Genomic DNA, 72,089 nt, shown 5'->3' with positions numbered 1-72,089 from the left:
TGTCCGTTATCTGAGTACACGATACGAGGCAAGCCGTACCGTGGGAAGAATTCTCGCACCAGCTGCCTGGCAGTGGTCGGGGCAGTGTAATCTGGGACTGGATATGCTTCGGTCCAACGGGAAAGTGCACAAACAACTACGAGGACATACTTAAATCCTCGACAACAGTCCATCTGGATATAATCCATCTGGAGGACTTCAAAAGGGTGATCGGGAGGATGAAATCCACCTTGCTCTACAGGGACACTTTTACCTGGATTGAACTGACAACAGATCATGCAAGTACGCACTTTCTGTTTTGCTGCTGCTCGTAAGTGTTTGTTGTACCAGAGATTCTGTAAACTGTCTAACATAGCTTTTTCTCCTAGATGTGCTGGACTATGTGCTGTATTTATTATGACTTGAACCATAGAGTCAGGGAGAAACCATGTAGATTTTCCCTTCGTCATCCATCCTTGATCTGTCTGAATCCCTCCTAGTTCAGTCCATTTCTTGATTTCATCTGGAGTGGCATGTGTCTGAATATCGATTACATCTAGTGTGGGATCCCTAACTGACATACACTGTGTCGGTACTATTTTCTTTGTCACATCAGTTGTCTGGGTGTGAGTCAATGCTGTATGTTTTGCTGTTTGGTCTGCCAGGTCATTACCCTGGGAAACAGAATCTGTAACTTTAGTATGTGCTTTACACTTCATGATGGATATGCCTGAAGGCAGATGTATCGCGTCTAACAGGGCTTGAATGAGGGAACCGTGTTGGATCTTGGCACCGTGAGAGGTCAAAAAACCTCGTTCTTGCCATAACACTGCGAAGTCGTGAACGACTCCGAAAGCATAACGGGAATCTGTGTATATGTTAACATTTCTGTTCTTGGCTAGTATGCAGGCTCGGGTCAGAGCGATAAGCTCCGCCGCTTGAGCAGACAGTGTGTCAATACGATGTGTTTCTTTGACTTCAGTTTCAGTGGTCACTGCATACGCGGCCACTAACTCTCCTGTACTTGTTCTCATGCATGAACCGTCCACGTAAAGTGTCAGGTCTGGATTTGTCAATGGAACATCTGTTAAGTCTCGTCGGGGCTTTGTTACTGCATTAATGATCTCTATACAATCATGTGGGGCTGGATCTGTCATAATGGAGGGTAACAATGTTGCGGGGTTTAGAATGCTACAGCGTCTGATTTCTATGTGTGGCTGGAATAGCGTCAATTCATAACCTGTCAGTCGTGCTATAGTTAAGTGTTGAGTCTGGGTTCGGTTTAGAAGGACCTCTACAGAATGTGGAACTTGTACTGTCAATGGATGTCCTAATACAATTGAATTGCTCTGTCTGATAGCTAGGGCTGTTGCGGCAACTGACTTTAAGCACGCAGGGAGTGCCTGGGCTACTGAATCCAATGTACTTGAAAAATAAGCGCAAGGCTTATGTGAACCTGCTTGGTCTTGAGTGAGGACAGACAATGCTGTACCATCACGTTCTGTAACAAAAAGTGTAAAAGGTTTGCTGTAACATGGTGTCGCTAGAACTGGTGCTTGACATAAAGCTTTCTTTAATTCCTCAAAAGCCTGTGTATGTTCCTGAGTCCAAGGGAGGGCAGTCGAAGTCGCTGCCTCCTGGGTTGTCAACTGAATGAGTGGTTTAGCTAGAAATGCATACTGAGGAATCCATTGTCTGCAGTACGAGGTGAGGCCTATAAAGGCCCGCACTTCCTTTTGTGTCTGGGGTTGTGGCATATTTACAATTAGCTGGATGCGATCAGGAGTGAGCTGTCTCCCCACTTTGGACAGCAAGTGACCCAAGTACAGAACTTGCTGAACACAGAATTGTAGCTTCGAAGGAGACACCTTGTGTCCCTTGTCGGCCAGAAAATGTAAAACCGTCAGTGATGCTTGCTCACATTCGGGCTCACTTCGTGCGGTGATCAGCAGATCATCGACGTATTGCAGTAAAGCAGTGTTAACTGGCATTTGGATACAATCAAGTTGTCTTTTCAGTGCTTGGCTATAGATGCTGGGGCTTTCTGTGAATCCTTGAGGTGCGCGTGAAAATTTGAAACTTCGTCCATTTAAACTGAATCCGAAGAGATATTGGCTCTCTGGATCAATGGGCACACTGAAGAAGGCGTTCTTGAGGTCAATTACAGTAAAGAACGTTGCTTCTGAATCAATGGCAGTCAATAAGGATGAGATATCGGGAACCACAGGGTACTGTGGAACAATGCATTTATTCAGTTCTCGCAAATCAATCACCAGCCGATATACTGGCGGTGCATTGGGATCAGTACGTTTAAGAATCGGAATAATAGGGGAATTACAGATATTGGAGTCGGTCTCTACGACCACTCCTTGGGCAATAAGCTCTTCAATGATTTCCAGTAAAGCCACTACTGCATCGGGTGGTAACTTGTATTGTCTGATTCGGGGTAAAACAACACCTGGCTTGAGTGTAACACGATATGGTGTAATGTGCATGCAGCCTACATCGGTTGGGTCTTGTGCCCACAGGTGTTCTGGTACATTTTTCAATCTGACATCAAACTCTCGTAATACATAGTGACCCTTGAAGTCTCGCAGGAAAAGTCTAACTCCTTCCGGAGAGCAGCATATCACGGCTCCTAGAGCCTTCAGTGTTTTGATACCTAACAAGTTTTCTGGACATGATTTCGTTAGTAACAAGTCTGTAACACGTGATAATGGACCTACTGCTAAGGGGACAGGTTTCGATACTTCATTTACAATAGGCTGTCCTGAAAAACCAAGGGAAACATTCTGTGAGCCTGAGAGGGGTGCCCCTGGGACTTCATCATGGCTGATCGTTGTGCGGCTTGCCCCTGTGTCAATTAAAAACTTTCTGTCTTTTCCCAATACTTGACTGTGTACATAAGGACCCTCTTGATCTACAGGAATCTCAATAAGAGGCAAGCCAACCTCCCTCTCTAGGCTGTTTCATGTGTATCGCTGATAATCGGGGTAATCTGATTGGGCATACTGGCACATCTGCCGTGAAACTTGCTGTGTCGCGGCAATGGGCTGTGGCTGTGATGCCGCTGCAGCCTGTCCTGTATGTGATGAAGCATGCATCGGTTGTGAATTCTGCAAAGTTTGTTGTTGGCCCTGGTCTTGTCTAGGCGGATGCGGTCTTTCTTTAGTTTTACCTGTTGCTATATTGTGTTTCAGGACTGGACATTCATGTACGTAGTGACCTGGCTGCTTGCAATAGTTGCATGTCCCTTTAACGGGAGCTGCTGAATTATTTGTCTGTGTCCCACCCTTTTTCTGACCGTCAGCCGGGGCTGTCTGGGCAACTAGTATTTTCATTTTCGTGTCTTTCATACGTCTTTGTTCATGTTCCTGTTCTTCTCTGATTCTGTTCTGATGATACTGTAACATCTGTAACATCTGGGATGGCGTATTTGCTTGCCATGTGCTTTCGACTTTATATACTCGATTCTTAACTTGCGTTAGGGAATTCTCTACTAATTTACTTACAAAAAGGTGTGGGTATGACTCGCTACTTGGTTTCAGGCCACTATTTATAATGAAACATTTCTCGAATCTTGAATAGAAGTCACTAGTATCTTCATCGTGTTTCTGTTTACAGGCTGAGATTGCATCCCAGTCTTCCTTTTTAGTTGTCAATAATCTTGGCAAGACCTGTACTATCAAACCTGGTAGTGCTTTAGCTTTTTCCCCAAGGCCTAGCCCTGGAGTACGAATCCTTTCCTAGTCTTCTATTTCAGTCCATATAATCTTTTTCTCTCCCACCTCCCATTCTCTTTCCTTGAGCTTCTCGTAGATGACGGTAGGCAACAGAACCTTTAACAATTTCATAATATCAGTATAGGTGTAATCTCCCATGAGTAACATATCCTTAAGTTCCCTGTGAAAACCTGCGGGGTCTTTATCATGACAGGGTACTAGCTTCTTCATCTCCAATAATTCTAACTTGGTCAGAGGTGTGTATACATACACACGTTTCAGGGTATTATCGGTACCCATGACTGGGTGTACTTCTCGTAATGGGTTCTGCCTTTCAATGCCATGAAGACGCTCCATATGATACATTTTTCTTTCTGGGGGCGGAGCGGGAACATATTGTGGGCCTAAGAAAGTGTTATATCTGTGCCGTTGTTCTAGAATTATTTGAATTAACTTAGTACTTAGGCCTCTCCATCTATCCATAAGCAGTGCTTCTAATGTATCAGGTAAAGGACCTGGATCAGAATGTTGATTTCTGTATAACGTGAGGAGGTGCTGAATCATGTATATACCTGCTAATTTCTGCTCGTCTGGGGAAAGGTTCAGAAATGTATGTGCCACTGTGTCATCATTGTATATATTAGGATTGTCAGCCCATAGTACTGCTGACCGGGCTAGTTCTTGTTCATCCATAGAATTGAGTACATGGTACCCCATTCGTTCTCAAAGCATTTTATCAGTGTCTTGAAACAGATATTCAGGAGAATTCGGTTTTGATATGCCAGAGAGAAAAACTCTCTTGCTTTCTGGGCGAATGCCTTTCCTAAGGTAAGTTCCCTTACCTACATACGCTATCGTGTCTGTAGTCTTTTCTGGTTCTTCAGGTCCTTCCTCCTCCTGGGAGGGGCCATTTTCTTTTTCTTTTTAAGTGCTTAGTATAATCGGCCCATAAATCTAGATACAGTATGGCGTCTATGCCATGCTTGTGGTACATGTAATTTCCAGGCGTGTCCCTAGGGGGGATAGGAATTTCTTCCTCTAGCATCCCTTTCCTAGTTCCTATCTGCTTTAACTTATTGAAAAACGGCATCTTGTCTACTTAATACTGGATACTCAATCCTTGCTACTGAACTCTGAACACAATTAGTTACACAAAAACACAATAATGCACATTAAACAATCACTCATACCACGACATTAATCACATGAGAGAACATTTTGAACATATATCTCTACCCTCGGAACCAGATGTACTGCTAAACAGCACAGATACACTGTCGAAGACAGTGCAAGAACTTGAATAACGGATATACTGCTAAACAGTACAGATACACTGTCTAAAACAGTGCAGACCGCGTTTGTGTACCCAAACCCGTCTTTACCGGATACATAATAATGCACCCGTCTAGATACGTCCCAGCAATGGTACTCACCGGGAAGCACGGAAACAGAAGGCCTCGGAAAACTCGACTGGACTGGACCGGACTCGACTCGACTCGACACGTGGATACTTCGGAAAACTGGTGGGCCTCTTGACACCTCGGACCTTGCTTCTTTCGGCTAGGCTCTGGTCGGGATCCTCCGCACTCCTCACCGCCTCGTCTGGGTGCTTATCGCAGTCTCCGTCACCTCCGTGGGCCAGAGGGAGATACAGGAAATCCTGCGGGTACGCGTAGTTCCGTCTTGACTGATGGCAGGGGGCAAAGCTTGCAACGCACCAACCGGCGCGTGAGGTGGGGGAGGGGTCCCTATTCGGGCGCCAGAATAATGTGGTAAATATTTGATTTACCGTCTTAATTTCTATGCAGGTAAGTACTTACACAAAAATTACTCAATCGGAAAGAAAGAGACAGAGTCCGTGGTGTTAGAGTTCTTAGGGGTTTTATTCCTTAAAAAGGAATGGTACCAGACCGGATATCGTATTCCTGCCACCACAGGGGTGCAGGAAGGGATAGAGCAATATTTTATTGACAATACATAGCTTATATACTTAAATCATATTATAGAAACCAATACAGTAGGCGTAACAGCTGAGAGAGACAAGATAAGACACACACGTGGTAGTGATACGTAATTAGAAGGCGTGAACTAGGCGTGAACATAGAGGTGTGTGCTAGAAACGTCACATGTAAGTGTCATAAGTGGGTGGCAACAAAAGCAGAATCTTGCAATGTCAGCAGGAATCTGAGGCCTGGATGCGCGCGCAGCTGCAGGACGTGTGCATGACGTATGACTGGAGGGTGCAGGGGACTTGACATTTACACCAGCGGAAAGAGACAGAAGTCTGGCATGTCAGATCAACTTGTACCACTATCATATCTGATATCTGATGTTTAGGAAACATATTATCTGGACGGAAAAGGTCTCTGGGGCAGAAGCTATTCTATACTGACTGTGAGTGCGTGTATAAGCGTCTAAGTGTCTGCATGAGATGCGAGGGGGGCATGGGCCTTCCATGGTAACAGAGGCTATGAATTACTTGCACGGAGACAGTGAGGCCGGGCCCTTTGCTCTGCAGCTGAGGGGATGTTTACTTAAACTAGTAAAGTAAACAGAACAGAATGGCTGGATAGGGAATATCAGTAACGCAGTCAATATGTACTACGTAACCAAGGTCTTCAGTACCAAAACAAATTTATTTAATTTTTATCTGTTTTTTCAGATTTTTCAAAACGCATGGGCAAACCAAAGACTCTCACATCAGTGAATACATGAATACAATATTTACATTTATACACACATACCAATGTACATTATTTACAAGGTGAAAGAAACACAATTGAATAAAGACAGTTGAAAATGACACACCAAAAAAGCGATAACGTTATTCAATACTCAAACATGAATTGCATTTATATACAATGAGAAAATTCATACAAAACACAAGGGTATAACCAGTCCAAGGGGATGAAAAACCAAGGGGCAAGCGGGGACAGATGGAATGATACGCCTGCCTGCCTGACAACACTGTGGTTGAATGTTTGTATTGGGTTGCACCACTAGGGTCCCAGATGGTATATATTTTTTCTCTTCCTAGGTGCACCCTTTTGAATGACCACAGGGTGGGAATGTCGACGCGTTTCGAACCTGTGCCCGTTCCAGCTTGAGACACCCGGAGAGATTGAATCCCACGGATAAAGTCGCGGCTCATTTATTTCCCAGCCCTGAAGTGAGTTCTGGCCTCTAACGCTACAGGTTTCAAAAGCTACCTACTCAGCTGGCAAAACGAAACATATTCAATATGTAAACAGTTCCACTCACGTGTGTGTACCGCGCGGCGGACAATCGATTCTTAAAGAACCCGACTTGGCTACCCACAGAATCAATTCCCCCCCCCCGGCGATTTACTGACACCAAGGCACATTCTTTGCCACGTGCAGACTTATTGTTCCCAGTCCCCGTCCTGAAGAGAACCGTCAATTATCCGGTTCGAAACGCATTGACATTCCCACCCTGTGGTCATTCAAAAGGGTGCACCTAGGAAGAGAAAAAATATATACCATCTGGGACCCTAGTGGTGCAACCCAATACAAACATTCAACCACAGTGTTGTCAGGCAGGCAGGCGTATCATTCCATCCGTCCCCGCTTGCCCCTTGGTTTTTCATCCCCTTGGACTGGTTATACCCTTGTGTTTTGTATGAATTTTCTCATTGTATATAAATGCAATTTATGTTTGAGTATTGAATAACGTTATCGCTTTTTTGGTGTGTCATTTTCAACTGTCTTTATTCAATTGTGTTTCTTTCACCTTGTAAATAATGTACATTGGTATGTGTGTATAAATGTAAATATTGTATTCATGTATTCACTGATGTGAGAGTCTTTGGTTTGACCATGCATTTTGAAAAATCTGAAAAAACAGATAAAAATTAAATAAATTTGTTTTGGTACTGAAGACCTTGGTTACGTAGTACATATTGACTGCGTTACTGATACTCACGATATTAATTTTCCCTATCCAGCCATTCTGTTCTGTTTACTTTGTTGTTGAGGTCCGGGCTGGACAGATGTAGGATCCAAAACCTTTTTTGTTCTATACTTAAACTAGTAGGCAGGAATGCATTTTCGAGGAGCGGAACAGATAATGCGAAGGTTGAATACAGTCTTGGCAGGCAGCAGGCTGAGCTAAGCGCCGTGGGCCGCGTAGGGAGTAAGGCAGAGGTCACGGGTACAGAGGCAGCCCAGGCTGAGGCGTTCGGAGTCAGAAGACAGAAAAAGGCTCGATGGCAGAATTCGGGGCCTGCTTCGCCAGAGCTGAAAAACGTGTAAAGTACACCACAAAAAGACGTTGGCATAGCATACTTAGGAACTGAATATTCAACCCGTTCATGGCGGGTCTGAAAGAGGACATGTTAACGTTGAACGCAAATGTATTTGCGTCTTCATAGCTGACACAGGAGGGAAGTTACATGCACTTTAAACTCGTACATGGAGACGGTGGGGTACACGTTAGGGAACATTTCTTGACCATAAAATTTATATTTCCTCAGGGGAACGGACATGGGTACCTGCTTTGCCCCCAGCTATGCGAATATTCACATGGGCTGGTGGGAGGAACAGGAACTCATGGCCATCCACAGGTTGGAATGGGAAAATAACATTGTGTTATGGGTCAGATTTATTGATGACCTGTTCATCAGATGGAGAGTGCTCTCCATTGATGCCAAACATTTATCACGTCTCTGAATGCTAATGATCTTAATTTGAATTCTACTGACAACATTAGTGCCTCCTCTGAACATTTTTTAGACCTTGAGGTTTTTATCAGTGAAGGTTGTTTGCACATGCATACCTATAGAAAGCCCTCTGCAGGGAACTCTGTTCTACACAGTAAAAGTTTTAACCCACAAAAGCTAAAACAGAGCATTCCTTATGTGGAGCAGCTCTTCATGAAAAGGAATTGCAGTGAGGCAAGCACATTAGTACAAGCACAATCAGATTTAACTGTGAGATTTAAGGAACAGGGATACAGCCAAATCGTCCTTGATCAAGCTTTGACTAAAGTGAATAACTTATCAAGAAATGACATACTTTTTGGGGAGAGCAGCAGATCAAGAGAAAGAACCAGGCAGGACCTTAGGTTGATAACTGGATACAATGCCTACCATGCGTGGGTGAGAGCCAGCATGAGTAGGCATTGGCATCTGGTTAGGGGGGATCCCATCCTAAAAGATACAGTTCCCAGGAAACCACTGATCTATTGCAGAAGGGCAAGATCCATGCGGGAACAACTCGTTAACAACAGCTCAGAATTTATCGAAACAGGCATTTGGCTTACAGCCAATCCAGGCTTCGACTAATGCCAGAAATGCAAAGCCTGCAAGCATGGAGTTAATATAAAAGAAGTACAGTTACCACTAACAACTAAACCTTGGAGGATTCTGAGGTTCTTGAACTGTAGGTGAGAACACGTGGTGTACGTGCTACAATGTACGTGCCCCATGACATACGTGGGCAGTACCATTCATATGGCCCACGTTAGGATCCTCCAGCTTATGAGAGCAGTGAAAAACAGGAACCCAGCCCATCCAGTGTCTCCCCACATTAACGAAGTACATAAGGGTAGAATTTATGACTTATCTTCGTCATTGACTCAGTGCCTAAAAGAAGAAGAGGAGGCAACAGGGAAGTTGGGCTAAGAAAACTAAAGTCCCAGTATATTTTAATGCTCAACTGTAAGAGCCCCAACGGCCTTAATTCCGATGAAGGATTGCATACACAATTATTACAGTAGGAGGTACTGAGTCAGGTGTTCTCTCTGAAATGTGAATCTGTTTAATGCTTTTTAAATCTTTTGTATGACTTTTAGATGTGTAATGTTTTGACTAAAAACAGTGTGATTTAGGACTGAGTCCAGGAGTAATTTTAAGATCTCAAATGGTGGATATTTATGGTAATTGTTGATATCTCCAGGAGAAGATGCCTATCAGTATGTGGTTAGCAAGGGATAAGAAACTGTGTAATGGGATCATATATATATATATATATATATATATATATATATATATATATATATATATATATATATATATATATATATATATATATATATATATATATATATTACCTACTGGCGGTCGCCAGTAGGTAGTTATAGTTAGGATTTTTTTCAATGTTAAATCTCAAAATTCTATTTGGAATAACTTTGGCACCGGTTGACGAATCTGCCTGAAAATTTCCTGAAAATGGCCTCGTCGAGCTCGGGTCCTTCCTTGAAAGTTTGGGGGGGATACGTCAAGCGGGGGCCGAGATAAAAGGGGGGTCCCAAAACGCGTTTTCCCCATGTTAATTTCCATAGGGCGGTCGATTTCACTTTTAGCCCGAACGGCTGAATGGATTTCCAGCAAACTTGGCAAAATTGAAGGGACTGGTAGCCCGATGTGCCTTTGCTATGTCTCAAGATATGTGCTGCAGTGGATTTTGAGTAATTTAGGTTCAAAAAAATATATATATCTATAGGCGCTCTCCGGTGCGCGCACCGGAGTGCGCTCCAGGCGCGACACGCGACTTGCGCGCAGGAAGCTGATTGGCTCTTGGGTGTCTGTAAACATTCTAAACAGTCTGGAGCGGCCGCCATCTTGTGTCTCGGTAAAATCGAGACACAAGGGGTTTGAAAAAAAAAGGGGCAAATGACCATAAGGGGGAAGAGTAGACCCCCTCTGACCCCCTAGGTTTGATGTAGGGGCTAAAATAGGGTCCTGCAGGGCATTAAATTTTTTTTTTTTTTTTTCGTTTTGCGCGGGGGAAGCGCATGGTACGCGCACCGGCGAAGCACTGGGAAAATCCAGGACCATATTTATGAAGGCCTTGCGCTGCTAGTTTTGCGCCTCCTGTGCGTCAATTTTTGTGACGCACCAGCGGTGTAAAAAAATGCGCATTGTTATGCAAAATTTAAAAAGTGACGCATCTATCTAGATGCGTCACTTTTTAAATATAGTGCAACGAGGCACATTTTTTAACACTGCTGTTGTGATGCGTCACTTTTCTGTGCGCACTCCTTATGACATTCCAGATGTGTCATATTTAATGTATGACGAATCATGTTGCAAGGAGTTACAGATACATCAGTATTTCTGACATATCTGTAAACATAAAAGTGATGCGAGGCAGGTGCAAGATTTTGACGCAACAGCATCCTAAAAGTGACGCAGAGAAATCTTATAGATTTCAGTACGTCGTTATTACCAAGCTTTTTGCGGGGGAATGCCCCCTTTGCATACATTATACCTGTCGCAGATATAATGTGGCGCAGAGTTTTAAAAAGTGACCCATGTACCTAGATGCGTCACTTTTTAAAAATAGCGTCAGGTATAATGCATGCAGAGGGGGTGTTCTCCCGCAAGAAGCTTTGTAATAGCGACGCAGTGAAATCTTTGAGATTTCACTGCGTCACTTTTAGGATGCTGTTGCGTCAAAATCTTGTGCCTGCTTTACAGCAGGTGTTAGACTGACGCAAGCCCTTTCACATGGTGCTTTTTCCATGTGAAAGGACACATTACTGGAGTTGCATCACTTTTGTGACGCACTCCAGCAATGCGTTACTTGGAATGTCATAAGGAGTGCGCACAGAAAAGTGACGCATCGCACCAGTGGTGTAAAAAAATGTGCCTCGTTGCGTTATATTTAAAAAGTGACGTATCTAGGTAGATGGGTCACTTTTTAAAATCAAGCGCCACATTATATCTGCGTGAGGTATAATGCATGCAGAGGGGGTGTTCCCCCGCAAAAAGCTTTGTAATAGCGACGCAGTGAAATGTTTGAGATTTCACTGCGTCACTTTTAGGATGCTGTTGCATCCTTTAAATATAGTGCAACGAGGCACATTTTATTACACTGCTGGTGTGATGCGTCACTTTTCTGTGCGCACTCCTTATGACATTCCAGATGTGTCATATTTAATGTATGACGAATCATGTTGCAAGGAGTTACAGATACGTCAGTATTTCTCACATATCTGTAAACATGAAAGTGACGCGAGGCAGGCGCAAGATTTTGACGCAACAGCATCCTAAAAGTGACGCAGAGAAATTTCATAGATTTCAGTACGTCGTTATTACCAAGCTTTTTGCGAGGGAATGCCCCCTCTGCATACATTATACCTGACGCAGATATAATGTGGCGCAGAGTTTTAAAAAGTGACCCATGTACCTAGATGCGTCACTTTTTAAAAATAGTGTCAGGTATAATGCATGCAGAGGGGGTGTTCCCCTGCAAAAAGCTTGGTAATAATGACGCAGTGCATCTTTTTTAGGATGCTGTTGCGCCAAAATCTTGCGCCTGCTTCACAGCAAACCTTTCACATGGTGCTTTTTCCATGTGAAAGGACACATTACTGGAGTTGCGTCACTTTTGTGACGCACTCCAGCAATGCGTTACTTTTGTGTTTACAGATATGTCAGAAATACTGACATATCTGTAACTCTTTGCGAATTGATTAGTCATATATTAAATATGACATATCTGGAATGTCATAAGGAGTGCGTCTAGAAAAGTGACGCATCGCTGTTTTCACGTAGCGATGCGTCACTTTTCAGAAATGAGGCCTCCAGTTTATTCACTGTGTCATAACTTTCTTTTCTAACACTCACCTTCTTTCATTCCTCCTACTTCACTTCCTTTCACCTCTCATACCTTTCTGTTCTTTCTTACTCATTCTCCTTTCAATTATCAATGCACTATATTTCACTTACTCTTCATTTTTTTAAGAATATAGCTCTTTGATGAGAATTGGAGGTAGTTCTGAAAAGAACTTTTGGTTTTCTTCTTTTAACTGAACAGGAACAAAAACAGGGAATGGAAACTGCTCAACAGGAGCAAAAAGAAAAGAAAAAAATTAGGGGTGGGAAGGGCAGCGATGGTTCTCCAATGCTCGAACCATGAGCAGGACACTTTGCTCCCCATAGGTGAGGAGTTGATTGCAGTATCTGCATTTGACAACCCCATGGTTAAATGCAGGTTGTATGTTTGCCACCTGCTCCTGCGATTGTTCTCTCCCAGAAGAAGTTGCTCCTCCTGTTGATGTAGAGGCCCCATCTCTGGGAACCTCTTGTGCCAGAGCCCTGACACTTTCCCGGGCAAAATTCTGGGGGTGCCTCCTCTCCACATGGCGAATCATGGTGAAGTTGCCAAAAGAGTATTTTTTTGGGGGGTTACCCCGTGACAGGACCTGTTTGCAGATCCTGCACTCTACTTTTGGTGCATTCACCTTCTTCTGGTCTGCTGGAAACTTAAAAAATTTCCAGATGAAATGCTCTTTGACCTTCGGCTGAGGAGGCTCTTCATCAATGAAATCATTGGAGTCATCTTCACTGCTGGATGGTCTGGCAGCCATGATTAATCAAGAAATATGGAACAGCAAAAAAGGCAGGTCTTTCAGTCACAAAAGTGAAAGAAGAAGTGAAGGAAATGGGTGGGGATTTCATTCATTGTAAAAAAAAACTGTTAGCAACCAATGAAAAGTGTTATTTTAGGGTCACATGACCCGACGCGTTTACGCTGCGCGCTCCGGTGCACTTCCGGTGCGTTTACGCAGCGCGATCGTAGGCGCTTCCGGGGCGCAAACGTGGCGCGATCGGAGGCGCTTTTGCGTGCGTTTATGCGCCGCGTACGTAGGCGCTTCCGAGGGCAATTACGTTGCGCGCCGAAGTGACGTCATCAAACTTTTACAGAAATGCATAATCATTTTCCTTATTAAAAAAAACTAATTTTATTTGTATGGTACGAAATGTTTTGCATTATTATTAACTTTTCATTCATATTTTTTTTCACGAACGACAGTTGCGCTCTGGGTGCGCTTTCAGATGAGCTCACGGAAAAGCTTACCGGAGAGCTTAGCTGAAAGCTTGCCGGAGCGCGCACCCAGAGCGCAAAAGAAAAAAATTATATAAAAAAAACATGAATACTTTAAAAAAAACAGCAAATTGTAAAAAAAAAAAAAAAGGTTAGAAACTCGATATACAAAGGAATTTGCATTTAAAAAACCTATGAAATTCACTGAAAAAACCATAGGTTTCACACCAGTTATAGTTAGGAATTAGCATTTAAAAAACCTATTAAATTCACTGAAAAAAACATAGGTTTCACACCAGTTATAGTTAGCTGGAAATTTTACTGATATAAAACCATTGAAATTCCCACGTTATAGTTAGATGGACTCACTATAACTTGCGCGTGCAATGCACTGCTGATGATGTCTTATTATGCCAGTTAACCAATCAATTTTTAAAAACCATCCATTTAGACACTTATTTAAACATTTATTCTTCCATCAACTTTTACATATACATATATAAAATATATTTATTTTTCAGAAAGACACACATTCACTGGATGGTGTCATCAGTGATGTCATGAGTGATGTCACTGACCATGTCATGAGTGATGTAATATGTGACATCATCAGCAGTGCATTGCACGCGCAAGTTATAGTGAGTCCATCTAACTATAACGTGGGAATTTCAATGGTTTTATATCAGTAAAATTTCCAGCTAACTATAACTGGTGTGAAACCTATGGTTTTTTCAGTGAATTTAATAGGTTTTTTAAATGCTAATTCCTAACTATAACTGGTGTGAAACCTATGGTTTTTTCAGTGAATATATATATATATATATATATACATATATATATATATATATACATATATTCACTGAAAAAAACCAGAGGTTTCACACCAGTTATAGTTAGGAATTAGCATTTAAAAAACCTTTGAAATTCACTGAAAAAAACAGAGGTTTCACACCAGTTATAGTTAGGAATTAGCATTTAAAAAACCTATTAAATTCACTGAAAAAACCAGAGGTTTCACACCAGTTATAATTAGCTGGAAATTTTACTGACATAAAACCATTGAAATTCCCACGTTATAGTTAGTCGGACTCACTATAACTTGCGCATGCAATGCACTGCTGATGACATCACATATTACATCACTCATGACATGGTCAGTGACATCACTCATGACATCACTGATGACACCATCCAGTGAATGTATGTCTTTCTGAAAAATGAATATGTTTTATATATGTATATGTAAAGGTCGATGGAAGAATAAATGTTTAAATTATTGTCTTAATTAATGTATTTTTTTTTTAAATTGATTGGTTAACTGGCCTATTAAGTGTATCTTAGTGAATACATATATTAGCAAGTAATATTTAAATATTCAAATATATGTATCAGTGTTTCACTTTGTGTATAAGTGGCTGTATGGGTTGATGAGTAGCTACATGTGTGTGTATATGGGTTATTTTATGTTTTTTAGTATCAGTATGAGTGTCTGTATAGTTTGGTGGGGGTGTTACTTAGCACATAGATGTATCAATGACTGACTCACTGTTTGTATGTTTTTTGAAAACTGCATATGTGCAGGACTGTATGAGTGGATGAGTGTGTATATGTGTGTGTTAGTGATTGAATGCCTGTCTCACTAGTGTGTTTATCAGTAACAAGACATATTTTAATCTAGTATATGTGAGTATTGATTTATCTAAGTCAGTATATGTGAAAGTGAGAGATTGTAAGAGTTCCTGTTTGAATAAGTATGTGTTTCTATAAGTGATTGTTTAAGAGAGTACATATGTGTAAGTTTCCTTAGAAGTAAGGTGGTAGTGTGTGTAAATCTGTATATGCAAATAAATGGATGTTTATTAGTTTATTTGCATGAGTGAGTATATGTGTGAGTAACTTTTTGATGACTGTCGGTGTGTAACAGGATGAATAGGGGTATCACTACATATGATGAGTGAGTATATGTATGAGTGAATATATAAAACTGTTGGTGAATGTGTGAATTTGTATATAGATGGTGAAATTACTGAATTGGTTGTTGTAACTGGTATGGGTATATCCACTTTTTTGAAAATGCTAGTTTCTATTTTTGAATATGTGTTTCAAAGGTTACTTTACAGTGAGAGGAGGTCTGTCACTGTGTTACAAGGATGGTGTCATCAGTAATGTCATGAGTGATGTCACTGACCATGTCATGAGTGATGTAATATGTGATGTCATCAGCAGTGCATTGCATGCGCAAGTTATATTGAGCCCGACTAACTATAACGTGGGAATTTCAATGGTTTTATGTCAGTAAAATTTTCAGCTAACTATAACTGGTGTGAAACCTCTGGTTTTATCAGTGAATTTAATAGGTTTTTTAAATGCTAATTCCTAACTATAACTGGTGTGAAACCTCTAGTTTTTTCAGTGAATTTCAAAGGTTTTTTAAATGCTAATTCCTAACTATAACTGGTGTGAAACCTCTGGTTTTTTTCAGTGAATTTCATAGGTTTTTTTAATGCTAATTTTTAACTTTTTATAGGGCTTCATACCTATGTACTTTTTAGTAAATTTCTAAGCTTATTTTTTCAAAAATGTCTATAGCTGAGAAAGGTATGTTTTTATAAAAATGAACACTATAATGTATATTATAATATTAGTTTTTGTTTTGAAATAGTTTTTTTTAATATATTTTCATCTCTGGAGCGCTCCCGGTGCGCGTACCGGTGCGCGTCCCGTCAGCGCATCAACAAAAAAAAGAAAAAAAAAAGTATGAAGCTAAAAGGAATGGGGACAGAGAGAGTGGTGTTAAGAGAAAGAAAGCTAGAGGGAAGAACACAGAGGGACTGTGTAATAGATAGTAAGACAGAGAAAAAGTGTAAGAGGAAGTAACTGAGAAAAAGAAAAAGAATAAGGGAGCAAAAGAAGAGAAAAAATAGGAAGAAGACTAAAGCAGATGTTCTGGGAGAATGTGAATGGATGATGAAAGTAAAAGGAAGGACAGTTAAGTATGGGGAATGACAGATAGTGACGGAACCAGAGAAAAGGAACAGCGGTGACGGAGGGAATGAAAATAGCAGTGAGTGTCAGTAAAGAGGAGTGAAAGAGGGTATATATAAGTGAATAAGGGTAAGACATGGGGAGTAACAGAGAGAAAGAAGAGAGAGAGTAAAAGAAGGAGTGTCACAAAGGAACTAAGTGAACCAGTAAAAAAGGTAAGTGAAGGAGTGTGGATAAGCAGAGGTACTGAAAGAAGTTGAATGTGGTAGGAAGTAAACATGGAGGATAAGAATAAGTGAGGGAAGCAAAGTAAAGAAACAGGGGTGAGGTAGGGTGAGAGAAAAATAGTGAAAATAAAACAAAAGGTGATAACAAAAAACATTTTTTAAACACACTTACCATATAATTAATGAAAACTTGTATCTGTGAAAGATAAAAGAAAAACACGTTATAATTACTTAAAAATATATAATAAAATAGAAGAAACAGTTCATGAGGTTTAAAAATCTACAAAAGTTTACTAAGAAATGAAGCAATAGTGAAGGATACAAAAAAAGAAAGAAAGTAATGTAGTTTGAGAAAAAAGAAGGAAAAAGAATTAGAAAGAGAACAAATTCCTAAAGGTAAGTAAGATATTAAAAGAATGTAAGATATCAAAACAAAATCAGTAAAGATAAGAAAGTAAAAGGACAATGAGTGAAAAGGAGATGAGTCTGAATGAGAAACTATTAATAAAAAAGAGGAATAGAAGATGACTGAGAGTGGGTGAAGTGAAGTCACAGAGTGAAGGGATGAAAGGAATGGTTAATATAGAACGATGGATAAAACAGGAGTGAGAGAGTAAGTACACAGAAAAACAAAAGGACGGACTGAGTGAACTACAGTACAATGAGTGCGAAAAAAAAAGGAGAAAAAGAAAGAGAGGGTAAGAAAACTAAAGCAGTGGTACTGAGAAAATATGAAAAAGATAAAAAGTGGTGGAAGGAAGAGAGAAATGCAGACAGTTCCAATTAGATTGAGAAGTTGTGAATGAAGTGCAGTAAAGAAACAGCGATGAAAAAAGAGTATAAATTAGTAAAGAGAGGTAAATAAGGGTGAAAATGGAAAATTAGTGTGAGACAATGTGAACATTAAATAAATTACACAATGCAAACTACACAATTACTTCTACAATATGTTACATTATTTATTTTTGCTGTTCTCAGAATATATTGAATTTCACTTAAATTAGTGAGTTCAAAGTCTTCATCATTTAACAGCGGGAAAAAAAACACAATCTAAAAGATTGTGTTTAAAAAAACATTCAAACATACATCTCATATATGTACACTAATCTTTGATTCACTTACTTTTCCGTGAGGCCAAATAGAAGATAGTGAAGGTCCTTTTGGTGGAAAAAAAGTCTGCTGTGCTCTATAACTTCCATTTCATCAACTTCCTATGAAAAAAGATCTAAGAACATCATACCTTACACTTTCCTCACGGCCAATTTGTGTCAGATATGTCAGTATTTATTACTTTGAGATCCACTTAAAGTATGTACATAAGATAAATAATTTAAAATATTAGATTAACTAACTAACAAACTAACTTTTAATATCTATTCCCGACTTCAAAGGCCAATTCCCTTTACTAAAACTTTGGTTTTAAAAACACTAGATAAGAATTTGTAGAGTCATAAGGCAAACGCTTTTTATAAGTTAAATGAGAATCATTGCAGTAACTCCATCCTTTTTCAGATTTTAAGTAGCATGTATATTGACCTGAGGTTGTCGAAGAACCGTCATGATAAATAATAGCTTCAGTTGTAAAGGTTCTTCCTGAAATTGATAACTGAGAAGCCACAAAATTTTTAATAGAAGTTGTCAATTTAGTTCCATCAGGTCTACATCGTTGGAAAACTAAAATGATATACTGCCCATAACTTTGTATAAATAATGTGGACAGCATTGTACAGTTACATTGGGTACACACCATATTATGATCTGCTGCTTTAACTAGATTTTTAAATGACACTGATTTACAGTCAGGTAAAGTCAAATATATAAATCTTTCAGTGTCTATTCTAGTAGTACTTGATAAACTACAATTGTGGCAGTCATGCTGCCATTGATAAGAAAGGCTGAAAATATTATCTACATCTACACCTTCATCTTCCAAAACACCAAACATATACATTAAAAATTCCTGACAATCCTGCTGAATGTTCTGTGAAACTTTATCTTGACCAGAACACATATCTAAAATATTTCGAATTTCTGTTACACTTTCTATTTCTGCTGTATCACTGCTACATTTCTCAAACACAGAATTCAATAAACCACACAATCTTTGATCCCGATTTTCAACAATCTGTTCTTGTAAACTTTTAAGGAAAAAAACAACATTAACCACTACATTAGCATAGCAGTTGACACCAGAACTATTTTCAAACTGAAATCCAACAACATTTTCTTCACAATTCTTTTTCTTCCTGTTTTCAATTACATTTTTCTCTACTTTTTGTCTTTTTGCAACTACCTCACTGCAATTATCCTCATTTCTTCTTTTTCGGCCTACCACACGTTTTTCAAACAGAGGATATTGAGGCAAATGTGGAGCATATTCTCTTCTTAACCTATTGTATTCTTTAACACAATCTAGATCTGCACAAATTGTTGTCTCATCACACTCAATCAAGTACAATCCTGATAAAGTTCTGACTCGGGATAATGCCACATATGCCATACCCTCTTTAAACACAGATCTTCCAATGTTCACCAAAGCATTATCTACACGTAAACCTTGAGATTTATGAATTGTTACTGCATATGCCAAACATACAGGAAACTGTTTTCGGCGAACATATAAGTCTTTTACAAGTAAAAATCTAGCAGAACCACAACTTATTTGTTGTACTTGTTCAATGCCATCAAATTTTATTTTTAAAAATTCAATTCCATCTCTATTTCTGTAATTCACAAAATCAACAACATAACCCATTGCTCCATTTACCAGACCTCTTTCAACATTTAAATTCCTTCTCAAAATGATACGACAATTTAAACACACATTCAGAGTCTTTTCAAAACCAGCTGTTTTAGAAATACTTTTCTCTAATGAATCCAATTTAGTTTTCAAATTTTCAGACAAAACAATTGTTGCACCCATGTGCTCTATTTTATCTATTGCTTCCAGTTTCACAATCTCTTCATTTTCTAACTCTAACATTTTGTTGTTGAAGATGGAACATTCTTGCAGAGTTGGCATCAAACATATCCCAGATTTCTTCTCAGTCATTTTTTTAAAAATATTCTCTGGAAGAATGTTTTCATTCGGATACAAATTTGAAATTAATCGATCTTGTAAAGCTTTTTTCCCAAGATCGCTTACTTTTCCAATTCTTACATCTTGTAGAATATTTTTATAATCTTCATCCTTTGCCTGTCGCATATTTTGAAGCAGTTCAGCATATTTAAAATTTAACCATATATTAACGTTTCCAATGCTTCCAAGGGACTTCCTGGTATCTTCATGTGTGAGCATTTTAAACACTGGTTGTCCTTTTACTGGAGTCAACTGCAATAGATCTCCAAAAACAATAATGTGTTTTCCTCCAAATAACACATCATACTCTGTTCTAAGAATTTCTTGCATTCTCAAATGCACAAAAGCAAGCATTAGATTTGAGACCATGCTTACTTCATCAATGATAAGAAGTTTCATTTTCTTCAAGACTCTTGAAACTTCAGAACAAGCATCTCCAGATAACTTGTTGTAATGCAATTTATTATCATGCTCAACTGGCAGCATCAGTAAATGATGTAGAGTAATCCCTTTAATATTATGTGCAGCCAAACCAGTTGGAGCAGTTACAACACAAGACAGCGGTGAATCAGTCTTTTTCTGTAGATAACTTGCAATGGCTTTAATTAGAAAACGTTTTCCTGTCCCTGCTTCTCCACTTACGTACAGTCGGACAGGGTCAAATGATGTGCATGAACACTCTTTTTTCTCATGTCTGAATCCATGTTCAATTTGCTCTGTGACTTCGTCATATATCTTTTTCTGCTCAACGTTTAGTTGCTTTACCAAATCTTCTAAGTTCACTCCATCCTCTTGAGCTTGTTCCTAAGCTCTTTCCACCTCATCCATGGCAGTGGCTGCTTCATTTTGGATAATAGGTCCTCCTAGTGGATCCTGAGACAATGAAGTAGAACTCTGACTATCTTGAGAACTGTCTCTAGCTATCTCTTCAGCAATTGTGGTTTCTTGCTCCATTTCTTTATTCAACATTTGCAGATAATTTAGAAAAATAGGACATACTATGGTATCCTTAGTTGCATTAAAAGAGTCTTCATAACAGAGAAAATCTCCAAGTAGTTCCTCTTCTGTACGCCATGGCTTAAAGAGTTGCAAAAGAGCTAAATAGTAAAATTCTCTTTTGTCTGGAGCTTCACAACTCAATTTTCGATGATTAATCAAATGGCCTTTTTTCTGTTTCACTAGACATCCTTCATAGCCAATGACTGCATATTTCCATTATTGATATCTTCTGTGATGTTCCTCTTATAACTGTAGTTTTGCAGAACTTCATACAAAAAAGTGTTCTCAAGGTGAGTACTTCTATTTGGATAGTATGTATCCAACATATTTGTCTTCAAAATATCTGTACTGTTTGGTTCTTTTTCCGCCAAATATTCAATTTCTTGTACAGATTTCAAAACTCGGTTTCGTGTTGCAGCAAGACCTAGACTCACCCAAATGATTGTTCTTGATTTGGCATAGAGACTTGCTGATGATAACCGATCAGAACATTCATATGCTCCAATTTCTCGATGCGACAACATCTTCAGACTGAAACTGTATAATTTCTTGCTTAGACTCTTTTCATGTGAAATGTCCTCCCACATTTCCTTCAGTTCTGTCTTTTCTTTTTTGGTGATGTAAGATGTCACATATCGAGCCACAGCAATAGAGTTGTCAGCAATGAACTGAATATCCATGTTAGCATTCCACATGGACAAAATCACTGGGTTGTAATCGTTGATGTACTTAGATTCTTCATTTCTTTTCAAATTGTATGTATTTTTGGGAGATTTCCTCGTCACAGTATGTCGTAGAGATGACATCAAATTATTTACTCTTCCCTTAGAAATCACTGGTCGTGGAAATGCAAAATGACATTTCGTGTCAGTACTTTTCCTTGTTTTTAAATTTTCGACGACAGTACTTTCCACAACGATGAGATTGAAAACGTAAAACTTGTTGCCTTAAACTATTTTCTACAGTAGATTTTGGAACAGCACATGTTGAATACTCTTCAATGAAACTCATCACTGTTTCATCTGAATCTGATCCAAATTTGGGTGCATCTTTAATCCACAACAACATATGTATATGAGTAGCACCTCTCGCTTGATATTCCTTCCTCCAAAAGAAATCCAAAACCTCTCCAAGGGGAGGATTTTTTTTGTTGGTAATAAAAGACATCATAGCTTCAAATCTATGATTAAAATATCTGCAAACATTCACTGGATCCAAAGAACACAGTTCTCCAGGTGTTTTCAATTCTATATTTGGTATGTTTCCATTTGCCTCTCGTAGAAATTCAAGCAAGTCGTCCCATGCATACAAGCACAGCTAAGAGTGAGGAACCATGTAGGAGTTTCTACGTTTTTTAGCATACATTTCAATTCTCCATGACGACGGAACCAATACTCATTGGTTCCACGTTGACATGCCATGAGATTGATTAGCTGAGATTCCAAAATACTATCTTGCAGATTAACTTTCTCCATAAAGTCCCTTGCAGAAACATTTTGCAAATGAGCTCCACTTTTTAGTATATGATTAACTGCATAAGAAAGCCCAGACAAATCACTTTCAAATAATAGATGAAGCAAATATGGAATGCTTCGACGAAACCTTGGATCTTCAGCATATAATCTTAAAGTCCGGTATTCAGCTGCAGGAATTTGAACTGGTCGATCATCATATCGTCCACCACGACCTGTTGGAAATAATTGTGGAAAACAACGAGCTTCCAAACTTTCTTCCCATACACTAATGGGACTTCCTTTTGCTGCTTTCATTTGAAACAAGTCAATTGCATTTCCCATTACTTCTTTGGAATGCAAAGGATGAACAGTATAATGTTCATATATTTCTTCACTTCTAGACACATCAACTTTTTCAATATGACCAACTGAACAATCACTGTCTTTTTCTGTAGCTGTTTCCTCTGCTCCAACACTTACATCTTTGTAGTACTCATTGTTTTTGACCAAATACAACGTTTTTGACCAAATACAACGTTGCCTTTTTGACTTTTCTAACATCCACTAAATCTTGCCAGATTTTCTTACTCTTTGTCGGAACCCCATTAACTAGAATAACTAGAGGATCCTCTTCTACTCTTTCTACACCAATTGTATCAATATTTTTCTTTACATCTAGAGGCAAATAAACAACTCTTCCCTTTAATCCTCTCTGTAAATCTGATGGAGGCAATTTCCCTGTATTAGGCTCCATGCGTACAATAGCCTGAAAAGGATGGACACATTGAATCCAAATAAATTCATAAGTATTTAGATCCATCAATTCAGAAGGAATATCTATCAACTGAAGATTATTATGAACTGCTCTAGCAGGCATTCTATTTTCATTAAATTTTTTTTAAACAATAATTACAAATACACTGATCAAAACTCAAATCAAAAGAATTCTCCACCAACAAATAGCTTACAAAATCCTTCCATTCACTATTATTTTCCAATTCACTTTTTGCATATAAATCAACTAACCTAGTCTGAATCTTATAATGAGTCCGTCGACAGCACACACAAGTTAAATTAGGCCTTTCACTTGATTTCACCTTAAACTTGGTAATTTCCTCGTCAAACTTTTCTATACTTGAAATCTGTCCATTATCTTCCACATTATCATCCATTACTATATCTATTTCTACACTGTCCTCTTTGTTCCCAAAATAACAAAACTCAATTTCTTTACAAATAGTCTTCACATCCACTTCAGATCAGTGCAAAAGAGCACTGTTTAACTGTTTAAGCTTAAGTGCTGGACTTTTTGCATAATACAACTTTCTCACTAATTTCCTCACCTTATTATGATGCACTGCTAACATCCTAAAATGATGAAAAACACTCTGACATACTTTTCTAGAAAGACAAGCTAGTGAATGCCCATGCAAACCTGTGCTTTCTCTCACTCTGCAAGGATCTAACTCTTGCAAGATCTTCATTTTTTGTTTGAGACTTTTCTTACTATATGTACGTAAGAAATTTCGAAGCAAATCGATTGAATCCTGTCGCACACTACAAATACTACTGCACTTCCATGTGTACACTGGACCCTTAGTACGTCTCCCTAAAACTTCATCAGTTAACACCTCTTCTGCATCTCTAAATACAAGTTTCTCTTTTTCCATCACACAACCATCTTTCACCTCACATGCTCGACCACTGGTGTCAACTGCATGCACCAAATCATTTTCCTGAAAGTAACTCTTCTCATTGAAAAACGGCTCAGAACTTGAACTATGTATCCATTCACCAGAAAATACTTCACAAAAATTACTCCGATTAATAATTCTTTTCCATCTACTGTTCGATTTGAAAACATCAATTGCCTTATTAAGTATCCTAATTCTATTGATTATTAAAATAAATAATTTTTTCTTAACTTCAAAAGCCTGATCAACAATCTTTTCTACACTTTTCTTTTTCTTGTAAAAAGCAGCTCTCAGTTTACTTTTCTTATCATTTTTTAGCAAATTTAAAACTACCCTATTGCGAAACATTCGCCTACGAATGTCCCTAAAAAGATTTACCCTTCTATTGCTATCCATTCTCTTCTCTCCTGCTCCAATCGAGACATTTTTTGTGGGCCTCTCCTTCCTTTTTAGATTTGTTGACTTTTTCTGAATATTCACATTAGCAATATCATTTCTTTTTCTACGACATATGTTGCGAAGAAAAGACTTAATTGGCTTACCAGAAGCTTTTCTGGTGTTTTTTGAAGTAGTTGTTGTAGAGGATTCCACAAACTCTGTTGTTGATGTTCTCCTTTTCCGTATGCTATTTTTGATAATTCTTTGCCTTGAAGGCATTTTTGCTTGCTTTTCAGAAGTTGATTTGAATCTGTTGTTCTGTAAAAAAAACACATGAAAGACCACTATTAGCAAACAACAAAGTAATGTCAAAAAGCAAACAATATAAACAATACATTGCAACATATTTAAGTTTATACAATAGCAACTCAGGGCTTTATTTATAAAGGCCTTGCGCCACAAGTGCGTCACTTATTACCCATGTTTAAAGTGATGCATCAGCTGCACAAGGCAATCATAAAAAAGGGCCAAATGCAAATATCAATCAATTGCACCCAAAAATTTTTTGAATATAATGTAAGAAACACTGCGCAGAACCTATGTACAACCACTCAATATCAGCAAACAAAGTCAGGGCCTTATTTATGAAGGTCTTGCGCCACAAGAGTGTCACTTATTTCCCATGTATAAAGTGATGCACCAGTTGCATAAGGCAATCATAAATAAGGGCCAAATGAAAATACCATTAATTTGCACCCAAAATCGTTTTTTGAATAACATTTAAAAAACACTGTGCAGAACCTATGTTCAAGCACAGAATATCACTTTTGAAACGTCACTGTTTCCCCAAATACAAATCCTCTATCTTTCAAATATTGATATCAAGCATTATCAAAAATCCAAAAACAAATCAACAGCAAACAAAGTCAGGGCCTTTTTTATGAAGGCCTTGCGCCACCAGTGCGTCACTTATTACCCATGTTTAAAGTGATGCATCAGCTGCACAAGGCAATCAGAAAAAAGGGCCAAATGCAAATACCAATCAATTGCACCCATAAATCGTGTTTTCAATAACATATAAGAAACACTGCGCCAAACCTATGTACAACCACTCAATATCAGCAAACAAAGTCAGGGCCTTATTTATGAAGGTCTTGCGCAACAAGAGTGTTACTTATTTCCCATGTATAAAGTGATGCACTAGTTGCATAAGGCAGTCATAAATAAGGGGCAAATGAAAATACCATTCATTTGCACCCAAAATCGTTTTTTGAATAACATTTAAAAAACACTGCACAGAACCTATGTACAAGCACAGAATATCACTTTTGAAACGTCACTGTTTCCCCAAATACAAATCCTCTATCTTTCAAATGTTGATATCAAGCATTATCAAAAATCCAAAAACAAATCAACAGCAAACACAGTCAGAGCCTTATTTATGAAGGCCTTGCGCCACCAGTGCGTCACTTATTACCCATGTTTAAAGTGATGCATCAACTGCACAGGGCAATCAGAAAAAGGGCCAAATGCAAATACCAATCAATTGCACCCAAAAATCGTTTTTGGAATAACATGTAAGAAACACTGCGCAGAACCTATGTACAACCACTCAATATCAGCAAACAAAGTCAGGGCCTTATTTATGAAGGTCTTGCGCCACAAGAGTGTCACTTATTTCCCATGTATAAAGTGATGCACCAGTTGCATAAGGCAATCATAAATAAGGGCCAAATGAAAATACCATTCATTTGCACCCAAAATCGTTTTTTGAATAACATTTAAAAAACACTGCACACAACCTATGTACAAGCAAAGAATATCACTTTTGAAACGTCACTGTTTCCCCAAATACAAATCCTCTATCTTTCAAATGTTGATATCAAGCATTATCAAAAATCCCAAAACAAATCAACAGCAAACAAAGTCAGGGCCTTATTTATGAAGGCCTTGCACCACCAGTGCGTCACTTATTACCTATGTTTAAAGTGATGCATCAGCTGCACAAGGCAATCATAAAAAAGGTCCAAATGCAAATACCAATCACTTGCACCCAAAAATCGTTTTTTGAATAACATATAAGAAACACTGCGCAGAACCTATGTACAACCACTCAACATCAGCAAACAAAGTCAGGGCCTTATTTATGAAGGTCTTGCGCCACACGAGTATCACTTATTTCCCATGAATAAAGTGATGCACCAGTTGCATAAGGCAATCATAAATAAGGGCAAAATGAAAATACCATTCATTTGCACCCAAAATCGTTTTTTGAATAACATTTAAAAAACACTGCGCAGAACCTATGTACAAGCACAGAATATCACTTTTGAAACGTCACTGTTTCCCCAAATACAAATCCTCTATCTTTCAAATGTTGATATCAAGCATTATCAAAAATCCAAAAACAAATCAACAGCAAACAAAGTCAGAGCCTTATTTATGAAGGCCTTGAGCCACCAGTGCGTCACTTATTACCCATGTTTAAAGTGATGCATCAACTGCACAAGGCAATCAGAAAAAAGGGCCAAATGCAAATACCAATCAATTGCACCCAAAAATCGTTTTTGGAATAACATGTAAGAAACACTGCGCAGAACCTATGTACAACCACTCAATATCAGCAAACAAAGTCAGGGCCTTATTTATGAAGGTCTTGCGCCACAAGAGTGTCACTTATTTCCCATGTATAAAGTGATGCACCAGTTGCATAAGGCAATCATAAATAAGGGCAAAATGAAAATACCATTCATTTGCACCCAAAATCGTTTTTTGAATAACATTTAAAAAACACTGCGCACAACCTATGTACAAGCACAGAATATCACTTTTGAAACGTCACTGTTTCCCCAATACAAATCCTCTATCTTTCAAATGTTGATATCAAGCATTATCAAAAATCCAAAAACAAATCAACAGCAAACAAAGTCAGTACCTTATTTATGAAGGCCTTGCGCCACCAGTGCGTCACTTATTACCCATGTTTAAAGTGATGCATCAGCTGCACAAGGCAATCATAAAAAAGGGCCAAATGCAAATACCATTCATTTGCACCCAAAATCATTTTTTGAATAACATTTTAGAAACACAACACAGGACTTATATACTAGCATACAATTTGACTTCTGAAACATAACTATCTGCTTCCAAATATTCTCCATAGAGCAAACAAGTCTCTATCTAAATTAAATAAATCATTACTTACCTTTACAAATGCTTTGGGAGATTGAAAACAGTGTCAGACACACACACCAAGAGCAAAAAGTGTGCACTCAATACACTGAAACCAAGACTGGCATAGAAAATCTCTAACTTTGTACACATATGCCTTAATTCAACCAATCAAAAGTCTTCCCTCACTATTTTCAAACCAACACCCTTCCCCTTCTCAGATCTCTCTATCTGTTACCATAGCAACACCCTCCTAACTGAACTCTCAGGTTCAAAAGTTTATTGTTCAATGTTGCAAATTAACTCAGCAAGGATGTTTGACCTCTCAATACACCAGCTTATCCAGGGTATTTTAGCTTTTAGTGACTTTTTTTAACCATTCAAATTGCTTCTTTCACACAACACAACCATGCACCCTAACTTTCAGTTTTCAACTATCTGAATCCACCAATCATTGCTTGTGATTCAAGAGCAGTGAAACTCCACAATTATTTTTTTGTAAACTCCTACTGTTCCAACTGCCATTTCATTCCTACACTTCATCTGACTGCACCAGAACCTTCTCACATCATGCATTCTGTATGGATTATAGGACATAGCTACATCCACTGGGCTCAAAGGTATGCAACAAGCAGAAATTATCACAACCTTGATTTATCAAATGTGGAAATCAAGTGGATTGGCCAGAGAGGATTAAAATGTCATCAATTGATACCATTAGTGAAAACCTTTTTGCATCTGCCAAGCCCAGACCTCTTAATAGTGCACTGTGGTGGAAATGATTTGGGCACTATGACTGGGGTTGGTCTGGAAATGCTCTTAAAGGACACCTTTCATCAATTGATGACACTTTTTCCACAAACTGCCTTGGTATATTCAAATATATGCCAAAGACAGAAATGGAACTGGTCCAACCAATTTTGTCCACAATTTGAGAAAGCACGGAAACATGTGAATAAATCTGTTTCTGCTTACATGAGAGACTATGGAATGGGTTCAATATACAATAATAACTTGCGTTACAACATGCAAGACATCTACAGAGGAGATGGTGTGCACTTCTCAGATGAAGGAAATAGAATATTCCTCCTGAATTTAAGACTGTGCATTGGAACCTACTTGTAGGTACCTAAATCAGCCACAGAACCCAAAAGCTCTTTTCAGAGCTACCCTACCTCTGATCATTCAAAACGTTTATCTTTTTCTAACTTTTTTCACTATTTTTCACCAAAGTACGCTTCCCGGTACGCTTACCGGTGTGCGTACCAGGCGCTTCCCCCGCGGAAAATTAAAGATTTTTTTTTTTTTTACGTTTATGAGCCCCCTAAGCCCCCCTCAGAAAACCTAGAGGGTCAAGAAGTCTCTACTGTGCCCCCTTCTAACCATACCGAACATTGTTTGCCCTCCATCTTGTGTCTCGATTGTACCGAAACACAAAATGGAGGACTCCCGTTACGCTTCCGGTGCGCGTACCGGAGCGCGCACCGGTAAGCGCTCCATAAAAAAAGGTGGGAAAGTAATTTACAGAAAAACCACTGGAGACACTTTCATCAAATATAGAATAAGCCTTACTACATAGCAGTCCCTACCATTTGCCCAAATTTGGTGGAATTCCATTGAGACATTTAGGCTACAGGCCTGTCTAAATATCCTGAGGTAAATTACATAACAAAAACACATATGAAATGTTAGAATTTACAACCAATTAAAAAGTTTCTTTCATTTTCTACGATTATTTCCTGACATTTGATTGGTTATGTACAAAAATATATATAAAAGAAGAGAGGGAAACACAGCCATTTTGACTACTGCTTCCAGAAGTACATTTGAAAACAAATAACACTGACAACTTCAACTGATTTCTCCAAAGTAAGTTGTTATTTTGGAAGTATGTTGTACACTTTAACTTAATTTCAGAAAATTATTCTGTTAGTTATATACTATCCCTCTGTAATAGTTATAGATAGAGATAGACTTCTCTGTAATAGTTATGGATTGAGTTACGCTTCTCTGGTATACAGTACCCTAACTCTACTAATATAATTAATTTGAATGCAATTTTCAGAAAGAAAATGGAAGGAGAAAATCAAGCAAATGTTACTTCTATCGAAGTAAAGGTGGAAAAACCAGAAGAGCAAAAAGATGAAGTTGATTTCATGGATGACTCTTTGGATCAACAGTTTATAGAATGTTTGGAACAAATGGAATCATGTACTTATAACTATGAGGAAATACCAGAAAATATTATGTTACAAGTTTTATTAAATTATGAAAAAGAATCAGAGGAATAAATTTATATTTAATAATTTTAAATTGTTTGAGACAATATTCATTTTTATATATAATTCATAAAGTATTACCAAAATAATTACATTATAAAATGAGACTTATAGTATACTGTGCAACTTTTTTTCTGTTACATACTAAGTTTACTCATAGTTACTACCTTTCTCCCACTATATTATCTCCTATGTATATTTTACACCTCTTTTTCATCATAAGGGATCAGGATAGACTACCCATGATCCCCTAGTAATTCTCAGGGAGTGCTTAAAAGATCTGTTTCTGCTTTCCTGACAGACTATGTGATGGATTCCATATACCACAATAACTTCTGTAACAACACGCAAGATATCTACAGTGGAGATGGTGTACATTAAATTTAAGTCTCTGCATTGGTACCTACATGTAGATACTTAAATAAAATAAAAAAATAAAAAAATATTGATGAACATAACATTTTTTTAAGGTGATTATTTTTCCCATAGTACGCTATCCGGTGCGCTCCCCGGTGCGCGTACCGGGCGCTCCCCCCGCAAAAATAAATTTTTTTAAAAAAAAAAACAGACCCCGTGGGGCCCTTTAATAGCCCCCACATCAAACCTAGGGGGTGTCTACTCTGCCCCCTTATGGTCTTTTACCCCTTTGTTTTGGCCACCTCTCATGTCTCGATCCTACCGAGACACAAGATGGCGGCCGCTCCGGACTGTTTAGAATGTTTACAGACAACCGACAGCCAATCAGCTTTCCGTGCGCAAGTCGCGTGGCGCGCCCGGTGCGCTCTCCGGTGCACGCACCGGAGCGCGCCTATAGATATATATATTTTTTTGAACCTAAATTACTCAAAATCCACTGGAGCACATATCTTGAGACATAGCAAAGGCACATCGGGCTACCAGTCCCTACAATTTTGCCAAGTTTGGTGGAAATCCATTCAGCCGTTCGGGCTAAAAGTGAAATCGACCGTCCTATGGAAATTAACATGGGGAAAACGCGTTTTGGTACCCCCCCTTTTATCTCGGCCCCCGCTTTACGTATCCCCCCAAACTTTCAGGGAAGGACCGGAGCGCCGCGAGGCCATTTTCAGGAAATTTTCAGGCAAATTCGTCAACCGGCGCCAAAGTTATTCCAAATAGAATTTTGAGATTTAACATTGAAAAAAATCCTAACTATAACTACCTACGGACGACCGCCAGTAGGTAATATATATATATATATATATATATATATATATATATATATATATATGTACATATATAAATATCCACAGCAATCCTTATTCCAGAAGGAAGAAGGCACACACACGAAGGCTGAAGGATAAAGGCTTCCTTATTTAAAAGGGCCTCCCTCGACCCAGAGAATGAGGAGACGCATTTCGGCTGATTCAGCAGCCTTTATAAATCTGGTAGGCGCCATTTTGTTTTAACATTATATAGCCCACAACTAGTAGACATGAAAACTAGTTACCTAATCACATAATGTGAAATAATAAAGTACTTAAAATGTAAATATGTACATTAGACATGTAATACAATTAGTACAAAAAGGCATAGTGAAAATTGCAAATAAACAATATTAGAAACACAGATTATGTTCTAATGTAATATATATATATTTATGGATTTTGTAAAAGAATTGAAAGACAATGCACTCAATTTGAAGTTTACCATGCAACATAGGCAGAATACTGTGGACTTCTTAGACATTAGACTCACAGTAAAGGTAAACAGCCTAGAAACTGATCTCTTTAGAAAGAGTACTGCTGGCAACTCCGGCAAGTTGTCATCCCCCTAATTTTAGGTGGAGCATACCCTTTGGTGAGTATCTCTGGGCTAAGAGAAACTGTAGCTCAGAAGAAACATACATCAAGAATAAAACAGATGTCACAGAGATTCAGAGCCAGAGGATATCCCCCCAAAATGTTGAAAATGGGTGAGAGAAGAGCTGATAAATTAAAAAGGAATGACACACTCTATAAACCACCAAAGACTAAACAATCAGAAATAGAGGCACCAATCAGACTGATTACTACATATAATTCCCAATCCAGTATGTTTAGATAATAAAGTAAAGGTGGACATCTTGACACAAGACAGAACCCTGAGAGAGAAACTGAGCTCATTTCCAGCTAGAGCATACAGGAAGGGCCCATCTATCAAGGACATAATTGTAAAAGGCCACATGAATAACCAGAAACTGATATGGTTAGACAGAGTAGGAGGATTTACTCGATGTGGCAAGTGCAAAGCCTGCAGTCACAGCGAGAACGTGAGAGAGGTCACTCTGCAAAGAACTAAGAGGAGGTGGTACATCCGCAAGAACATACAATGTAGCACTGACTATGTAATTTATGTTATCACTTGTCCTTGCGGCAAGTGGTACATAGGTTCAACCACCTTTCCGGTTAAGAAAAGAATATTTGAGCATTGGCGTGCAATCACTAATAAACACTTTAGTTATAGCACGGCCAAACATTTCCACCAGGAGCATGAGGGGACAATGGATTAATCCTTAGAAAATGAATAGTGTTGCATCACTGTGGGCCTACGGCATGTTGATGGATGTTGGGAAAATGTGAAAAAGAAAATTTCAAAAAAAAGTTTTACAAAATACTTTAAAAAACTAGCAATTAAAAATAGAAAGAAATTAAAATTACATAAAAAAGGAATGTGAAAAGATTATCATAAAAAAAATAATTGCTGATGTTCTAAGGGACTACCAATGGAAACCCATTGGGATTTGGGAGATAATGAGTGGTGGAGGTGAAAAATGTAAACAAAATATTGAATAATACAAACGTACTGTTTATACAGTACGTTTACTATGACCATTAAGAAAATAGGCCTCAAGCATGTTATTAAACTGCTATCAGGGAAAAGTACAAAGAAAATGAGTACAAACAAAAAGGCTTAGTCTCTACACACAAAATCGCTTTAAAAACTGAAAAAAAGGATAGTTGCAAAAAATGACCACATGGCTAAACAACAAGCAATGAAGCAAGGAAACGAGCCACATGGGTAAACAACAACAACCAGCAATGAGGCTTAGCCAAAACAAAGAACACATGCAGGCCTATGGCAAAATCACACTGGCTGACTATGCAAAAAGGCAGCCAGTCACATGGTCAAACAACAACTAAACCAGCAAGGAGTCATGGCCAAAACAAAGAAAACATGCAGGACTATTGCAAAAGCACACTGGCAGGCTAAGCAAAATGGCAGCACGCCATATGGTCAAACAAAAATAACCAGCAAGAAGGCATGGCCACAAAAAAAGAACATATGCAGGACTATGGCAAAAGCACACTGGTTGGTAGTGGCTATGCAAAATGGCCACTAGCCGCATCGTCAAACAACAAGCAAGGAGGCATGGAAAACAAAGAACACATCCAGGCCTATGGACATCTGAGTATACCAAATGGCTCCCTGGCCACATGGCATGGGGAACAAAGACAAATTGTGGCCTAGGGCAAACATACTCACTCACTGGCCGGACAAAGGAGGCATGGAAACACAGGAGAACACAGCATTAATTCAGCAATGCCAAAAACGGAATTTAACTGGACTCTGAAATTTCATAACACACATAATCCAAAGGCATCAACTATATTACCCCACCTATACACTGTGTGCAGAAACAACTTGAAATACCCCCCAAAACCCATTTTGTAATCGGATACCTTGCCATCCATAGCCTAAATAAAAATTCAATCCAACAGATACCACAGAAACGGTTGTTTCATGCACTCATGATGACCAGTACCAAGCCTTTTGGCTAGAAGGCCCATTGGCAAATTTTGCCACAAAGTGAAGTAAATGAATATTGTAAACTTATTAAGAAACATGGAGAACATTTACTGAACTGTGCAATATTTCTTCTTTACAAAAGAAGAACAATTACATGCTCAAACATAACTAAGCCCCTACTGAAACTGCAGCCCGCCCACCACAATACATTTCAAAACTCAAATAAAAGTACAAATAAATCCTAGTGCATGTCCTCTTTCAAACACACAACACCCTTATACAACAGTATGAACTTACTTGTGATATCACAAAAACAAAGTTCTCAAATCAAATGGTTTACATGCAGCAGACAAAATAGAGTGATTCTTCCATCTCTGAATCTAAACGAAATGTGACCAGGAGGTGGACAAAGCACTGGGAGTAGCATACTGGAAAGGAACATGAAGATGAAGTCTCTGGGGCACTTCCTCCTTGTTGAAAAGAAAAGAAAACAATGCAAATGGTACATTTGTAAAGTTTATTAACTCCAAATTGTCTTTTATGGAGATTTAGCTGTTTGTCCAGGAAATAATCTTCTCCGGTTTGCAGCCGCAGTTGCTTGCGCTCTCTGGTGCTCACCTACATCACAAAAGAAGCGCTGGAAGTTACTGACATGGCCTAAAGCTGCGTTAGTGGGCACAAAATCTTGTGGGCACTTCCTGTCCACGAGCAGATCTTGTGGGCACTCGTAAGCACCCAGCACGTCTTGTCATGCTCCAAGTGCATGCAAAATGAATAACAAGCTCACCAATGAAAAATAAACATTCTATTACATTGCAGAGTGTGGAGTTTTTTGGTAACTCAGCGTTCTCTATGGAACGCAAAATTGTCAAATTCCAGAAAAGGCTGTGAGCAGACCAGAATTGTACACCAAGGCCTAATGTTTAAGTCCTTCTGCTCTGACTAACCGAAGATTCTCGTTTAATGTTTCAGAAGATAAGTACATCTTCAAAGAAATTAAAGTCATGTTGTCATCTTGAAAATGGGTGGCGGTTTGGTTTTTATCTTTGCATACATCTAAACACACCTCTAATGAATTAGAAGGGCCACAGTGTAGTCATATAGGCCAGTTCAGGAAAAGGTTAGGGCTAGTATGTTAAAAGTGGGAGATCTGCACAAACAGTATCAGGAATGTCATTTATAAAATGGCTGTAAAAGCCAACAACTCTTTTAACAGCATGTTTTCCTTATGAATTACATTCTAGCATTGAGCCAAGAGAAAATATTGTTTTCACTTGTCCTCCTTTGGGCACAGCTTATCAGTGTCAGAAATCCAGCTTCCTGATCAGCCCCCGGTTATAAGGGATTATTCTACCTTTTACAGAAGCCATATCTTCTGCTGAAGACTCAGATGCCAAGAAGCCAGATTTCATTAGGATAACATAGATATAGATGCAGTTAATACTCCTTGAAGTAAAGAAACTGAGAGCTCCAGTTCTCGATTGGGTCACATACTTTTTAGAAAATCAAGCCTTATGGATCAGATTAACATTTCCTCTCTTAAGTAGGCTCCTAACTTTGTTGTCACCCACTTTGATCGATGGTTTGCAGCAGCGTGGTGAAGGTGTTCCTGGCAACTTTGAGCCTGATCACAAAATGGAAATGAGAATTCCAGCTTGTTGATGGCACACAATTGCATATGAAGTTGCCTAATTTTTACTGCAAATTTAAAAAAATTGGGTCTTTCCTGATGATGATACAAGATTGGCTACTGCATTAGAGTTTTTATATCATTATCTATGGTCAGCATTTCAAAACTTGTTTGCCAACGACCAATCAGTTAGTAGCAGGCTTCAAGAAGATTGCTTTATTTTCAATGCTCTTGCTAAATTAATTTCCACAATCTGTAGTTTTTAGAAAAACTGTTGGGATTCCGGAAGGTACAACCTTCTTATTTTCATGCCCACGAATGACCATCCTATACCATGAAAAGATAATTTGACTTACTTCCATCACAACACTTCAGCAGAATAGCAACCCCAGCATCAATTGCCACCTGCCGCAGCTCATGTACTTTTACGTGTTTCGAAAAAAAATTCAAGAAGCACACGCTTAGGAAATTACTATGATTTCACAGTTAATACTGTCTTTTAATTTTATTGCTTTTTATGTTTTTCATATTTTCTCCTGCCTGGATTTCCCTGAGGAAAGATCTTCAGCTCATCCCGTGCTACTAAGAGTTGAAGCAATGTAAAATGTTATACTTTTTTGGAATGTGCCTATAATATGTACACAGACAGGGTGTTATTAATGCTTAACCAGAGCCGTGAATTTCATATAGTAGGGTTGCTTAATTTAAGTGCATTACCAATTGAGCACCTCATTTTGGCTATTTACAGAACATATAAATGCAATCCCTCCAAACAACTTCATAAATTGACTCACGAGACTGCATGTTTAAAGCTCTTTTACAGTCATTTCTTTTTCACTGCAACCTGGCCTCCGCTAAAAACAAAACAGTGCTTCAAATAAATACATGTGACTACAAAATCCCAAAGGTCCTTTTTTTCTATAAATGAGTGTACTTCTATAATTCATCAATACATGTTTCTTCATTGTCCTGGTGTAATATCAAATACTGTCATTATAATTAATAGAAAAACCCTTAGGGTTACACAAATACAATCCTGCATGACTTCCCTCCATCTGGGGACAAACACTCGGTAGAAATGTATTGCAGCCTGAAAGACAACATCCGTTCTGGACCGGAATACAAAGGCAAGAGCATACTTCTGATGCGTAGACAGAGCATTTACTCTTCCATGAAGTCGACATATATGAGCTACTGACAAATCAAAAGTGCATACTTCAGTGATGGAGTAATTTCGAATTGCTCTGTGCTTTCTTTACCCGTGTAGGAGCATCAACATTTTTTACTCACACGCACAAGTCATGACAGTAATGGCTGTGTTGAGCACTATTGAAGCGAAAGCTTCAATCTACAACCCGCCTATGTTTGTGGAGCAAACCGTATGCAGGACTGGCTTGGTCGGACTGAGACATAAAATAATCCCGGGAATCAAAATAAAAGCTCCTCACATTATGGAATCAGAAAGGGACCCCTGTTTGAAAATGTTCTCACTTTTGAACTTGTAAAGACTTAGGGCCTTATTTATGAAGGCCTTGCGTCAGTTTTGCGCCGCCGGTGCGTCACTTTTTGTGACGCACCAGCGGTGTAAAAAGTGCGCCTCGTTGCACCATATTTAAAAAGTGACGCATCTAGGTAGATGCGTCACTTTTTAAACCCCTGCGCCACATTATACCTGTATGCAGAGGGGGCGTTCCCCCACAAAAAGCCTCGTAATAGTGACGCAGTGAAATCTATGAGATTTCACTGCGTCACTTTTAGGACGCTGTTGCGTCAAAATCTTGCGCCTGCCTCACAGCAGGCGTAAGACTGACGCAAGCCCTTTCAAATGGGGCTTTCCCCATGTGAAAGGACGCATTGCTGGAGTTGCGTCACTTTTGTGACACACTCCAGCAATGCGTCACTTTTGCGCTTACAGATACGTCAGAAATACTGACGTATCTGTAACTCCTTGCGACATGATGCGTCATACATTAAATATGACGCATCAGGAATGTCGTAAGGAGTGCGCAGTGAAAAGTGACGCATTGCTGTTATCACGCAGCGATCCGTCACTTTTCATAAATGAGGCCCTTGCTGTATAAGTGTTTTGCAAGGTATGGAAGACTGCGTGGATTTGATAATCCTGTCAAAAACGTTTCTTTTAATATCAGGGAAATTAACAGTAAAAACTGACCAAGCAGACCAGAAAATATGCTCACAAACAGCTTAGACACCGGCCCAAATATTAACCTTTCAGAACATCCCGTGGGATACTGCCTGGTTGCGATATAGGCCAGTCTGATTCCGAATATGAATCATTTCATTGATGATTTCAAGAAGATATGTGAGCATTTGATAGGAGCTACCAGACCCACCAGGATTTATAAGTCCAGCGTGAATACTATGGGATCCTTTGTTTTTCTCCAAGGCGTTCACCTGCTAAGGTGTTGCATCTGTTGACGTTTGTGAGAGCCACTACAGTTTACTCTTGATTGAAAGGATAGTTTGATATTTAACAGTAGAGTGTAAAAGGAATGTTTGTAAACTAAATTAAAGTATTTTAATCGCAAGTAATTTTTCTTTGGTTTTATAACTAAACAATCACTCTTATAATCATGCCCACTCTAATAACTAGGCCTACTATTTAGGGATGACCTAAAATATGTGTTCCTTTTCAACATGTTACATTTCATGTAGTGTATTGTTGTAACTGGCACTCTTTGCAGGACCACCACAAACCTATTGCCTTCACTCCCTTCCTTTGTTGAACCAGCTTCTGTTGCCTTTTAAGTCTGGCAAAATTGGCCCACATGTGATTGCACATTTAATTTACTTGTAAGTCACTAGCGTATTGTACTACATGTACCCAGGGCCCAAAACTTAGATGCTGTTAGTGATCCCGCAGCACTCATTGTTCCACTCACTAAAGTAGCACTTTAAAACCTGAATGCAGATTTAAAATGCCATTTCACCCTGGCAAAATTAACCTTTACTTTTGCCAATCCCCAAACTTCCTTTTTAAAACCTATAAATCACTCTTGAGGTAGACCATAACCAGTCAAAGGACAAGGTGCATGATATTTAAAAAAGTACAATATTTGTGTTTAGGTTTTACATGTGCAGGCAGTGAAAAAATCATGAAGTCGCTTTTTCACTCCTTTAAGACCCATCTCTGTCATAGACTTATACTGGGTTAACATAGCTACTTTAATAATTGCTCACCATGGATTAGGAACAGATAGAGATATGGTATTTACACTCACTTGAATGTAATTTAAAATCCTCTTTAATGGTAATTTAGGATTTTGGATTACAATTTTGAAAATGTCACTTTTAGAATATTGACATTTTCCTGCCCAAAAGTTTCTGAGTCCTTCTAGGAGTATCTACTGCCTGGGCCCCCCCGAGTAAGCATGATTATTGGGTCCAGACAGGGAACAATAGGACCTTGGTATAGCTGGGAGACAGCATTTCTGATAGGATGACTGGGAGGAAGCTGTACCCATCACCACCTACACTTCACAGAGGTTTGTCTCCAGCACACTCAAAGGAACTTGACAAAAGGCCTGCCCTGCCTTTTGTCAACCCAGACAGCTTGGAGCCCTGACCAGGGGAAGGAAAGGAACTTTCCAGAAACAGTGTTGACCGTAGGACAGAGACACCCTCCACACAAAGGCTGTCACCAGGTATAAATATTGGATTTCCAAAGCCACTCATCAGCCAACTCCTGTGGAGGATTCAGAAGGACTTCCCTGCTTCCAGAAGGAATACCTTGCTGCTTGAAAGACAGCCTTGCTGCATGTCATTGCTGATTGAATAAGGATTTACCCTGCTTGCCTTCATCCCAGGCCACCCAGAGTGACTCCAAGGGTCAGTTGCCTAACTTCCTGTGTGACCTTCAAAGATGCAAAAAGCTTTAAGAGGCCTTCCAGGCACTGCCCAACTGAGTAGCTACAAATGGGCCTGCCCGGACCTGCCCGAGCCCTGCCTTAGTGAGTCCTGATCTTCAATATGTTCCCCCCATGTGCGTGGCCCATAGCTGGAATCAGTGGAACATCCTCCAAGAAGAAAAAGGTAAAAATCCTGAAGTTGGCCTTCTCTGACTTGAACGAAATTCCAAGTTATGAGGGTAACTCTTTAGCGGGACTAACCCGGTCCAAGTATCTGGCCCATGCTCCATCATGGTTGGCCTGAATTTGTGACATTCCCGTGGTCTAACTCTTTCAGACAACCAGGAGTAGCTCTTTGCACGTTTAGGCGCTACATCTTTCAAAATTTCAAATCCCTGGTTCTACTAATGCTATTTTTGTCATTCTGCTTTCATTTTATTTGTTGAGATTTACTCTGTAGTTCTCCGTTGGGTTGGGATTTTTTTAGAATGTGTTTTTACTTTTTACTGTTATTGTAGCAAATAAATAAATAAATATCACACTAAGTTCAGCCAGTCTGCTCTGCTGCTGTGCCAAGTTACTAGAGGTTAAACAGAATCATTTAGTGACTTTTGGGTTTCACTCAGACAAGATTTTGGTTGGTGTCTGAGTGGTGCTTCCTTTCCCCTCAACCAATAAACATTTTCTTACATATATCCTAGCAAATGCATTACATGTACTCTGTATTTTAAATGCATTTTTTTGGTTTGTTAGAAGTGTTTGGTCTATTGCAGATCATGGTCTAGTGAGAAGAACAGACCTTATAGAGAAAAAGGTTTTGTAGCAGAAGCATCAGAAACTTGAAGAGCTGTACAAAACTGTTGCTAGTGATCTAGAGCCGTGTGTACTAAGATTTTCACAGTTTTGTACATGTGTTTTGGGTGTTTTTTACAAATTGGGTATCAGTAGCCTGTATATCAATTGCCAGACACCGTAATTCCTGTAGCAAACCAGAGACCAATTATTGACTTCAAATTTGGGGTAGTACTGATTTGCAAAGGTGATGGGGCTCTCCTTTGTACCTCTTCCTATTCTGGAACCACAGTGGCCACTTCAGGGTGAGTAGGCAGTATACCAAGGACTGTTCTTTCTTCTTAACAATGTTTTATGAAGGTTGCCCATTTCCTTTAAGAAACCTGGGCTGCTTTGGAAATAAAGAAAGTTTTCAACTTTTAAATACTTCCACCTGACAGGTGGACAACTGTCCCATGCATGCTATTGACGGACCCGTGATTACCATATCTTAATTCTTCAAATGTGATCATGAAATAACCCCCCTCCCCCTTTGTTCATATGGACCTTTGTTCGTCGCCAAGGAGAAGTGAAAAGGAATGACCAGCTTTATTAAAACATAAAGATAATACAAATGCTAAATACTTTTAGTACCAAATCGAAACAGAATTTGTGCAAGTTAAAAAGTTATCAATTTTGAATTTCTTAAGTTTTCATTATTTTGCTCAAATAATTATTGTGCTTTAAGCATCAGCTTTAGAATTGGATATAATCCAAATATTCATATTTCAATATAAGGAAGAATACAATATGTGTCAATATAACAGTTAATAATGTAACAATACAGCAAGAGTGTTCCATAAAGGATTTCCTCTAATCTAAGGTAGATCAAAATAGTATACAGTGTTTGTTCAGATACCCTACAAAGAGTACAGAGAAAATAAATGCATAAGCTTAAAGACTTTGCATATCAATTTGGAAAAAGATCAAGCTGGAAAGCATCCTCCACTATAAATCAGCAGATGTATGATTATACAGGAATAGGCTAAGCAATCTCTCCTAAAGAGAAGTACATTCACAAGAAAGTCAGAGATGAGTCTCCAGCAAATGCGAGTCAGAGAAACTCTCCCTCTACTCAAAGAACACGCACTCATATAAAAACACAATATTCACATCAGCATTCACAGCATCCAATCGGATTTATCAAGCTCTTTAAAATAGGTAAATGTCCCAATTTCTCACGTCTGTACAATGGGCCATAAACACAAGCATAGTTCCCACTACAGTACACACCTGAGCAGATGCAACACTTAGGTTTCTCTCCACATAGCTCCGTGATAACTCTGTTGGGTGCTTTTTAATTTGAAAACCTACCAGCTGCTGACTTGTTGTGTGGGCGCTGTTACTCCCTGCCTGCTCCTCGCACTGCTGTTCCAGGATGCGGGCTGTGATTACCGGTCTCCCCCGCCGCCGCATCCTCCATCTACGCGGCCGCCGAGTGGGGGGACCACAGCCCCCAGAACACACCGCAGGCACCGCCTCGCCCACCCACTGCCACTTTCGCGTCCGGAGGCGCTTAAAGAACCGGAGCTCCCTCGAAGGAATGGGAGCTCCGTGATAACTCTGTTGGGTGCTTTTTAATTGGAAAACCTACCGGCTGCTGACTTGTTGTGTGGGCACTGTTACTCCCTGCCTGCTCCTCGCACTGCTGTCCCAGGCTGCGGGCTGTGATTACCGGTCTCCCCCGCCGCCGCATCCTCCATCTACGTGGCCGCCGAGGGGGGGACCACAGCCCCTAGAACACACTGCAGGCACCGCCCCGCCCACCCACTGCCACTTTCGCGCCCGGAGGAGCTTAAAGAACCGGAGCTCCCTCGAAGGAGTGGGAGCTCCGTGATAACTCTGTTGGGTGCTTTTTAATTGGAAAACCTACCGGCTGCTGACTTGTTGTGTGGGCGCTGTTACTTCCTGCCTGCTCCTCGCACTGCTGTTCCAGGCTGTGGGCTGTGATTACCGGTCTCCCCCGCCACCGCATCCTCCATCTACTCAGCCACCGAGGGGGGGACCACAGCCCCCAGAACACACCGCAGGCACCGCCCCGCCCACCCACTGCCACTTTCGCGCCCGGAGGCGCTTAAAGAACTGGAACTCCCTCCGCGTTGCGGGACACGTGCGTGTCTGCGCCGGGCTAAGCCCGGGCAAAGGTCGGGCCCTCTTAGGCCCTCAGAGGCCGAAGGAGGCTGGGCTGGGCCCACTCTCTTTCCATTTGGCTTACTAATGTCCAGGACTGCACAAATACTCCAACTATAAACCACTGAGTAAGCATACTCTATTCTATTTGTAATTTGGTTCTCTGGTCATGAATGTCTTAATAGATATTGGCTTGTTATCATTACTGTCAGAACTGAAGTGTGAGTTAAGTGGGTCCTCCTAGTCATTATTTGCCTGCTATAATGACATCCATCGTAAAGGAAAAATCACTTCTCCCCGGGGGAACCAATAGAGGTCCGCTCGATAACTACATTTTTAGGGTTGGCAATGAGATTGACAGGGAAACAATGCTTGCAGAGCGTCGGGCCGATAGATGCCGCTCAGTGGAGCTCATTAAGAACAAATGTTCGTCTATGGGCGCATTGCAGCAGGCTGTTTCCCCTGTCCCCAGTCTCACTTGTGAAAAGGAGGGTTGTGCTGAATCCCCTGATGATAGCATTCCATTAATTTTCCAGGATAGATCTCCCACTCTGCCTGTTACCAGTCATCCAACAATAAATGTTTCCACACTCTCTTCTAACTCAATTCCAGAGGTCGAAATACTGTTAGACACTCCACCACCAAAAGCTAAGTCTGCCGAAAAGGTTAAAAAGAGCCATAAATCCACTCCTGCTTTGGGTCCACCCCCCAAAAAAAAAGAAAAAGAGGTAGCGGTTTAAATAAAAATAAAAACAAGACTACCCATACTAACTCTGGGAATACTAAAAATTCATTAGATAACCCACCTTTAACACCTGTAGTAGTTACACCACCGCACGTACCATTGAAAGACTCATTATCCACTGACCTAACGGGCAACATCGAACATTTAATGAAATCTCTTATACTGCCAGTGGCAGAGAGGTTGAAAAGAATAAGCTTGCAATTAGTAATTCTGGAACAAGTCATGGGGGAAATCAAAGAAGCCACAAAAGACCTACAAAAGCTTACACCTGTTCGGCCGAAACCTGTCCCAGCCCCAAATATTGCAAATCAAAATGTAATGAAACCAGGGAATCCATCCAAAACAAAGGCAGTAAAACTAATCCCCCCTAAAGCAATAGTACCAAATATAAGCACAAAGCAGAAAGACAAGGAGGTCTTGGCAAGTGGGAAATCGAACCCTCCTCGGAGTGTTCCAAAAGCGAATGATCGAGAAAAAGTAATGAGGGAAATTCCATCTAAAAGGCTCACTGTGGAATTGCCGCCGGAAGCAGTTTCATACGTAGTGGTTCTTACTGGCGTGCCACCCTTAGAGGAAGGGACTACTGAAGCTGAATACCAACTAAGGAATAAAGTAATATATTGGCTAAAACAGAATCGCCCTCTCCCCCCACACATAAATGGCAAAATCTTGTATGTCAGATGTCTTCCCTGGCTAGGACAAAGGAAAAAAGATATAAAGGGAGACATAATAGTAATACATTTCAAAGATGAAAGAGCTGTTGGTCACATTATTAATTGGATTCCCCAAAACGGCAGTAACACCATTAACACATGTGACCTGACATATTTTTATCCTAGAATCCCAATGGCCCGGGTAACCAATGTTAGGCCACTGCTTCAACCTATGAGAAATCATAGAGAGCCTCCTTCCAGAAACCAGAATGACTGGTTTATGCATCCGCCTTTAAATCTGGAAGGTTACCCTAGGCCCCTTTGCCATCAGCAACCCAATTATTCCATTCCATTATACAATCGTTATGCCGTTTTCTCAAGCATGGAGGGAGTCGATTGACTTGATACAGGGATTCTAGTTAAGAATAGTTTTGACAGCTCACAAAAGGTCCCAAAGGTCCCATTGATGACCATCGAGCAACATCTCCCAAATGGCATCTCACCTGCCCAAACCCCAAAGCAAGCCTGCTTGAAGGATACAGTGAATGTTCCCGTGACTCTGATCACAGGTCAAAATCACCCTTCCTTAGTTTCCCCCTCTAATCAGGATCATAATCCTAGAACTGATAACAGATTGAAACTAGACAACGGGGGACATAAAGGGGATGAGAACAAACATCGTATCTCAGTCTTATTCTGGAATGTGGCAGGGCAGCGGGCCAAAGTGACTAATGACAAATGGATAGATTTTATTCCCAATTTTGACATCATAGCATTACAGGAGACCTGGGCATGTGATGCGATACATATGGAGGGATTTAAGAACTATTTTTCACCTGCCAAACCTTCTACCTCAGGCAGAGGGAAAGGAGGCCTAACAATCTATGTTTCAAATCTCCTTAATACGACTAAAGTTGTATCTATCAAACTAGACCCAAATTTCCAGATTTTAAGGTTATGCTTTAATAACAAGGATAATTTCCTTGTAGTAAATTTTTAAAATAATTTAGAAGATCTTGAAGCACTGAATGCGGGAACTTTGATCCAATCCATATTAAGCATAGGTGAATTTTGCGAATCTGGCGTTCGTGAATTTGCGTATTTGCGAACTCGCAATCTGCAAAATCCGCGAATTCTCGCGAATTTGCAGATTTTTTTTTGTGTTCGCAAGGGTTTCTGCCAGTTCGCGAGGGTTTTGTACCAGTTCGCAATTGCGAACTTACTTGCCGGCTCGCAACGGTCGCGACTATGTTGTTTCTACGTCTGGTTCATCATCACAGGTTCCCAGCACCCTCTGTTTCACCACTGCCACCCTCTGTTTCACCCATGCCACCCTCTGGTACATCAATGCCACCCTCTGGTTCATCATCACTGTAGATTATGGGGGGAAAAGCAAGCACACCTGCCCTGCTTCAACTGACATGAATTAATTTGGGGTTGATTTATTAATGTGTCACTGTTTTAAAATTCCTGTCTGGCACCTGCTTCCTTATCTGTAATTTGCTTTCTGTTGCAGTGCAATTTCATTTTCCAGGACCTTTGTGGCCTACTTGTAGCTATTCTATGAGCCTGATGTGAGGGTCAGATCAGGGTCATACAATTGTTGCAACTAGCAACTGAACTCTGGAGGGGCCCCAGTCAGGAAGCACTACCGGGAATGGTTACTAATGATGAGTTTAAACTTTTGCACCTGCTGAGTGCTTTCAGTTTTGCAAAACTCGTTTTTCTGCAATTTCGTGTGATTCGCGGGGCACGAACGTGCGCGAGATCGAATTCAGAAGCCGTGAATTCGTGCGAATATGCGATTTGTTTTTTTGCGGCGTGTTAGTTCGCAAGGTTTTGTGCGTTTTAGCGAGCCGCTTGTAGCGCAATGGCGCGAAGTTACCCTCACGGTAGTTCACAGGCGCGGCCATCTAGTTTGCATGACGTATTTCCGTTTCCGGGCACGATGTGTAATCGCGCAAAGTGTGCGGCTCGCTAGTACAATTTCGCGTGTGTTCGCGAGGAACATCTCGCACAAACTTACCCACGTGGTCATGAACGGGTGCGGCCATCTTGTTTCTCATTCATTGCTATGGTTCTGGGCATGCTTTTTCTATCCTCTCTGAATCTCTGCAAACCTTTGCTTGTTTGAAGTTTTTTTTGATCTATTTTACTTATTATCTATCCCTCTTTTTTTCTAGCCCTATATTTTTGTGTTTTCTGCTACTTCTGGTTAATTTTAAACTACTTTTTTAAACTCTTTTCTTTTCTTCTTCCCTATTCTATTTTCTTTATTATTTAGCTTCCTTTCTGCCCAGACCATGGTAAAGGGAGCCGGGAAGCATCCCGAGAAGGGGAAGGGTCCCGCACCCCATGCCCGGCTCTCGTGCGGGCGTTTGAGGGGGGAGCAGGTCGCACCCCGGGAGATCTTCAGCCCGGAGGAGGTGGCCGCACTAGTTTATTATGTTCAGCGCCGCCTCCCCAGGGCCATCATGGCAGGCGGCAAGATCACTCGCGGGTACGGGATCCAGGAGCGCCGGAAGCGGTGGGAGAAGGTGTGCCGGGCCATGTACCAACACTCTCGGGTCCGGCGCACCTACAACCAGGCCACCCACCGTTGGACGGATCTCCTGGACTGGGAACGCGATCTGCTCGACCTGCTCGGCCTTGAGATCCCCGGGCTTGGTGAGTAGTAGTAGCTATTCCTTTACTACTCTGTTTTCTCCTGCTCTGTGTGTTATTATATTGCAAATTTTTGTTTGTTACCAAGAGCATTAATGCTGCTGATTACATTGTAGGTAAATTATATTTCAAAATGTTCTGTGCATTTCAGGTGCACTGCTCTCCTTCTCAGTAGCGTGGCTACTATGCTTATTTGTTTTTGATTTTGTGTTCATTTCATTGGCCTGTGAAATTATGTATGAGTGTAGTTTAAAGATCTGCGTAATGCTAGACACTAAGGGAATTCGATTTTTAATTACCGGTGCATCCCTGCAAAGTAGCAGGGATGCGCCACCACCCATGGTGCGCCGTATTTACAATGCGGCGCACCATGGGCCCAAAACGTCACCAAAGCGTTACGCATCTGTGCTGTAAAGGCGGCGCATTGCTGGAGTTGCGTCGCAACGATGGCGCAGCTCCAGCAAAGCTCTGGGGTGCCCTATCTCCCCAATGCTGCGTCAAGCCGTACGTCTGCTTCAAGCAGGCGCAGGGTTTGAGTCACGCATCATTGTCCTCAAAGTGACTGATTGAAATCTTGTAGATTTACCTCAGCCACTTTTAGGATGCGCTCCTGCGCAGGAACACCCTCCCTTGCACTGGAACGCCCCCTGATGGCGCAGGGCTTTACAACATGATGCATCTCCCATATGTGTCACGTTGTTAATATACGCCGCACCATGGCGCCTCTTTTGTTCTGCCGCTGCGTCACAAAAGTCATGCAACAATGGAGCAAAAGAGCCGCAAGGGGCTTCTAAATCAGCCCCTACAGACTCAAGTCCAGTCCTTCCTTTGTACACATGGTGATAAGAAGAAATAGTGGTGGTGGATTGATAGTTTGAGTATTTTAATGACTGGTTAATGTAGTAGGAAACTTTTTAGTGTTTTCGCTGATATGCAATCACGATGGACTTTGTCTGTCACTTCGTGTGCTGCGGACTGCTGCCTGCCAGTCCTAGGCGAACCTTTTTAGTATTTTGTTTACTGAGTTACATAAGAACTTTCCAAGTCGACGGCCCGCAAATCAAGCAATACTAATAACGTAGTAGACCACATGAGATCGGTCAATATATCCCGTGGAATAGTTGTCTATTTGCTATTTCGCCAAAATATTTTGTTATTGTTCTTTTGAAATGTTTGATTTGGTTGACAAATATCATCCATGTTTTCTGGTCTTTCTTTCTTTCATGTTGTACATCAGCTCCTCCCAGGGGCAAGAGGACACAGGAGGAGGAGGCTGCTGTTCGCCAGGATGCAGGCCAGGATCGGGCAGGCAAGGGCTCCTTTGCTGGCCCCGGTAAGTTTTAATTTTAATATAGAGTACCTAATATTTCCTAGCGTTCCTCGTTCGATTTTTTCTAAATCGTCTTTGATCTTCTTGTAGACTGTATCTAAATTCTTATCCTGCCTCGACTATGACTCCCTGTGGTATTACTAGATTATTCTTATTAGTCTGTATGTGTAGCTAACTAAGATTGCACATTTGGCAATTCCATTGGACTCCCATTCTAGTCAGCAATAGCTCTATGCACTGAGTGCAGTCCTCTGGGATTGTCCATAATGTCTTTTCAAGTCTTCTAAATGTTTACGCTTTGACAATTGCCCACAATAAAAAGGTGAATGACCATCAAGAAAGAATAGGATACTACTTTACTTTTGGTTTGGATAGGAGGACAATCCATTCTACTAGGACAAATCTGCACAAACAGAACTATGGACACTAAATAATGCATTGCTTAGCTTATCAATTATAATAGGCGCTGTTAGACTTTCCACATACCTCAGTGATAACAGACTTTGTAGTTGAACCCCCAATCTCCTTACTGACTCGACCTGCTCCGCCTTGAGATCCCCGGGCTTGGTGAGTAGTAGTAGCTATTCCTTTACTACTCTGTTTTCTCCTGCTCTGTGTGTTATTATATTGCAAATTTTTGTTTGTTACCAAGAGCATTAATGCTGCTGATTACATTGTAGGTAAATTATATTTCAAAATGTTCTGTGCATTTCAGGTGCACTGCTCTCCTTCTCAGTAGCGTTGCTACTATGCTTATTTGTTTTTGATTTTGTGTTCATTTCATTGGCCTGTGAAATTATGTATGAGTGTAGTTTAAAGATCTGCGTAATGCTAGACACTAAGGGAATTAGATTTTTAATTACCGGTGCATCCCTGCAAAGTAGCAGGGATGCGCCACCACCCATGGTGCGCCGTATTTACAATGCGGCGCACCATGGGCCCAAAACGTCACCAAAGCGTTACGCATCTGTGCTGTAAAGGCGGCGCATTGCTGGAGTTGCGTCGCAACGATGGCGCAGCTCCAGCAAAGCTCTGGGGTGCCCTATCTCCCCAATGCTGCGTCAAGCCGTACGTCTGCTTCAAGCAGGCGCAGGGTTTGAGTCACGCATCATTGTCCTCAAAGTGACTGATTGAAATCTTGTAGATTTACCTCAGCCACTTTTAGGATGCGTTCCTGCGCAGGAACACCCTCCCTTGCACTGGAACGCCCCCTGATGGCGCAGGGCTTTACAACATGATGCATCTCCCATATGTGTCACGTTGTTAATATACGCCGCACCATGGCGCCTCTTTTGTTCTGCCGCTGCGTCACAAAAGTCATGCAACAATGGAGCAAAAGAGCCGCAAGGGGCTTCTAAATCAGCCCCTACAGACTCAAGTCCAGTCCTTCCTTTGTACACATGGTGATAAGAAGAAATAGTGGTGGTGGATTGATAGTTTGAGTATTTTAATGACTGGTTAATGTAGTAGGAAACTTTTTAGTGTTTTCGCTGATATGCAATCACGATGGACTTTGTCTGTCACTTCGTGTGCTGCGGACTGCTGCCTGCCAGTCCTAGGCGAACCTTTTTAGTATTTTGTTTACTGAGTTACATAAGAACTTTCCAAGTCGATGGCCCGCAAATCAAGCAATACTAATAACGTAGTAGACCACATGAGATCGGTCAATATATCCCGTGGAATAGTTGTCTATTTGCTATTTCGCCAAAATATTGTTATTGTTCTTTTGAAATGTTTGATTTGGTTGACAAATATCATCCATGTTTTCTGGTCTTTCTTTCTTTCATGTTGTACATCAGCTCCTCCCAGGGGCAAGAGGACACAGGAGGAGGAGGCTGCTGTTCGCCAGGATGCAGGCCAGGATCGGGCAGGCGAGGGCTCCTTTGCTGGCCCCGGTAAGTTTTAATTTTAATATAGAGTACCTAATATTTCCTAGCGTTCCTCGTTCAATTTTTTCTAAATCGTCTTTGATCTTCTTGTAGACTGTATCTAAATTCTTATCCTGCCTCGACTATGACTCCCTGTGGTATTACTAGATTATTCTTATTAGTCTGTATGTGTAGCTAACTAAGATTGCACATTTGGCAATTCCATTGGACTCCCATTCTAGTCAGCAATAGCTCTATGCACTGAGTGCAGTCCTCTGGGATTGTCCATAATGTCTTTTCAAGTCTTCTAAATGTTTACGCTTTGACAATTGCCCACAATAAAAAGGTGAATGACCATCAAGAAAGAATAGGATACTACTTTACTTTTGGTTTGGATAGGAGGACAATCCATTCTACTAGGACAAATCTGCACAAACAGAACTATGGACACTAAATAATGCATTGCTTAGCTTATCAATTATAATAGGCGCTGTTAGACTTTCCACATACCTCAGTGATAACAGACTTTGTAGTTGAACCCCCAATCTCCTTACTGACTAGATAGTGTGGCAGAGTCATTTAGCTCCCAAAGTCACCGATGATTGATCCCCAATGATGATTATCCAACGCAGGACAAGAGTACGGAGTCAGAGTCAAGAAGTGTCGGAGGCACAGACTCATGCTTGCAAAAATTGCAAAACCTTTAGCTCAGCCACTCTAGTCTGGAGGACCAAAAACCACAGAGTCTATTTAAGTTTAAAAGCTTTATTAAATGTAAACACATTTATTAAAATCAAGTTTGTCATAAAACTAAATGTTTAACTGAAAATGGAAAAGTGCTTAGTGCTGACGATTAATTGAACACATTTCTTGTGGTCGAGCCGAGCTCTCACCTGGTTTGAACTTGATCTTGCTTGTGTTCTTAGAAGTCAAGCTTCTGTCTGTTAGGAGAAAAAGTGGTGCGTGTTAAAAATAAAAAAGCAAGCATTTATCAGTTGTGCCAAAAAGTGCAGCAAGACAACAGCCTTCCCTGGAAAAAGGGACATTTTTACTTTAGAGTAGACAGCCACAAATGATTACATTGTTTGCTGTTTTTTTAACATTTCTTTATTCCTAGACCAAATATTATATAGTAGTGAGTGGTGTATTCTAACATTCTTAAATGTACTTTGTAGGTGGAACATCTGGTGGCGAGGCCAGCGCGGAGGTGGTGGTGGTGGATGAGGGGAACACTTCGGGGGAGAATGCGGTGCAAGTGCCGGACGACACCAATGTGCCTTTGAGCGTTCACACGGTGGTGGCGGGCAGAGGTAAGCTATATATTCCTTACTTATTGAGATTGAAGACTGCAGAGTGTGCTATCTGGGGCTCTGGGAGGGGGAGGGGGCGCACCAGCAAGTGCAAGGAGCCTGCGCCCGCTATCTGCACGGGTGTATTATAAATCGACCAGGTAGTAGCCTCCTCTAAATGTACTTCGACTTAGCTGTGACGTTTTTGGCGAAAAGAATCCCAATCAGATCTGAGATGAACTTGATGGATGGGATGAACGAAAAGCGAAAGAAGAGTGTAAGTAAGTATGGAAGGACGAGAAATTTAATGATGACTGGCAAAGAAGAATGATATGTGCTTGCTTGGTCCCCGAGGTGGCTGGGAAGGAAAGAATATGGTATGGTGCATGGCTGGGTGAATGATGAAGCAAGGTTGGGTGGAAGGAGAACAGCCTGGGTGAGTGAAACAGAAACTGTATGTGTGCATATACTTTGAATGGATGGATGCCTGGATCATGGTACTATCCGACTCTTAGATAGCATATGTGTATCTAGAGAGAGTAGACGGTCACTGGATGAACTAAGTGTTACTTTGAAGAGCATGTAACACTGCACCCACACATCCGTTCCAGTGTAGGAAAGGCAAGGAAAAGAAGTTGTAATTTTGTCCAAATACTACCATGAATAGTAGCAGTAGTTTGTATTGCAACTGCAAGCACAGCATATATCCGGTTATTACGGTGGACACTCCCTACCTCTCTTAATATGTTTAGTTTAGTAGTAGTACGTCATTCATGTGTGGGTGTATCACTGTTCACTCAATAAAAAGCAAAGCACCTAAAGTCATCCCATATGTAATCAAATACATCCCATGTGAAGTGATAGATAATCATATTATTTAGCTTCTTCATTTTCCTTTTCTAGTACTCATTTGTACTGTAGGCTGAAAGTTAAATTAATTAAGCAGTAGCCCTTTAACAGAGTATTCTCAGTGCCACCCGTAATAGAAAAGTAAGAGCTTCACCACCTGCATGTACTGGACCGGTACAGTAACGCAAGTCTGTCTCACTCATCATGGTGTGCGTCTGTTTTTCTCGGGTGCAAGTTCACTGCGCTGGCATTATGCCGGCTTGCATAAGATAACGTACCAATTTTCCTAAACAAGAGAGAAGAAGAATAATAAGACTGGTGTACTGTCATAGTCAACTGTAATGGAAGTCCATAGTGCTCGTAGAATGTGTTCCTTAAACTCCTGCTAATGTTAGAGCAAGGATGAAGAAGTGGGAGGTTAGATAGATACTGGCCTCAATAGTTATGTACTGTGCTTTCAAGTTGCTAGTTGTACTGTGACACAACTTTCTGCTCAATCATTTTGTGTTAATCTTAAGGAGCATTGGTTACAGACTATGTCTTTCTTTCTTCATATAGTTGCTCCTTCCAAATCAACAACACCAACATGGAAGGAACGGGCTCGAATGGCCCGACAACGGAGGCTGGATGCCACTGTCGCCGAATATCGGCGGCTGGTGGCCCTGGAGGAGGAGGACACGCAGTCAACTGGTACAACATCCACTGGGACAGCTGCGTCCTCCTCTGGGCCCCCACGGGCTGCCAGCCAGCGCAGTGCTCCAGCGGTACGGAGCTGGGCTACCAAAGCCAACCGCCACCGCCGAGCAGCAAAGACAGCAGCTGCCCCCCACAGGAGTTGCAAGGCACGCCAGCACCGCTTATGCCTCAGAGTGTCCTACCTAGAGCAGGAGGTCCTAACTCCTAACTTATAAGACCTTGGTGGAGGGCCTCCGCTCCGACCATGCCACCCTCCGCAAGGAGTATGATGCCCTGGCCGCTAAAGTGAACAGCAGCCTGCCGTAGTGTCCCTTGCCCCTTTTTTAGAGACTTTTGGGGGGTGGGAATTGGGAGTTGGGTTGTTTTTGGGACTTTTGAAGGACAATCGTTGGGGTTAGGGAGGGTCTTGCGGGAGAATATTTTGTTAGGGCTGCACAAATATACTTTTTGAAACTTTATCTGAGCATACCTGTTTTTACTGCTTTTGAGTCTGGTGGGTGGAGGTTTAACAGTAAGTTTGTTTTCCTGAAACTTAAGTCTGTGTCATTTTCTTCCTTTAAGTGTAAATGGCTAAATGTTTATAACACTAAGTGCCTCTCACAGAGTAAGTGAATTCAAGAGTCCTAGGACTTTAGTAGTACTACCGTCAATCTCTCGTCTCTCCTAATACTCCATTATACTACCTCCCACCAAACGCTTATCTTACCTGTAATTTGTGTTTGAAAGTAGGGCTAGGCCCAGGGCTGGCTCCACGGGAAATGGCGATTAAGGTTGGCAATCCTGGGCGGATGAAATTTCCTCATTGTGGTGGTACTAGTGGTGTGACACAGTGGCAGTTGCATGCCTATGGAAAAAAAGAAAATGAAACCTGGTTTGTCTCTTTACTGGAGCATTACAACGGTACGATAGAGAATATAGCAGGTGACAGTACACTAGAACAGTGCCACAATGTAGCCTAACAAATGGTAAAGTATTGAAAGTATAACTAGTACTTGTGTTGAATTTCTTTGACATTGGCTACTACTACAAGAAATAGTACTGAAGCTGAGTAAGTCTAGAATATATCCTCGGATTCCTTCACCAGCCTGTTGCTATGACCTTATCCTCCCCAGCAAGTGTGTGGAATTATTGATGTCATTTAGTCACACATCAATCAAAACCAAACAGCCCGGGGGAAGAGGGTTAGGGTTTGGAAAATGGATGGGAATGGGGGTTTCTTTTTGGGTAGGTTTTGTTGAGAGAAGAAAAAAAAAGCACAGCATGGCCAAACAATAATTGAAGCTAAAGAAATCTTTGGGTACAAAGCTAACCATAAATCTTTTAAGTGACATAAAGGAAGTGCATGCACTACTGCATGCATTGTTACTGAAAAGTGAGTAGTACTTTCGACAACCGTGAATGACAGTATGCGACAGTACAGGGCTGCAGCGTTTTCACTTACCTATCTCTGCACTCAGAGAAACACTTCTTACATTAAATTAGGTTTAAAAAATAGCCGAAGTAAAACCTATAGAATAGCTGTAGGGATCAATTTAGAAGCAGAGAGAGATCCAAGAAATGCAGAGTCACACTCATAGAAGTTCACAGCAATAACATTACTTAAAAAACATTACTAAAGAATGGATACTGTATCTGTATGTTGTTGTAGTTGTCCTGTTGAGTTTGGTAAGTAAGTTGCACGCATCAAACCATTCCTCTTATTAGCGGCACTCCTCTATTCCAGCTGACGCTACGTCCATCAATGTTGGTGACCAGAAAACACCCTGTCCACTGCCTGCCTGGCGGATGCTGAATTGCGGCTCGCTAATGTGAAGCCTGACTTCATCCTTTTTTTCACATTGCACAGACTGAAACCCGGCCTGTAATTATTGATTGAAAAACAGGAAGTGATATTAGAACACCACTGACAAATAAATTTAAGGTATGTACGCTGTATAGTGCAAAAAGTCACACTTAGAGTTTCCTAATAGACAGTACAATATTTTTGAAAGTGCGTACTCTGTCTGAGTCTCCTTTTGAAGGATAAATAAGTATGGGCAAATTAATTTAGCGGATCTTTCCCCTCAAGCTAGGTGTACTGTAAACTGTGTTTTAGAACAAAATTAGACCTTCCCAGCAGTGCTCCCACACAGACCCTTACTAAAGCCAGTCGCGGAAATGTAGAAGACCCCCAATCAGATCTCATTGAACGAGGCCTAGAAGAAAACTGTTGAGAAAACGTACTTTGAAAGTAAAAGTAGGCCCAAATACCCCCTCACCCACCGTTACAAAAAGTGGCAAAAGGCTTTTCGGCATGGATTTTGTCCAAACCACTTCTATCCGGTATTAGACCTTCCCAGCAATGCCCCAAGACCCGCCAACCCACCGGCAAAAAAGCACAACACCCCAAACAGCCAAAAGGGAAAATCTCATACTTACAATATTTATCGGCCTTCGGTCCAAACGCGCTGTGCAGCTAGGTCATAACTCCCGTTTTCCACCACGGATTTCCTGAAAAGCAAATGCAATCAAAATTAGACTGTCCCAGCAGTGCTCCCAGACCCCAAAACACATCCACAAACACCCAGAACCTCCCCAAAGAGCACCTCAAAGGCAAGCAAGTCAGCAAAAACGCTAAAAAAAATTCGCCTCCGATTTGGTCCAAACAACTTTTATCCAGTATTAGAGCTTCCCAGCAATGGCCCCTGAGCCGTCAACCCAGGCGAAAACTAGTAGAAGACCCCCAAAAAGCCAAAAAGCAAAAGTACAAAAATGGGAACTTAGTCATTTTCCTGGCAATTTCCAAAATCACTCCGCACGCGCTCTGCAGCTAGGCCCTAACTCCCCTCTGCCACCATGGATTTGCTTCAAACTTCTTGCAATCAAAACTATCCATAGCCAGCAGTGCTCCCAGACCCCGAAACCCACCCACACACACCAGGAAGCCCCCCAAACCGGCCCCCAAAAACGCTACATTGAGCAAAATGTCAGAAATAGCAAAAACAAATTCAGCATGGATTTTGTCCAAACCACTTCTATCCGGTATTAGACCTTCCCAGCAATGCCCCAAGACCCGCCAACCCACCCGCAAAAAAGCACAACACCCCCAAACAGCCAAAAGGAAAATCTCATACTTACAATATTTATCGGCCTTCGGTCCAAACGCGCTGTGCAGCTAGGTCATAACTCCCGTTTTCCACCACGGATTTCCTGAAAAGCAAATGCAATCAAAATTAGACTGTCCCAGCAGTGCTCCCAGACCCCAAAACCCACCCACAAACACACGGAACCCCCCCAAAGAGCACCTCAAAGGCAAGCAAGTCCGCAAAAACGCAAACAATTTTTAGCCTCCGATTTGGTCCAAACCACTTTTATCCGGTTTTAGAGCTTCCCAGCAATGGCCCCAAGACCTGCCAACTCACCCGCAAAGAAGTAGAACACCCCCACAAGTGCAGAGTTTTTCTTCATTGGGCGTAATCCAGCCCTTTGCTTTGAGGGAAATAGGAGTCTGGAGGAGGAGGATAGAGGAGCATGTTCTTGTGAACTTGAGGAATGCAGACTGCGGCACCTTCAAATCAATAAGAAAACAAGTGAAGACAGTTCTGCTGATGGGCTTGTTTTTGTGATTAGGTGATTAAAGTTTTAATTATATTAACTGTGCAAAACAAAGAAAGACAGACACACAGGAATAAAAGTGAAAAAGGACGAACAAGAAAGTTATTGATTCATTGGCTCATTTTCAGGGCTCGGTGTCAGGGAATAAGAATAAGAATTCGTCCTCATACTCTGCAAATTCAGGCAGGAGTAGGTCAGTGTCACCTAACAGAGAACAAATTCCCTCATCTAAGTTGCTGTCCTCCTCGTCTTCATCCGGCGTTTGTTCTCGTACCTTGTAATCTGGTGGTATGAGGTGCTGATTCATCTTGATCATTGTTAACCTCTCCACATTTTTGGGCGAGAGGCGGGTCCTTTTGCAAGTTACAATGCCACCAGCAGCACTGAAAACACGTTCAGAAGACACGCTTGCGAGTGGGCAAGACAAGTAGTTTATAGCCAGGTTGGAGATCTGTGCCCACAATTTTTTTTCCCATGCCAATACGCCAATGGGTCAGCATTAACATAGACCTCTGTTGAGTCATTCAGATAGTCCTGCACCATCGACTCAAGGTCCTCCAAGGTTCCTCCACTTTGCTTACTTTTTGCTGTGACCTTTTGAGAACCAAACCCAAGCTGAGTTAGCCAATCCTCTTCTGCATCCAATGTTACTGTTGTGACTGGTGCAGATGATCTGGTTGCCGGTGTCTTTAACGGCTGAGAGGTCACTTGTGCCACAGGTGCAGAAGTGGATTCTTTTGACTGGGGATGGCCTGCTGATGCTGATGTACTGCCTTTTCCTTCAATTTGCTGCTGTTCTCTTTCAAACCTCTTGGCTGACAAGGTTTGCCAACGTTTGTACTTTGTAACATCTTCATCATCAAAAGGAAAGAATGCTCAGCCTGCCAGCGCCTTTTTGTAGCGTGGATCCAGAATAGTAGCACAAATGTAATGCTGTTCTGAGTGAATCATTTTAAGACGTTCATCACCAAGTAGGCGCTCTAATAATTTCTCCTCCAAAAGAAAAGCGTCTTGCTTTTTTTAATCTTTTTGAAACATAGAAGACACCGCCTTCAGTTGGTGCTCCAGCATGCACAACAATGGGATAGCTTTTCCCAAATTACAGTCCTCCTTGCTGACTGCACGCGTGAAGACCTCAAAAGGACGAAGCATGTCTGTCAGGCTTTTAACTAGGTTCCATTGCGCCGCATCTAGCCTCAGATCCTTCTGAGCTGTACCCAGTGTTAAGAAATAGTGATCGAGTACCGTATACTGCTCATATAGACGCTAAAGCATGTAGAAGGTTGAGTTCCAACATGTTGGCACCTCCTGGATGAGTGCTTTCACTGGCATTCGACGTTCATGTAGCAGGCTCCTCAGATGCTTCCGGGCCTTAAAAGAATGGCTGAAATGGTTGCACATTCTTCGGCAGGTGGCCACTAACTCGCACGCTGGACTGTCTTCATCACTCAAGAATTTTTTAACAACCAGGTTTATACAGTGCGCCAAACACGGCACTCTGAAATAGTGACCCAGCTCCATGGCCTTAACTACATTGGCGCCATTATCCATGGAAACATAACCAATCTGGCGTTTTTTGGGGGACAGCCAGTGAAAGACCTTTGTGTTAAACTCATTCAAAATGTTTTCTGCTGTGTGACGTTTCTCCAAGCCAAACATGGCTAGTGTTGCATGTTTCCGAGCAGCTTTAAAAACTTGGTCCGGGTCAACACCTGCGTTTAGCTTTGCTTTAACCCCTGAAAAAGAGACTCAGTGTGCAGTGATGCACATGTAATCAGCACCTGCGCAACTGGTCCACATGTCTGTTGTCAGATGTATAGTGTGAACAGCACTCTTCTGCAAAGCAGCCCCAATCACCTCCAGCACATCTTCATGTAGTGCTGGAACCGCAACTCTGGCAAAATAGAACCGGCTAGGAACCTTCCATTTAGGGCAGAGCGCTGCCACTAATTCTAGAAATCCAATCCCTTCTACAAAAGAAAAAGGGAGAAGGTCCAGAGCTAGCATTTTAGCCAGCTTAGTGTTATACAGACGCGTCAGTGGGTGGTTGCGATCATATGGCGCCTCTGAAAACAACATGGTTCTAATGTTGCCCTGAACCATGCATTTACGGGATGATGATGATGATGACTTCTTTGACCCAGTTACGCTCGCTGATGAACTTTTTTGCATTGGTGTCTCACTCTCTCCCACACTCTTAGTGTGGCTCACATGGGGTGTGCTGCTGACAGGGGTACTGGGTGTAAGTGAAGTGTTTGACACGTCTTCTTCGTCCTCGTCATCATCAGATGAAACATCAACGTTTTCTTGACTTGCAATTCGGGCTTCCTTGATCTCCTTTAGGTGCGCAAACCATTGGACAGCGTGCTGTCTCTTAAGATGACCTCTCTGGCCTCCGGTACCATAGTTGATACCAAACTTACCACGACTATTTGCAACCTTACAAATGCTACAAATGGCGAAGTTTTCCTTTTTGGGCAAACACTAAAGAAGTCCCAAACTGCGGACTTGAAATGTCTGTGGGGGCCGGAGGAGGCGGCGGTCATGCTTCTAATGCCAGATGCAGTGGAGGATGTGGATTGCCAAACTTTAGTATGTTGTGCACTTTCACCACCACTAATTGAGGTCGAGGTGGATGGAGGTCCCTTCTGGCGAGGAAGAAATATGGAAGCGGTACGTGTTGGTGTACTAGTTAACTCCAATGATTGTGGTGTTTCCATTGCCTCCTCGTCGACAACATCATCACGCTCAGCAGCTTCTCGGGCTAGGGTCAAAATGTCTGTTTGCTGCATGCCCGCTGGGGCTGCAGTGACCTTTATGATGACTGGGTCGTCGCCGTGAGAGTCTTCATCAGCAGCAGTATCCGCCACTTCTTGTTGAGCCTCATCACACTCCATAACTATGAGACTTTGGACGAGCTTCCTTTTACGCTTAACTACCTTTGTCAGATCATGGTGTGCCTCACTCTCAGACGACAGTGGTGCTGGTTCCCAATTTTGATCCGTATCATCAGAAGGAGGTGTGCTTGAAGAAGATGTAGACACCACCCTTGATCTCTTCCTTGCTAGGGATGTGGAAGACAATGAATGATCATCAGGAGGAGTGGCTTCCTCAAATGATACCTCGGCTTGATTGTCGATTTCCTGATGTGCCCCTACTTCTGGAGGAACAACAATTGGGGGCACTTGTGACCCTCCATGCACCTCTGCTTGCGCATCTCCTTGCGCTGCCTCTCCCTCCACAAGTACTTGGGCTTGTACTTGCACATGTGGTTGTTGTTGCGGCTGTGGTTGTTCAACACTCGTCTGATGAGTTACAACAACCTGTGTTGATTGAGGGACATTGCTGCTACTTTCTTGTGATGAGCCAACATCACTGGTCGATGGTGATTGAACAACTAGACTAAGTGCCTCTGCAGCACTCAAGGGCTTGGATTTAAGTTGGCGTGGTTGTGGTGGTGGCACTGAGCCCAATGGAGCGGGGGTGCTGCTCCCAGCTTGGTCCCCAGCATATCCCGCTGCTGCTGCAGGCGTACTTTTTTTTTTACTCCTAAAAAATGTGGCGGGCGGCACACCAGTCTCCTTGGTAACTTGCTTCTTCTGCTCCTTACTGGCAACTTTCTTGCTAGAGGAGTTACGGGGAACTTTTTTTGGGGCCATCTTCTTCAGAGGTCAGAACAGCAGGCCGCAGTTGCACGAGTTGCAGAGTTGTCTGTGGCCAGACATGACGTCGCGTGATGTTATGCTGCACACACACACTGCTGCAGGACTTCTTCCTGGCACTGGTGGTTCTCTTGAGTCTTGTGCACCTAAAAGCAATGGAAGACAGAGGAACATCAGTTCAGTTATACACCCCAAAAAATCGAAAAACACAGAAAAATCAGCACAATCCCATGCCATCCATGCCCTCCATGATGTTTAAATTCAAGACACCCCACAGAAAGACTAGGCCCATGCACCACTCACTACCCCTGGTAAAAAGGTCACAACAACAGCCCAAAAAAACGAAAAACACAGAAAAATCAGCACAATCCCATGCCATCCATGATGTTTAAATTCAAGACACCCCACAGAAAGACTAGGGCCATGCACCACTCACTACCCCTGGCCATAATGGTTGAAACCTAGGCAAAATGGTTGCAGACCTAAGAACACTGCCTGCATTCAAAATGGCCCCCTGCCTCCCAGCACATGGCCTGCCTGTACCAGCACTCAAAATGACCCCCGCCCACATGGCCTGTCCCCATGAACACCCCCAAAAATCGAAAAACACAGAAAAATCAGCACAATCCCATGCCATCCATGCCATCCATGATGTTTAAATTCAAGACACCACACAGAAAGACTAGGCCCATGCACCACTCACTACCCCTGGTGAAAAGGCCACAACAACAGCCCAAAAAAACGAAAAACAGAACAATCAGCACAATCCCAGGCCATCCATGATGTTTGAATTCAAGACACTCCACAGAAAGACTGGGGCCATGCACCACTCACTACCCCTGGCCATAATGGTTGAAACCTAGGCAAAATGGTTGCAGACCTAAGAACACTGCCTGCATTCAAAATGGCCCCCTGCCTCCCAGCACATGGCCTGCCTGTACCAGCATTCAAAATGGGCCCCACCCACATGGCCTGTCCCCATGAACACCCCAAAAAATCAAAAAACACAGAAAAATCAGCACAATCCCATGCCATCCATGCCCTCCATGGTGTTTAAATTCAAGACACCCCACAGAAAGACTAGGCCCATGCACCACTCACTACCCCTGGTGAAAAGGCCACAACAACAGCCCAAAAAATGAAAAACACAGAAAAATCAGCACAATCCCATGCCATCCATGATGTTTAAATTCAAGACACCCCACTGAAAGACTAGGGCCATGCACCACTCACTAGCCCTGGCCATAATGGTTGAAACCTAGGCAAAATGGTTGCAGACCTAGGAACACTGCCTGCATTCAAAACTGCCCCCTGCCTCCCAGCACATGGCCTGCCTGTACCAGCACTCAAAATGGCCCCCACCCACATGGCCTGTCCCCATGAACACCCCAAAAAATCGAAAAACACAGAAAAATCAGCACAATCCCATGCCATCCATGCCATCCATGATGTTTAAATTCAAGACACCCCACAGAAAGACTAGGCCCATGCACCACTCACTACCCTGGTGAAAAGGCCACAACAACAGCCCAAAAAACGAAAAACACAGAAAAATCAGCACAATCCCATGCCATCCATGCCCCCCATGATGTTTAAATTCAAGACACCCCACAGAAAGACTAGGCCTATGCACCAATCACTACCCCTGGTGAAAAGGCCACAACAACAGCCCAAAAAACGAAAAACACAGAAAAATCAGCACAATCCCATGCCATTCATGATGTTTAAATTCAAGACACCCCACAGAAACACTAGGCCCATGCACCACTCACTACCCCTGGTCAAAAGGCCAAAACAACAGCCCAAAAATTGAAAATTCCAAAATTGTAGTTGCAGCAACTGTAATGCCCCAATCAAACTTACTTGTGAAATTTCTAATCCAAAAGTGATGCAAAGAAAGTCAAAAAGGCCTCAAATCCAAATATCCAGCAGCATCCACAAAAGTATCCTTCCAGGTCAAGAATCCGAATGAAAGTGACCAGCACATGAAGAAAGCACTGGGAGGAGCCTGCTGGACAGGAACAGGAAGTTGGAGACTGTGGGGCACTTCCTTCATCCTACCTCCCCCCCCAAAAAAATGGACTCCTTGCAAAAAAAAGTGCAGGCAAATGTCAACCTGAGGAGTTATTCTGATAAAAATCATCATTTTCAGAAGGTTTATGCTGCTTGCTGGTGGATTTCTTGTGCAGAATTTCAAATTTTGTAACTTCGCGCGTGCGAGATTGTTGCTGCTCGCCACATCGACGTGTTCGCAATTGCAAACTCTCGCGATGCGTGCTGTGCAAGGTGGCAAGCCGCGATTACGTAATCGCGGTCGCCAAACTCCCGCGGGATCCCGCAGCAAGATCCAAAATGGCGCAGCACTCGCAAAATATCGAGAAAAACAACTCGGCAAACGCTGAATGACGGTAAGTGAACGCCGCACGCCACAAAATTGTATCACCAAGAAAAAAAAATCTGCTGCATGCGAATTTGTGGATTTTCGGTAAATTCGCGAGCGTTCGCGGATTGCGAATTTACCGAAAATCCGCAAAACCGCGAGCGGAACGGATTTTCCGCCCATGCTTAATCCATATCACTAGCTTGTAAGAGAAAAGCTGTTAAAGAGGAGACAATTATTTGGGTGGGGGACTTCAATCTGGGTCCATGTATTTCTGAGGGAAATGGTATCTGTGGCATCATAGACGAAGCCAGCAATCCAATCACACACTTTAGGCATTGCACCTTAGGCAATCTCCTTAATGAATTATTGTTTGATCTAGATTTAGTAATAGCAAACAATGTCAAGAAGGAAGATTCGCTACTCATTCCAACATTCCATGGGAGGGGGCACCAAACAGTTATAGATTATATTTTGGTCTCAAATGGTGATATGCTGGCAGAAGCTGTGTTCACCTCACATAAAATTCCATTAAGTGATCACACCCCAATTAGCATCTCTATGCCATTGACCCAGAACCCAAGAAGTGGCTATAGTTCCATTCTAGCACAAAACAATCTGGCCTTGAATAGAATAAATGGCTACGCCCTGAAATAGACCCTACAGAAATAACAAAGCAAGTAGTAGTAAGGGCTTTCCCTCATTTCACAAAATGTCTTTGCTTGGACGTATCCGATCAAGACATTATTACTAATTTTGAGGCAATCATAAAAATAATAAAAGAGGCGTTGTGGATTGAAGTAAAGCAAAATTCCAGACAGAAAAAGGGCTGGTTTAACCATGCATGTACCGTTGCTTACACTAATTTAAAAACTGCCCTGAGGAAATCAGTTAGGATCCCACAAGAGGTAAAAGACCTATGGAAGATATACAATCTAGCACTCAAAATTAGGAAAAGGGAATTAAAAAACTAACTTTGGGACCAACTGCATGAAAGCTGCACTACAAGAACTCGGCTGCTTTCTGGCAAGTGGTCAAATTGCCTTTTCTAAATGACAATAACAAGATCCCAAAAATAGAGATAGCAATAGATGAGAAAGACTGGGTCCAACACTTCACCAAGATCTTCTCTCTTAGCCCTGACTCTCAAAATTCAAGGGACCCTAGACCTAATGATCTATCCAGCTCTTACCCCATCGACCTACAGTTCACAACGACGCAAATTGCACAGGCTCTGAAAGTCAGCAAAAATGGGAAGGCGCCTGGTCCTGATGGCGTCCCAATCGATCTGTTCAAAGCCCAAATGGATCTATGGACCCCCCTTCTCACCAGAGTTCTGAATGCAACTTGCAACGTTGGTTTACTGGATTCCTGGTCGAGATCCGTGTTAGTCCCCCTATTTAAAAAAGGGGACAGAGGGTCTGTTTCTTGCTACCGCCCAATCTCACTCTTAGACTCCCTTAGTAAAGTGGCTGGTCGAGTCATTTTAGAACTGTTACAAGATTGGGCAGAGGAAGGCAGAATTATTTCAGACCTCCAATATGGGTTTCGTCAGGGCCTAGGGACTATTGAGCAGGCCTAAAATCTCTCCGTCCTGATTGATAAATACGTTTCTATCAAAGGCGGAGACCTTTATATGGTCTATGTGGATTTATCATCCGCGTTCGATTGTGTCTCCCACTCTAAACTCTGGTCTCTGTTGATCGATATGGGGACACCATCGAGCGAAGTAAAATTCCTGAGAGAACTTTACTCAAATGCCACAGCAAAAGTCCGCTACGGGATGGGGGGAGAGCTGACGGAGGAGTTTCCAGTGGAAAGAGGGGTGAGGCAAGGGTGCGTCTTGGCACCCTTCCTTTTTACTTTGTACACGAATGGGCTGGAAAGTGAGATGTTGAAGGATTGCCAAGACCTTCCAATGGTGGAAAATCGCCCAATTCCCGCACTCCTTTATGCGGATGATACAGTTATATTAGCCCGCACCCCCATTGAATTGCAAAAGAACCTGGATAGATACTCTACGTTTATGGCTGGTCTGGATCTGAAAATAAATATCAGTAAAACCTTTGTTATGAGGGTGGGATCGCGCCGTAAAAACAAAATGAGAGGGATTTACCTGAATAAGGAAAAAATAGCGACTACTGATAAATATTCTTATCTGGGTATAACAATAGACCACAAACTTTCGTGGACAGCAGCCGTGGAAACCCGTAAACTGCTCTTTTTAAGAACTACAGCTGCCCTAACCAACTTCGCGAGAAAGCTGGGAAAGAGAGCTCCCCCAGAAATGATCAAGATATACAAAGCCAAATGTTTCTCCGTGGCCCTGTATGGGGCTGGTCTTTGGGGTTTTGTTGCTCTTGATAGTATTCAAAGGGTAGAAAATTCCTTTTTAAGGTTTCTTCTAGGAGTCCCTGGTAGCGCGGGCACCTTTGCCTGTCACACCGAGCTAGGTCTTTCATATGTCATGGACCTAGCAAAAACTGAACCACTGTTACTGTGGCATAGGATTTGGACCTCAGATAAGGCAACCTTTACCCAGTTCATTCTTTCTGACTGTTTGAAAATGGATAACGCTAATAACTCAAGGTGGTTGCGATATATAGCGAGGTTTCTCCATGATTTGGGGTGGGATCAATATTATCTAAATCCCTCACTAATTCGGGAGGCACCGAGAAAGGTTCTAAAAAAGAAATGCCTGGCCCATTTAGAGAATTTGAGGCTGATGAGTGAGATCACCAAACCTTCTGTTACTCATGCCCTGCTCATACAAGCGGAACCTACTATACAGCCGTACCTCACCTATAACACCACGAGTTACGAGCATTATCTGTTGGTAAAGTTTAGAATTAATTCCATTTATAGATTGGTTGCATTTCCCACTAGGAACATTTGGGCAAAAGTCCTTCCCCCCTGTCCTTGTGACGGTGTCTCGTTACAATCTACTGCTCATATTTTATTTTTTTGTATCTTTTACCATAAGCTCAGGAAAAAATGGCTTACACCTATACTAAGGAGCACCGGTTTTACACAATATCGTTCAGCATTGCTTTTTTAACAATTATTACAGGGTGAGCGGTTGGTTTTTTCAGTGGCGAGCTTCCTTAAATGTCTTGCTCGCCAACTTTAGATTGCCCCCTGTATAATACTGAAACTTGAATTTTAATACTAAAACAAGTAATGCTAAGACCCTTCTATGAATTCAATTTGCAGGTTGCCAATTCGTCTAACATTTTATCCTGTAACTATTGTATATTGTATTTTTAAAAATTGTACTATAAATGTTAGTTGATTGTATTTATTCATGTATGATTTGTTTTGTATGCTTTTATGATTTGCAACCAAAATCGAAATAAAGCAATATTGAATTGAATTGAATTGAGTCTCCAGCAAATGCGAGTCAGAGAAACTCCCCCTCTACTCAAAGAACACGCACTCATATAAAAACACAATATTCACATCAGCATTCACAGCATCCAATCGGATTTATCAAGCTCTTTAAAATAGGTAAATGTCCCAATTTCTCACGTCTGTACAATGGGCCATAAACAGAAGCATAGTTCCCACTACAGTACACACCTGAGCGGATGCAACACTTAGGTTTCTCTCCACATAGAGATCTGCAAACACTAAACACCAGAAAGAATTTCTCTGCATTTGAAAAGTGCTTAATTGGAGCCTTTGCAATGCTGCCATAGTGATAAGTCTGCGCTGCTAAATGCATTTTTAGATGTGTTTTTGTCTTTAAAAATGCTAATTGAGGAAGTGTAAACACCTGCAGTGAAAGGCAGTCCTGAAGCATCAGGAGAGCAGCTCCAGAGCCTTCATTGCAACCCACAATACTGTCTGTGGAATACTTCGGGAATTGTAGCAGTTCCTAGACATTAACATACTTTGGAAGTTGGGGCTGACATCTAACATTTAGGTGTCAGCCACCAGTAACATTCCAGAGGCTGAAACTTTATAACTAAATTAAGGCAATCAGCTTTGGAGGCAGAAGTGCTTTAATACTCACCAGCTGACAGGCCTGTGAATTTTCACTGCTGAAATTCCACTTGTTTCAAAGGGTGGCAAGGATAGAAATTGTGCAGCAAGTGCACTGACACCAGGACCCAAGTCTGCAGTGTACACTCTGATGGCTCCAAAGTTAAAGTGTGATTCAAAACTCCTCTGATTTTTAAAGTTACAGATTTTCATAGTTTCAGAAATGATCATTAAAACTGATCCTCACAGTCCTACTACTAGGTATTGATTACACAGAGGAGTAACAGATTCCTATTTCCTTATATTCAATGCCACTGGGATGAGGTGGCTGTGGGGGTCAAATTATTGGTTCATACTAAATTATGTCACAAAAAACACAAATTATGCAGCACAATTTGTGATAAAATGGCCTCCTTATTTTGGCTTTTTTGCATAGGTTAACAGTGTCAGTACAAAGGGGTCACCTTATTAGTAACAGCTTAACACCCAAGTACAGCAATAAACAACAGAATGGGGGCCAGTCAACCTTTGCAAGTGGCCATCCTCTGTATGACATGTAGCTCTAAATTTGAGTAACATATGATCCATTTGAGATAGAAACTATCTTTGTTGGTTAAAGACTGTATATCATGTAGCAGGTGATGGATTATGTGGCATATGTGGAAAATCCACAAAATGCTACAACTGCAAAACCTCATAATTCCAGGGACCCTGCATATTGTCTGAAAATGCCTAGAAAATTGCAAGTACTAGAATCATTTGCTTGGCATTGATAACTGTGAGAGAGAATCAAGAGTTGTTTCTAATCTCGTTTGTAAATTTAGAACTTCTGCACATTAGTTATCAGCTTTGCACACTGTGCTGGTTATGGTGTGAAGCCAAGGAAATACCCTCTAGACCAGATTTTTACACTGGGAAAAGTTATTTCCGATGATATGTGTCGGATCTGTTTATTATAAAAAGTTATGACAAAGGCATTAGGCTTGGCTTGATTATTTTGAAGAGCACTTGCTAAAACCAATACGGCTATAATAGGAATTTGTTATAATGCTGTGCTACAGCCTGTAGGCAATTATACAAAACAAGGGAAACCCAGAAGGTATGCCATAGGGACCTTGGGCAGTAACATGTTTTAGAGAACAGTGGTCCCTATTCTGGAAGGAAAAATGGACAACCACAATAATCATACGCTTAAATAGATTGTATGTCTTTCGTCCAGCAGGACAAGAATTAATTTTTATATAAGTTCAGTTGATTGTGATTCAAAACATTAAATGACAAGTGGGCACAGCCGTGACCCACAGAACACAAGACAAACCAACGAAAAACAGAATGGCCAAAGGCAGTGTATAAGATGTGTCTGTTTGTTTGTAATCACTATGACAGACTTAAATATCCATTTCCACACCATTGATCATTACAATATTATAAAATCATATTGCATATGGTGCTTTTAGTGTCGACAAATTTCAATGCTATTCACAACAATATAAAGCATCATCTTCAGGACAAGGGATAGTTCATTGTTGTCTTAAGCTTATTCACATATTTTGCCTATATCGCATTAGTTTGAAGGATGAACAAGGTTCAACGCTAATGACACACTTGTAATATGGCCCAGTAGATCCGTAACGGGGGCTGACAGCCACTAAATCATAAATAGGCTATGGGCCTTCCTTGTATGGTTTAATTCCTGATATCAATATATGTCAGTGCCGGAACGCACTTGAGGCTTTTGGTTAAGTATCAATTCCGCTAGGTGCCAGGTTGCACCTCTTGAATAATGGCGGAAAGTCAGGGCACTGGGGCTCTTGCTGGTGCTGCCATTGAAAAATTGATGTTTGTAAACATCCCAAAACCATGTGGCAGACACTGCATGGTGCCTACCACACATTGCAGGGATGTTTTAGGCCTTATAGCTTAGGTTGTGGTGAGACGGAGCCCTGCTAGGGGACCTTAAAGTCACTTTCCGAAAGCCCTTCCATTACTATTGATGGTTCTACTAAGAATTCAGTTGAAGATCCTCAATGCAACTTTCTTTCACTCCTCTTGATTTTGTGAGTTTAAATAAAGCAATCTTTTTATTAAAATGCTGATCATTTTATTTAAAGGGAAACAAGATATGTTGCAAAAAGAAAAATACATAGTTTTTAAAAAAAATTTAAAGAGTATGCAGTGGTACGTGGGACCACTGCCTGCTCTTAAAAACACTTTTTATGAATATTCACAAAGGGGTCTGCTTCCTGTTTGCAAATGGGTTTTAACTTACTTGAAGTAGGTGGTAAAATGCAAATGTTTGGCAACTGAATTTTAGTTGCTAAAATTCTTAATTCCCACTGTAATTCAGTATTGGGAAGTTATGCCCTGTGCACACCCCTTTCTAATACTGAATCAGTATGTATTCACATTTCCAAACTGTGATTCGGTAACACGTTACTGAAGTGTAATTTGGGAATAATACATACAAAAAGGCATTTTTCCAGTGACAAACAGCGTGATTCTGTGAATTTGGCCATTTGCTACTGGAAACCTGATTGATACATCTGGCCCTAAGAGCTTTAAAACATTTCACGAGTTCAAAAAGTCAACAATAAATGAGAAGTTATCAGTTCAGAATATTTAAATGTTTTTGTTAATTTTACAATTCCATTCACTTCAACATTTTCCTCTAATCGTGACACAATCCTTTTTTCGTAAGCCTATCACAGTTTAACTCTTGAAGAGTCGTCAAAAAATCCCAGTGCAGCACTTCACTCTAATTGACATATCCCAGCATGGCACACTCTGATTTAATTCTCATCCCTTACAGCAGCTCTCCCTTCTTTGCAATTTTCTGATACATTAACTTCTACAATTTTAAGCAATAACAATAAACAAATAACTCTTGTCTGCTCCGTTAAAGAATGCAAAGTAGTCCAATAACTGATATTTCAATGTGATGAAGAATATACTAGCTGTCAATATAACATTTAATATTGTGATAATATAGATAGACAAAAACGTTATTGTTTTGGGCTCATTTTAGGAACAGCAACATTTGATAAAACATTTGAATAAAACAAACATCTCACCCTTAGTTCATAGCTGATTAGCGCAATATTGTAATAAATTCCATCCGGGTTACATCATTTCCTAAGCATTTTTCCCACTCTTTACAGTGATACATATTAAAAGAAAAAATATCATTATAGTTCCCATTATTCTTTACTCCTCCCCCAATGGGCATCAGAAGCCCAGGTTAGATGTGCAGGACATCTAACCTGGGCTTCTAATGGAATTCTATAACGCATATTAGAAAGCCCATCATCGCCATTTTAGCGGCAGTTTCCTGCCGCTAAACAGCGATCATTTTAACGAGGCTCTTGCTAATATGCCCCTATATTCTTCATAGATGAGTTTTCAGCAAATGTGAGCGAGCGAAGCTCTTTCTACTGTAGGAACACGGATTAATATAAACATAAGATATTCTAGATGTTAACATGTTTCATTTCTTCATCCACAACATTCAATAGGATTTTAAAAACCTCTTGGTAGTAGGTAAACCCCAATTTCTCATGTTTGCACAATAGGCCATAGACACAAGTCCTCGAAAAGATACTATGTCACATAATTTGCGGTCCAGACAGTTTTTCCCATGAATCATCCTTTCTGAAGTTTCCTCTCCTCCCAGTAAGAACCCCACTGTCAGTTGTTTGTATATCAAACAAATGCCTATTCACTAATTTACAGAAGGCTTGTGGAAAGTTACAGCATCTGCACTAAAATTAAAAAAACATTTTGTGCAATAAACGATTCAACGTGGGAAAAACAGGCCTTGCAGTGCTAGTGTATTTTTTTTATAGGTAGTGTAGCATCATCAGTTAAGCCAATTTAAATCAGGAAATTATTACTACCAACTGGATGTTGTCAGTAGGTTTAGTTAGGACCAGGTTCCCATACGAAAATCATTTTTAGACATGCCTATATCTTTAGTGCTGCTTGATGAATCTTCAATCAATCAATCAGGGTTTTGTAAAATGTATTACTCACCCATTAGGGTCTTAAGGCACTGGGGGGAGGGGGGTGCAGCTCTGTTGGGGGTCATTCAAAGAGCCAGGTTTTAAGGTCTTTCCTGAATTGGTAAAGTGTTGGGCTTCTCCGGAGGTGGAGGGGGAGCTTGTTCGATGTCTTGCCTGCAATGCAGGAGAAGTACTTTCCACCTGTTCTGTTCCTGTAGAAGGGTGGGATGGTGGCTAGCAAGAGGTCGGCTGACTGGAGGTTTCTCTTCGGTTCGGGGAAGGAGAGGAGGTTGTTGAGGTATTGAGGTTCGATGTTGTGGAGGGATCTTGTATGCAGGTGTGAGCAGCTTGAAAGTTATCCTTCTTTCGACAGGGAGCCAGTGGAGGTCGCAGAAGTGTTGGGTGATGTGGTTGGGCCTTGGGATGCCAAGTATTAATCTGGCTGCAGCGTTCTGGGTGGACTGGAGTTTGCAGAGGAGATTGTTATTGTTTTCGGTGTAGAGGACATTGCCGTAGTCCAATCTACTGGTGATGAGAGCGTGAGTGACCGTTTTCCTAGAGTCAGTGGATATCCATTTGAATATTTGACGAAGAATGCGGAGGGTGTTGAAGCATGCGGAGGAGAGGGAGTTAATCTGGCAATTCATTGATAGTGATGAGTCCAGTATCATGCTGAGGTTGCATGCAAGGCCTGTCGGGGTGTGTTGGTTTCCAAGTTCAGGGGCCACAATGTGTCATCCCATGCTGAGGGGTGGTGCTGTGGATGAGGACTTCTGTTTTCTCTGAGTTTAGTTTCAGGCAGCTGTTTATCATCCAGCTTGTGACAACTTGTATCCCTTGTTATAAGTTGTAGCTTGGGATGTCGGGTTCCTTGACGAGGGAGAGGATGATTTGGGTATCATCATTGTAGGAGACAATGTTGAGCCCATGGTTTCTGGCGATGGCTGCAAGGGGGCCTCATTTGTTGCCAGGGTGATTTTATCCTGTTAAAAAAGCCTTCTGCTGATATTTTAGGAAACATGTTTGAGTGATATGTTTTTTCATGCTTTTCACATAGAGGTTATAGATGTTGCTCCAGAAGGTAAAATAGGAGCATATTTTCAGTAAATTGACACTATGTTTCACAGCCACATGAGAATGGCGTCTGACATTCTCAGTAAAACATGTACTTCCAACAGGAGCAGCCTATCAGTTGATTCGCTAGTATTCTACTGCAGCCTCGCAGAGTGTTCTGAAGAACAACTAGAGTGCTAAGAGCCTCACTTATGAAAAGAATGTGGCACACCTGAAGCCTTCTTGATTGAATCAAACTGAAAAAACGTAAAACATTTAAGTTAGAAAGGAACAAAATGAAGGGACTCAGTTTTTCATAGAAATTATGGTTAATGCTGTAGAAAGAAAAATTAAGACACATTGTAAATGAGATATCGAATATGTTGCTGCTGTACCTCAACAGGAACAGTCTGTCAATGGATTCCCTTGTATTTTACTGCGGCCTCCCAGAGTGTTCTAAAGAACAACTAGAGTGCTAACAGTCTTACTTCTGAGAAAAAGGTTAACCCTTCAAAAAATGAAATAAATGAAAAAAGGCACACCTGAAACCATAGTAATTGAATTGAACTGGTTAAACGTAGAACATTCTGGGCCTGATTACAATGTCGACCTCTGGTCGATGGTCCCAACACCGCTAATATAATGCTACCGCTCATAGTGCGGCTGCATATTCTCATTTCTCTATGGGAGCATGTGCTGTAGCGCAAGCCCCCATTGAGAAATTGTAGTTTCCGTTATTCTCTGCACCACATGAAAGGAATCCCTGCACCATGTGGCAGGCACTTCATGGTCGGTGGCTTTCCAAGTCACATCGTAAAGAAGCCCTTAATTTAGAAAGGAACAAAATGATGGGTTTCCTTATGTCATAGAAATTAAGTTTAGTGCTGTAAATTAGGACACTTTTTAAGTGAGTTCTCAAATATCTTTCTCATCTATTTCATTAAAACATTCTGACATGCAGACTGAAAAATGCATTTTTAACACCAGCACCAGACTGCCTGTTAACTCTCTGGTGATCAGCTGTTTACTAGAGTGTTCTTTTTTTTTCCTTTTCTTTTTTTCTTTTTTGTCCTCATATATGCCACCAGAATGTATCAACTCTAGATGGGATCTCTCTCAGGGCCACTGACACCAATCGGTTTTTTGATTCCGCCCCTGGATTTAGTGCTTGGCCTGCAGAGGTCACCCAGAGGTAGGCTGTCTCCTTATCCAACTCCCATTACCGTTCCGAAGTACCTTGTCCCTTGGGAGGACCGTACCACAAATCTCTGTCATAATCATTGGACGGTTTATTTATCCGACCATACTTTCAAAGCAGACCATACTTTAGTAGCGCCCTCTCCACTACACAACATATCA

The sequence above is a fragment of the Lissotriton vulgaris genome, chromosome 5 (assembly GCF_964263255.1).
Source record: "Lissotriton vulgaris chromosome 5, aLisVul1.2, whole genome shotgun sequence".
In the NCBI taxonomy this organism is placed as follows: Eukaryota; Metazoa; Chordata; class Amphibia; order Caudata; family Salamandridae; genus Lissotriton; species Lissotriton vulgaris.
Note: the sequence above shows the minus strand (reverse complement) of the source record.